At 42.1% G+C, this 72,089-nt stretch overlaps 1 protein-coding gene across 1 annotated transcript; it reads right to left on the bottom strand.

Annotated features, from left to right (window-relative positions):
- Window positions 1-13,507: 13,507 nt before the first annotated feature.
- stil (STIL centriolar assembly protein) lies at window positions 13,508-63,278 on the bottom strand. The gene is given in 17 exon segments (XM_067990259.1): window positions 13,508-15,468; window positions 20,278-20,528; window positions 25,622-25,838; window positions 27,691-27,922; window positions 30,893-31,079; window positions 38,988-40,070; window positions 43,461-43,575; window positions 46,367-46,476; window positions 47,755-47,905; window positions 50,111-50,197; window positions 51,290-51,373; window positions 53,006-53,253; window positions 54,754-54,941; window positions 58,631-58,746; window positions 62,991-63,098; window positions 63,197-63,251; window positions 63,254-63,278. Coding segments are annotated over 17 exon segments (4,029 nt in total). The 3' UTR covers window positions 13,508-14,696.
- Window positions 63,279-72,089: the final 8,811 nt, after the last annotated feature.

Below are 72,089 nucleotides of genomic sequence, written 5' to 3'. Positions count from 1 at the left end.
TAGGCATCCCAGTCACTTGTTTTGCCGTATGTACCTAGTCCCCACTCCAAAAAGTTGGACAGCCCTGCCCTAGTTTACTCTCCACTACACTCCTGTACACAAATCAAAGAAATACAAGGGATACTTCACATGGAAGGATTTTTTTTCTTTAAAAGGCTTGTTTGCTCTTCTTTATGCTCTTCACATGCCCACTGATAGCATCATGCAAAAATTCTCTGAGCACTCTTCACACTACAATAGACCAACCTGCCTACAATTCCATGATTTAGGCTTCACTCCTGTTTTGGATATCAGAAAAATGGCATTAGCTATCCTCTGGTCCTCAGCCTCATCCCCTGTGTTTATGGAGCTCCGAAAGTATTAACTAGATCCTCACCTTTTTCCTCAAATATTTATCTATACTGTTGTTTATTGTGTAATAATACAATCAGTCTTTCTCTGAGATAGTATTTGAAATAACTGCCTAACTCCTTCTACCAAAGTTGGATGACATTTTATGCAGTGTTATGTAATACAAGTAAAGTCAGTTCCTTTTAATTTTGAGAAGAGTGTGACTTCAGGAAACTTTAAAAAGGAAGAGAAATTGTATAACATACTGGTAATTTTCGCAATGGATTGGGTATGGCCTAATTTGATTGATAACTGATTAAATCAATCACAAAATAGAGACACTGGTTGTTGTAAAATTGGCTAATCATTTAATGATAAACCATAATTGTTAGTTAATATAACCAATAAAAGCATTTTGTCGTATCTTCAAATCTTGTATTTAGAAAAGATAGTACTGAAGGGTTTCTTGTCTCCTTTTTGGCAGTTAATTGCTCAAAGAGCTGCACTGAAACTATTTGTTTTGCAAGTACTATTTATTTTTATTCACTATTTTTGATTCTGTTGTTTCAAAACAACATATAGATGGCGACAATTAATATTGTTACTAGTGCATCCCTGTTCATGGTCGGACGCTGAGGCTGAGTTATATTCTTCCTGTGCTATCTGCAGACTGTGATATACCCTCCTCCCTCTTTGTCTGGTCAGGCTTGTTTTTTGTGCTTACCTTGCTCTCCTATTGTTCCTGCTGTCAATGCAGCCAGTTAAAGGGAAGCATCAGATTTCTGCAAGAATATCTGAAGCAGCAGCAGCAGCCCCAGGGAGTGTCACCAACTGGAATTGCCACCAGATTCTTGGAAGCGTCCGTGAAAGTCCTTTTGGCAAAAGTCAGGGCCAGAAGAGCAAAATTGCTAAGCACTAAAGAAGTTCAATGACCTCACAAAAGTAGCTACAATGGGATTAATTTTAACCAAACTCGCCAGGCAACAAATCCACGGGATTGGGTGGAATGCCAGTTTTACATCCTGCTCAATATTGCTCTCCATTGACTTCTATGGACAGTAAAATGGGGCAGGGTGTGAAACAAGCGCTGCTCCCGATCCTGTCAGTTTCCCAATGGGACGGATAGGTTAAAATTGCCCCCTATAATTCCAAGCACTGGTATCAATAAACGTCTTTTACCATTCGTACTGCCTTCCCTCACCGCCCTACAGTTTCTCCCTCTGCACTCAAGTGTTAGGGAAATTCATTAATGCAGAGAAAAACCTCTCAAAACACTCAACCAAACTAACAACCACTCTGTCAACTCATATAGCATTCTGCCACAGCCTATGCTAGTCTTCAAGGACTCTTCATTTAAAAGGACAATGCACCCCCAGCTCTCATAAACTTAACAAGCATTTATTCATATGCCACTTAAATACCTTTAACATTTTTCTCTCCCTCTAATGGAGGAGCTAGTCCAGTATTATCGAATGACACTTGCAACTGGGGAAAGAGTGACAGCACTCAATACCCTTCAGTCTGCAGGAAGAGAAGGCCTTAGATATCATAATATAGTCCAGCAATTTTATTTTAAATTCACAAGCTTTCGGAGGCTACCTCCTTCGTCAGGTGAACGATGTGAAAATCACCTGACGAAGGAGGTAGCCTCCGAAAGCTTGTGAATTTAAAATAAAATTGCTGGACTATAACTTGGTGTTGTAAAATTGTTTACAATTGTCAACCCCAGTCCATCACCGGCATCTCCACATCATTAGATATCATAGGCAGACAAGCAGGAGAAGTTGTGGGAGAGGACGAAGTTGGAGATGTTGTGGCAACAGAAGGTCGATAAAAGCTGGGAAATGTTCATCATAGGTAATCTTAACTTCATGTTGATATATATTAATGACCTGAACTTGGGTATTCAGGGCATAATTTCAAAGTTTGCAGATGACACGAAACTCAGAAATGTAGTAAACAGTGAGGAGGATAGTAACAGAGTTCAAGAGGACAAAGACAGACTGGTGAAATGGGCAGACACATGGCAGATGAAATTTAATACAGAGAAGTGTGAAATGATTCATTTTGCTAGGAAGAATAAGGAGAGGCAATATAAACTAAATGGTACAATTTTAAAGGGGTGCAGGAACAGAGAGACCTGGGGGTGTATGTACACAAATCTTTGAAGATGGCAGGACAGGTTGAGAAGGCTGTTAAAAAAGCATATGGGATCCTTGGCTTCATAAATAGAGGCATAGAGTACAAAAGAAAGGAAGTTAAGCTAAACCTTTATAAAACACCGGTTAGACCCCAGCTGGAGAATTGTAGCCAATTCTGGGCACTGCACTTTAGGAAGGATGTCAAAGCCTTAGAGAGGGTGCAGAAGAGATTTACTAGAATGGTACCAGGGAAGAAAGACTTCAGTCATGTGGAGAGATTGGAGAAACTGGGGTTGTTCTCCTTAGAGCAGGGAAGGTGAAGGGGAAATTTGATAGAGGTGTTCAAAATCATGAAGGGTTTTGATGGAGTAAAAAAGGAGAAACTATTTCCAGTGGCAGAAGGGTCGGTAACCAAAGGACGCAGCATTAAAGTAATTGTCAAAAGACCCAGAGTCGACATGAGGATAAACAAATTTATGCAGCAAGTTGTCATGATCTGAAATGCACTGCCTGAAAGGGTGGTGGAAGCAGAATCAATTATAACTTTCAAAAGGGAATTGGAAAAACATTTGAAGGGGAAAAAATTGCAGGGCTATGGGGAAAGAGCAAGGGAGTGGGACTAATTGGATAGCTCTTTCTAAGAGCCGGCGCAGGCATGATGGGCTGAATGGCTTCCTTCTGTGCTGCATCATTCTATGATTCTATGAACATATGAATTAAGAGCAGGAGTAGGCCATTCGGCCCCATCGAGTCTGCTTTGCCATTTGATAAGATCATGGCTTATCTGATTGTGACCTCAACCCTACTTTCCCATCTACCTATTATAACCTTTGACTCCCTTGTTTGATAGAGTAATTCTATGTGCTTTCTCAAAGTATTGCAATACCCTTACATTCAGTAACTATTTCTTCAAGGGCAAATGTCACAGTGTACACAGCTAAACAAGCTCTTCTGTGTTTCACATCATAGGGGATACCATATCTTCACCAACTTAGTCATGGCATCTTACTTGCACATGCATCAGCTCAGAGACATCCACTTGGGAAGAAGTAGCTAGTGAATCAGGAGGATTGTCACTGGGTGAAGCACTGAGCACCAGTGAGAATGCGGACCTGGGAGTGGAAGAGAGGGACAGTGCCTTTCCTCCGTAGAGGCTGGAAATACTATTGCCCTCAGCTGAGGAGTCTACGGACCTAGATCTCATGGGTCCAGTCTTCAAAACAGTTTTGATTAGGGAGCATCGATCTCATGTGAAGGTAGTGGAGATGGTTGAGATGATAGAGAAGTGGGAGGAGTCCAGTACTTGCATCTGGAACGCATTGCAGGAAATTTCCCATGACTTGCCAAGGGCAGTGGTTTCTCTCTCCTCTGTAGTGGGGCAACACACTCTCTCTTTTCCACTCCCAGGTCCTCATTCTCACTGGTGCGCAGTGTCTCACCTCATGACAACCCTACTAACTTTCCAACTATTTCCTCGCAAGTATGGGTTTCTGCTGGTGCTTGTGCTAGTAAGATGCTAGGTCAGAGTTTGGTGACAATGTAGCAACAGCTGTTAATCTGGAAGTTCCTGACCGATTATCAGTGTGGCAGACCTCTTCCTTCTTGAAGACTAAGAGAAGCCCTTATGGTAGGCAAAATGACTTAAGACAATGGTTTTGAGTAAGAAACGGTGTTTGAGTGTTTGCAGAGGTTGCCCTTTGCAGAAGTGAGTTTCCCTGAGACCCAAGTGCTGAGAGAGAAATAGTATGCTAGGTGAAGAGGTGAGTGAAGTTGTCTGAGTTATCTGAGACAGATAGGTTTACAGTACTTCAAGGCACTATTAATGATTGACCAGCACTCCTGACATGTAGACTTGTTACTATTGGCCAGGACTCTTCCCAGTTGGCTCCAGATAACTGATCAATACTCTAACAATAGGGACAAGTAGCAGGAAGACTAAAAGTGCTCTGTGCTAGTAAGCTGTGCTATTTTAGCAGGTTAAACACCAGCAGCACCTTGTGCACACTTGGAGATCCCTAAGTCTTAGCTCTGGCTAACCTGTGCCTAAATGGCTCTCTCTTCTCATACACTGTCCCCTTCCCTTTCAAAACCACCATCATCACACTCCTTAAAAAAACACCCTTGAACCCTCTGTCCTTTCAAACTTCTACCCCATCTCCAACCTCCCTTTCCTCTCCAAAGTCCTTGAACATGTCAGTTCCCAGGTCCATCCCCATCTCCTGCAACTCCCAGTTTGAATCCCTCCAATCAGGTTTACGCTCCGTCCACGGTACTGAAATTACCCTTACCAAAGGTATGAATTACATTCTTTGTGACTGACCATGGTACATTATCCTTCCTTGCTCTCTCTGCAGCCTCTGGCATAGTTGACTACACCAACATCCTCCAACACTTCTCCTCTGTTGTCCAGCTTGGATGAACAGCCCTCACTGGTTCCATTCTTACCCTTATCCAGAGAATCTTCACTAATGGTTTCTCTTTCGACCCCTGCACTTTTACCTCAGAAGTACCCCAAGATTCCATCCTTAGCCCCCTCCACTTCCTCATCTACATGCTGCCCCTTGGTGACATCATCTGTGGCTTCATGTACACTGATGACACCCAGCTCTATGTCTCCATCACCTCCCTCAATCCTTTCACTACCTCTGTGCTGTCGGGTTGGTTCTCCAACATCAGTCTTGGATGAACCACAATTTCCTCCAGCTAAATGTTGCGAAGGCTGAAGGCATCGTCGTCAGTCCCTGCCGCATACTCTAAACGTTCACCATTGACTCCATTCCCCTCTCTGGCCGCTGGCTCAGACTAACCCAGACTTTTGCAACCTCAGTGTGCTATTCAACCCCAGGTTGAGCTTCTAACCCTATATCCTCTCCATCACAAAGACTACCTATTTCCACCACTGTAACTGCTCCAGTGCTCTTACATCGGCAGAGTGGGGACACAGGAATTTCCAGGCCAATATATCTATAATAAATGGAGATGGGAGCCATAGGAGATTTAATGGTGAGTAAACTTTTAAGAAAATGACAAAAGCAGGAAGTGGATTAAAAAGGATAGTAATTAGAAAAACAAACACTGACAGTGAAACTGAAAAATAAAAACACTGTATGTGGGAGTAAAAAAAAAGCCAGAGTGGGAGTGAGACTAAAGAAAAGATATACTAGGAGTAATACTTAAAAGCAAACCGTAGACCTGTAATGGCATTTAAAAATAAACAGAAATAGTGGAAGCGTTACTAAAAAAAAGACAAAAAGTTGGATTGACAAAAAACCCTATAAACATCGAGAGTGGGAGAGAACAAATAGCAGAATCATATTTAAGAAAAACAGTGGAAGTAAGAGTTAAGAGGAAACGGTAGTTACACTTCAAAACAAACATTGAGAATAACAATAAGAAAAAGTGCATAAAAAGCAGCCGCAGGACTAACGATAACACAGACATCACACCAAAAGGTCCATCTAGGTGGTAGAGGTTGCAGGTTTGGGAGGTGCTGTCGAAGAAGTCTTGGCGAGTTGCTGCAGTGCATCTTGTAGATGGTACACACTGCAGCCACAGTGCGTGGAGGGAGTGAAAGTTTAGGGTGGTGGATGGGATGCCAATCAAGCTGGCTGTTTGTCCTGGATAGTGTCGGGCATCTTGAGTGTTTTGAAAGCCACGATTGAATCTGCCTCCACCACCCCCTCAGGCAGTGCATTCCTGGTCATAACCACTCGCTGTGTAAAAAAGTTTTTCCTCATGTCACCTTTGGCAAAAGAACCAATCACCTTAAATCTATGTCCTCTGGTTCTTGACCCTTTTGCCAATGGGAAGAGTTTCTATCTACTCTGCCTAGCCCTTCATGATTTTGAATACCTCTATCAAATCTCCTCTCAACCTTCTCTGCTCTAAGGAGAACAAGCCCAGCTTCTCCAGTCTATCCGCGTAACTGAAGTCCCTCATCACTGGAATCATTCTAATAAATCTCCTCTGCACCCTCTCTAAGGCCTTCACATCCTTCTTGAACTTCCAGAACTTGACACAGTACTCCAGTTGTGGCCGAACCAGTGTTTTATAAATGTTCATCATAACCTCCTTGCTTTTGTACTCTATGCCTCTATTTTTAAAGCCCAGGAACCCGTATGCTTTCTTAACCACTTTCTCAACCTGCCCTGTGTAAGGGGTTTCTTTTTTACAGTTTCTCGGGCTTATAATAGGTCAGCCAGTTATGTTTTCCTGAGCTGCCCTGCCCGCAGTGCGGTTGCGAATCGCTTACCCCTTCCTGATTCTGAGCTGAGGACTTATCGAGTGGTAACAAAGACAGACAAACAGACCAGTGGATTGGTACAAGGAAAACCAATGTTTATTAATAAGAAAACTAAAACTACAAGGTAAACAGTATAATACAGAAGATAAAGAAATCGCTATGGATGTAATACAGTCTTACACTTATCGGGTTGAAAGAAACGGACACATCGAGGGAAAATTCTAAAATCACAAGTTTAGCAATATCCCTTAACCCCCAACCTTACACTTATGCTAGGTTGTCTTGTGGCAGCCAGAAAATTAATGCTCACCGGTGAAAACAGATGAAAAGGCCTGGCCCCTGTGCCTGCTGTTGCCGTCGACATGTGGTTGCGAGGTTTACTGAATGGCCTTCCTTCTTAGTTGCTAGCAGACAGACAGGACAGGGCCAAGAGGCGAAGAGAGAAGAAACAGAGAGATACTGGGCAGCCCCAGTTATACCCTCTTGGTAACAGGTTTTTTTCATACCTCATCAGCGTGCTTCATTGTTTGATTTAAGCACAAAACGTAAGACAAAGGACCCCATCTCTGGCCCATTTACATTAATGGCAGGTTCCTGTATCGATCTGTTCGCTAACTGCTTTACCATTGTTCCGAATGTACCTTGATGGTTCACCTTTTGTCCTGCAATCACTTCCTGCTCGAATTTTGATGTGTTGGCCGGCCATGTTGATAGCTTGCCTCAGGGCTAGAATGCAGCTGCATTGTTTAAAGAAACCTGTCTGAAACACGAAGCCTGCCGAGTTGTTGAGAATGCAATTTCAAATCTGCCGGTCCTCGGCCATGTGTCTGACTGCAGCCATTTTGAGAGACCTTGGATTTTTTAAAACAGTCACACCAGGGTTTCTTTAATAACTCCAATAAATCTTCGGGGTGGGGGGAACATGTGAAATTTTGCGAATCCCTTCACCTGCCACTTTCAACAATTTGTGCACATATACCCCCAGATTGTATTCTAGCACAATCTGTAATCTCATGGCCCGGTATATTCCTCACTCTACCATTACCAACAAGCCAGGGGATCAACCCTGGTTCAATGAGGAGTGTAGAAGAGCATGCCAGGAGCAGCACCAGGCGTACCTAAAAATGAGGTACCAACCTGGTGAAGTTACAACTCAGGACTACATGCATGCTAAACAGTGGAAGCAACATGCTACAGACAGAGCTAAGCGATTCCACAAACAGCGGATCAGTCCTGCCACGTCCAGTCATGAATGGTGGTGGACAATTAAACAACTAACAAGAGAGGAGACTCTGTAAACATCCCCATCCTCAATGATGGTGGAGTCCAGTACGTGAGTGCAAAAGACAAGGCTGAAGTGTTTGCAACCATCTTCAGCCAGAAGTGCCGAGTGGATGATCCATCTCGGCCACCTCCCGATATCCCCACCATCACAGAAGCCAGTCTTCAGCCAATTCGATTCACTCCATGTGATATCAAGAAATGGCTGAGTGCACTAGATACAGCAAAGGGTATGGGCCCTGTCAACATCCCGGATGTAGTGCTGAAGACTTGTGCTCCAGAACTAGCCGCGCCTCTAGCCAAACTGTTCCAGTACAGCTACAACACTGGCATCTACCCGACAATGTGGAAAATTGCCCAGGTATGTCCTGTCCACAAAAAGCAGGACAAATCCAATCAGGCCCATTACCGCCCCATCAGTCTACTCTCAATCATCAGCAAAATGATGGAAGGTGTCGACGACAGTGCTATCAAGCGGCACTTACTCACCGATGCTCAGTTTGGGTTCCGCCAGGACCACTCAGCTCCAGACTTCATTACAGCCTTGATCCAAACATGGACAAAAGAGCTGAATTCCAGAGGTGTGGTGAGAGTGACTGCCCTTGACATCAAAGCAGCATTTGACCGAGTGTAGCACCGAGGAGCCCTAGTAAAATTGAAGTCAATGGGAATCGGGGAAAACTCTCTAGTGGATGGAGTCATACCTAGCACAAACCGAAGATGGTAGTGGTTGTTGGAGGCCAATCATCTCAGCCCCAGGACATTGCTGCAGGAGTTCCTCAGGGCAGTGTCCTAGGCCCAACCATCTTCAGCTGCTTCATCAATGACCTTCCCTCCATCATAAGGTCAGAAATGGGGATGTTCGCTGATGATTGCACAGTGTGCAGTTGCATTCGCAACCCCTCAGATAATGAAGCAGTCCATGCCCGCATGCAACAAGACCTGGACAACATCCAGACTTGGGCTGATAAGTGGCAAGTAACATTCGCACCAGACAAGTGCCAGGCAATGACCATCTCCAACAAGAGAGAGTCTAACCACCTCCCCTTGACATTCAACGGCATTATCATCACCGAATCCCCCACCATCAACATCCTGGGGGTCACCATTGACCAGAAATTTAACTGGACCAGCCATATAAATACTGTGGCTACAAGAGCAGGTCAGAGGCTGGGTATTCTGCAGCGAGTGACTCACCTCCTGACTCCCCAAAGCCTTTCCACCATCTACAAGGCACAAGTAAGGAGTGTGATGGAATGCTCTCCACTTGCCTGGATTAGTGCAGCTCCAACAACACTCAAGAAGCTCGACACCATCCAGGACAAAGCAGCCCGCTTGATTGGCACCCCATCCACCACCCTAAACATTCACTCCCTTCACCACCAGTGCACTGGGCTCCAGTGTGTACCATCCACAGGATGCACTGCAGCAACTTGCCAAGGCTTCTTCGACAGCACCTCCCAAACCCATGAGCTCTACCACCTAGAAGGACAAGGGCAGCAGGTATATGGCACCACCACCTGCACGTTCCCTTCCAAGTCATACACCGTCCTGACTTGGAAATATATCGCCGTTCCTTCATCGTCACTGGGTCAAAATCCTGGAACTCCCTTCCTAACAGCACTGTGGGAGAACCTTCACCACACGGACTGTAGCGGTTCAAGAAGGTGGCTCACCACCACCTTCTCAAGGGCAATTAGGGACGGGCAATAATCTGCCATGTGTCCGCCCATTCCACCAGTCTGTCTATGCCCTCTTGAAATCTATCACTATCCTCTGTACTGTTCCCTATCCTTCCAAATTTTGTATTACCTGCAAATTTCAAAATTGTGCCCTGTACACCCAGGTCCAAGTCATCAATATGTATCAAGAAAAGCAATGGTCCTAGTACCGACCCCTGGGAAACACCACTGTATACCTCCCTTCAGTCTGAAAAACAACCATTCACCACTGCTGTTTCCCTGTTACTTAGCCAATTTTGTATCTATGTTGCCACTGCCCCTTTCATTCCATGGGCTTCAACTTTGATGACAAGCCTATTATGCAGCACTTTATCAAACGCCTTTTGGAAGTCCACATACACCACATCAACTGCATTGCCCTCATCGACCCTCTGTGTTACCTCAATCAATTGTAAACAATTTTACAACACCAAGTTATAGTCCAACGATTTTATTTTTAATCCCACAAGCTTTCGGGGGCTTTCCCCTTCCTCAGGCAGTGTCCTCACACTGCCTGAGGAAGGGGAAAGCCCCCGAAAGCTTGTGGGATTAAAAATAAAATCGTTGGACTATAACTTGGTGTTGTAAAATTGTTTACAATTGTTAACCCCAGTCCATCACCGGCATCTCCACATCATGGCTTACCTCAATCAAGTAACGATTTGCCTTTAACAAATCCGTGCTGGCTTTCCTTAATTAATCCACACTTATCCAACTGACTGTTAATTTTGTCCCGGATTATTGTTTCTAAAAGTTTCCCCACTACCGAGGTTAAACTGACTGGCCTGTAGTTGCTGGGTTTATCCTTACACCCTTTTTTGAACAAGGGTGTAACATTTGCAATTCTCCAGTCCTCTGGCACCACTCCTATATCTAAGGATGATTGGAAGATTATGGCCAATACCTCCGCAATTTCCACCCCTACTTCATCCATACATCTTAATAAAAATTGAAATATTTTCTTTGAAAACTCTAGTTATTTATTTCCAAATGATGGTGATTTGTACAAAATTGATAGTCGCCATTTAAATTGCCAAAAAAGCATGGTCACCGTACCAAGCTGCCCAGCAATTTCTCAAGTATAAAATGGATACAAAAGTCTGTATTTTAAAATATAAGTCCTTTTCCCATTTACTTCAGCGTCTTATGATGTGGAGGCAGTGGTTATTAGTATTTCCAATAAAATTTAATCAGCACCAAAGATGATCTCATTGAATGGCAGAACAGGCTTGAGGGGCTGAATGACCTACTTCTATTCCTATGTAAATCTAGTCATGATTGTGCCTTGTGCCGCACTTTTATTCTATGTTCAGTTTTGGATTTGGCAAAAGACGGTAATCCTTAAGTGAATAAAACTGTAATGCCAAAAATTTATTCATCTCCGCTGCAAATAAGAGATGCAGATTGCCCCCTGCTGGCCACATAGTGAATTCCTTCGCTACTGTTAAATTTGTAAAAATCACAATTCATGTTTATCATCCTAGTTTTTTGTTGCTGGAAAGACCTCATCACATCAATGTTTATAGTTCCCTCCTAAATGGATATGGTAATCAAGATGAATACACAACTACAGTGGCCTTTACAGGATTATTACTTTTACTGCCAAATAATTAACTTGAACATTTCTTTGAGGAATTCCATATGTTGCACTGCGACTACGATCGGAAGTTAATTTTTTTGACTGTTGAAAATTGCTTTAAGTTAGAAATTCCAGATGCCAAATTTATTATTTTTTCCAGTCTTTAAGAAAGCTACATTTTTCATCCTTTCAGAAAATATTTTCCTACTAGATTTTTGCCCATAATTGTAATAATTTCCAGCAATCAATTTATATTTTGCATAGAATCATTTTCAGTTATAAACTTAATTTAACAAAAAATCCTTTTATTACAACAGTAGCAAGAGCTATTGCAGTTTTAATATAAAAGATTGGGTCAAAGGATTGATAATATTTGCAAGACAACATCAAATGAAACACTTGCAAAATTAGCCAAAAAGCTACTGCAGAAGTGGTAGAAGATTGTGTTGGAACCGGGTAATATAACAGGAATCTTGACTATGTATGGCAAACCCATTCCTTTAGCCATTATATCCGAACTGAAAGACAGTAATCCTGTGGCACCTCATCCAAGTGGCTGCTGCTTGCGAGCCTAGACTGTATCATCAGGCTAGTTGAACATTGTAGGGGTTGGGGACATTAGAGCTAATCCCAATCTTCCCCTCCCCTCCCAACCACATGTATGCACTTTTCTTATAGGGGCCACTTAGTAGTCACTAGGAATGAGAAACTCAACTGACTGTCTTTCATTATTTTTTTACCCAACTCTGAGCCAGTAAGGCCAATTATAGTGCCCCACTGCTGCTGAATTAGCTGCTCTCAACCAGGGTATCATTCCATTTGAGGCATTGGCCCGGAATTTCCTGAAAAGTTGCGCCGTAGTAATGATGCATCTACGGTGTACATCATTACTATGGTGCTGATTTTCCAGGAAATTACGGTCTGTGACTCAGGCTATTACTTAGTTGGTGGGGGAATCCAGAACAAGAGAGTATAATCTTAAAATTAGAGCTAGGCCATTTGGAAGTGAAGTCAGGAAGCACTTTCTCCCCCCCCCCCCCCACAAAAGGTAATGGAAATCTGGAACTTGCTCCCTCAAAAGGATATGGATGCTGGGTCAATCAAAATTTTCAAGACTGAGATCAATACATTTTTTTTTAAGTCAGGGTATCAGGGGATATGGAACAAAGGCAAGTAAATTGTTAAGGTACAAATCAGACATGTAATTGAATGGCAGAACAGGCTCGAGAGGCTGAATGGCCTACTCCTGCTCCTGTGACTGCAGGGAAATCTGACCCAGCAGGCTTTCTGGCACCATGGCAAGTGTTGCTTTAGAGGGTGGCGATTGCAGATGCAGTGTCATCTTGAGAACTGACATATTCCACTTTCATTGCATAAAGGCCCCTGCTATGGGGCTACGACTCAGCGGCACTCCCACTAATCTGCGGAGGAGCAGACTATAGGACATCAGTGATGTGACTGAAGCCCCTATCCACTGTGTCGCAGCCTATCCACTGTGTCTCAGCCTATCCAAGGTGCAGGAGATAATGGAGCACAGAACCTGCATGGCCCCAGTAAAAGCATCCGAGAGATGCTACTGCAACTGGTGCCACCGACTGCTGCAAGGAGGGCCTAGCGGCAGCATCCAGTAATATCACCACATGCTCCTTGGATGACCGCAGAATGTCGATGCCATGCACCAGAATCCCGTTAGTAGTGGACCCTTCCACCAACTGTGCCACTCCCTCTAGTATTGCCCTGAAATATCAGTTTAGATTATATGCTCAGGCTAGTAGTGGGGCTCAAACTCAACTTTCTGACTCAAGAGGTGAGAATGGTACCAAGTGAGTTGAACTGACAATCCTTTCTTGTTTTTTTGGTTTGCTTTCATCAGTTACTAAACGGTTTTGCTGCTTAATTTTGGCCTAAATGTTCAATTGGTGAATGTAGAATGTTCACTTTTGGTTTAATCTTCAACTTGGGCAAATTCTGTTTACCAATGCTTATTGCACCCACAAATAAAACTCACATGTCTCTGCTAAAATAGTGACTTCTTATAATACTCAATAGATTATACTTAAAAAATACATCTATCGGGCTAGTCAAAAATGCATGTAGCAAAGTTCAACTACAAATGCACTAGGAAATAGTGAGCACTATTATAGATTTAGGTAGTGGAGAACAACCTTAATACAGAACAATTAACCACATGTAGAAATTGTGCAAGTGTTTATTTATAAATTGCTCACAAAAAATCCAGTGATTGAATGGTTAACAAAAATAAATGTGCAAAAGCCACAGAAAAGTAAAAATTAATCCAGTGGCACTGTATAATGACAAACTGACCAAAAGCACATCAAATCGCAAAAGGAAACATTGATAAACACCTCAAACAGGAATGTAAAAAAAAATACTTTAATATCCCTGAATTTCTGTAAACTTGAGATTAGTTACAAGATTGCAGCCAAGAATTTCAAAAATACAAACACTGGCCTTTGTGAATTAGTGGAGGGGAGCACAAATACAACCACAATCATATCCATTGCTCCATTAATGCCATTTTTAGTAAATGGCATCAATTTTCCTACTTCCTCCTTCCAAGACATGAACTCTTATTTACCTGCAACATACTCCATTCACAGTTCAGCCAACAACTGATGAAACCCTTCCCTTCATGGAATAAAGTTTGAATTACATTAGAATGCACTACTATCTTTGATACTTCACACTAGTTTTGTTTATAGGAATTTCTAGCTTGCAATCTAGAAATGTCTGAAAGCTATTCTTTAAAAAGTACTGACAGAGAAAGAAAAGAGATAAAGAAATGAAATTTCCCTAGTCTTAGTTCATGGAATTTTAGAAGCATTCACCTCAAAAAGGAGACTATTCATTTCTCAGTTTGTTCTCGTAGAACAAAGGTGGCTATTAGGTGTATGTGATTAGCAACAGTTGCCAAACAAACAAGCTTGATTCTAAATATGAGCTACCAGTCTTCCATTTGATTGTTGTAGTTGGTTGCTCGTCACTGGCCAAAGCCAGTATAAAGCTACACATAATTACATATCTACATTCATTCACTGATTATGTCCCAAGATAGTCATACTACACAAGTTTCTACCAAGTGAACAAAAAAAATCCATAATTTATATGAAGTTATAGCATCAGCTGTATAGAATATTTACAAAGGGCTCTCATATGTATTGTAGTCACCAGACAGCTGATAACCTGTAATATCATTGTACATTTGCAGCCCTGAACTAAATGTTGAATATTATTTAAACTGACTTACACAGTAATACATTAGAATAGTAAACTTCAGTATTTTTATACATAAAATATGGCACTGATGCTTACAAAATAGCTCATATATATCTTGGGCAATGTCTGGGCTTTTAGATCTGAGTTATAAACAGTCCAGTTAGTTAAAACAGTTTGGGTAGTTGTCGGAGCCGATTTACATCCAGAATGTTACCCGTATCAATATTTTCTGTAAACTTTTGTTTCTCAGGAGCATTTGGTTTTAATTTCTTAGAAAAGTCCTGGAGGCTTTCAATTCCATTTTCCTTTTTAGGGTGATGGGTGTAACAGATTTCTTCAGCAAGCATCTTCATTTTGGGCTCTGAATTCTTTAGAATCTGCTGCCAATCTTGGCCCCGAGTATCCATATTCTGTGGTTTTGAGGAAGCAACTTCATTAGTAATGTTTCTTAGAACATTCCCATCCATCTTGGAAAAAGACTCAGAGGCACAGTAGTTCTTAATCTTGACTTGTCTTTCAGATTTTTCTTTTTTAAAGGAAAGACTTTCTGAATCAGACATTATAGCCTGTGTGGTAGTATCTGATAAATCTTCCTCTTCTTCACTGCTGTGGGCATCCTCCACGAGTCCATACCTCCTCATGTATTTGCGAGTGGCAAACGACATGTTATTGGGTGAAATCAGGCTCAGACCTACCATGCTTCTTTCTGTGCTCAATTCTAGCAGACTATTTAGGGATGTTGATTCATAGTTACCATTATGTCTGCTGAGAGACATCTGGGAGAGCTGAGCATCATCCAGGTACTTCAGAGCTATAGCATTGGCCTCCATGCTGAGGTCAACTCCACCAGCCCCAAATCCACTTGTGCCAACATTGACAAAGGACATGTAGTTCAACCTTGGGATAACTGCTTCAGGGTTTATGCAAGCCAATGTGCTTAAAAACAAGAAAAAAAAATTACAAATCCATACACAGTATAAATACATCATGTATTTTAGAAAAAATTCCATCACATTAATGTCATGTATATTCTCTGGTAAAGAAATATTTCTAGCTATGTGATGCCTTATTACATCAATGAAACTGTAAAACTCTTAGTGACAGTCATATAAGCAAATGCGAAATCTATTCTGCATCAGCATCATCCCACACACACTACAACCAGTTAATCTGTGATATTGGTTGAGGAAGGAATGTTTATCAGAAGAGAGAACTCCCTGCACTTCTTTGAACAGTCCACCTGAATAGGCAGATGGAACCTGAAGGACAGCACTCCCTCGCTACTAAACTGAGTAGCAACCTGAATTATGAGCATGTGCCAGTGTTGGGGTTGGGATTTGAACATACAATCCAACCCACAGATTAGAAAGCCATCATGCAAACTAAGCCAAGATGACACACCAGTAGGCTACAGAATTAAAAGGTTTTACTAACAACCAGGAATTTTTTTTTTAAAGCATCATATTCTTGCTAGGTATTTCATCTAGTGTAGTTCAGTAAACCAAGATCAATGGAGGTCAAGGGGGAAACATCCAATGACACACAAGAATGTCATGGTTTCGGAGGCGATTCACCATAGCCCAGGATGTCACTGTAGAGTTCCTCAGCCCAATAAGGTCAGAAGTGGGGGTGTATGCTGACTATTTTTTTTTATTGTTCAATTCCATTCATAAATCCTCTGATAATGAAGCAGCCCATATCAGCCTACAGCAGGACCTAGATAACATCCAGGCTTGGTCTGACAAGTGGCAGGTAAATTTTGTGCCACATAAATGCAGACAATGACCATTTCCAATCAGAAAAAGCCCAACCCCACCTTTCCACGACCGTCAGCTACACCACCATCGGAAAGTCTTCCACCTCAACATCTTGGGGATCATCATTAAACAGAAGCTTAAAAAGGACCAGCCATATCAACACAGCGGTTACAAATGTATAGGTATTCTGTGCCAGGTGCCTTACCCCTTGTGTCTAAAAGCTTCTCCAACATCTACAAGGCTCGTCAGGTACATGATGTTACACATGCCATTGTATGGATGGGTAAGCCAAAACAACACTAAACTTTATAGTATCTGGGACAGAGCAGTCCGTGTGATCGATGCCCCTGCCATGGGATTCAATATCCACTTCCTCCATCACCAGTGCACTGTGGCTGCACTATGATCTGCAGGATGAACTATTTACAGAAAGCACTGCAGCAACCTGCAAAGCTTACTTCATATATCATAGTATGGTACAGTATAGGAGGCGGTTATTCGGTCCATCTTGCCTATGCCGGCTCTTTGAAAGAGCTATCCAATTAGTCCCATCCCCTTGCTCTTTCCTCATAGCCCTGAAAATTTTTTCCCTTCAAGTATTGATCCAATTCCCTTTGGAAAGTTACTACTGAATCTGCTTCCACCACACTTCCAGGCAGTGCATTCCAGATCATAACAATTGTTGCACAAAAACAGGTTTCCTCTTTCGCCTCTGGTTCTTTTGCCAATCACCTCAAATTTGTGTCTCCCACATAAGAGGATAGTGTACAAAATTAAAGTACATGGGATTGATGGTAATATACTGGCATGGATTGAAAATTGGTTAACAGACAGGAAACAGAGAGTAGGAATAAATGGGTCTTTTTCGGGGTGGCAGGCAGTGACTAGTGGGGTACCACAGGGATCAGTTCTTGGGCCCCAGCTATTCACAATATATATCAGTGATTTGGACGAGGGAACCAAATGTAATATTTCCAAGTTTGCTGACGACACAAAACTAGGGATCGTGAGTTGTGAGGAGGATGCAAAGAGGCTTCAGGGCGATTTAGACAAGTTGAGTGAGTGGGCAAATACATGGCAGATGCAGTATAATGTGGATAAATGTGAAGTTATCCACTTAGGAAGGAAAAACAAAAAGGCAGAGTATTATTTAAATAGTGATAGATTAGGGAATGCTGATGTACAAAGGGACCTGGGTGTCCTTGTACACCAGTCACTGAAAGCAAACGTGCAGGTGCAGCAAGCAGTTAGGAAGGCAAGTGGTATGTTGGCCTTCATTGCAAGAGGATTTGAGTACAGGAGCAAGGATGTCTTACTGCAGTTACACAGGGACTTGGTGAGACCATACCTGGAGTATTGTGTGCAGTTTTGGTCTCCTTACCTAAGAAAGGATATACTTGCCATAGAGGGAGTATAGCAAAGATTCACCAGACTTATTCCTGGGATGGCAGGACTGTCGTATGAGGAGAGATTGGGTCGACTCGGTCTGTATTCACTTGAGTTTAGAAGAATGAGGGGGGATCTCATTGAAACGTATAAAATTCTGACAGGGCTAGACAGACTGGATGCAGGGAGGATGTTGCCCCTAGCTAGGGGGGGGGTCCAGAACGAGTGTCAGAGTCTCAGGATACTGGGTAGGACATTTAAGACTGAGATGAGGAGAAATTTCTTCACTCAGAGGGTGGTGAACCTGTGGAATTCTCTACTACAGAAGGCTGTGGAAGCCAAGTCACTGAATATATTTAAGAAAGAGCTAGATAGATTTCTAGACACAAAAGGCATCAAGGGGTATGGGAAGAGAGCGGGAATATGGAATTGAAATAGAGGATCAGCATGATCATATTGAATGGCGGAGCAGGCTCAAAGGACCGAATGGCCTACTCCTGCTCCTATTTTCTATGTTTCTATATGTCCTCTGGTTACTGACCCTTTGGCCATTGGAACAGTTTCTCCTTATTTACTCTAGCAAAACTATTCCTAATTTTGAACACCTCTATCAAATCCCCTCTTAACCATCTCTGCTCTAAGAGCAACCCCAGCTTCTCCACATATGAGGTCCCATTCTAGTAAATCTCTTCTGCATCCTTTCTAAGGCCTTGACATCCTTCCTAAAGTGTGGTGCCCAGAATTGAACATAATACCCCAGTTGAGGTCTAACCAGTGTTTCATAAAGGTTTACATAATTTCCTTGCTTTTAAACTCTATGCCTCTATTAATAAAGCCCAGGATCACATATGCTTTTTAAACAACCTTCTCAACTTGATCTGACACCTTCAAAGATTTGTGTACATACACCCCCAGGCCTCTCTGTTCCTGCACTCCCTTTAAAATTGCACCTTTTAGTTTATATTGCCTCTCCTCATTCTTCCTACCAAAATGTATCATTTCACACTTCTCAGCATTAAATTTCATCTACCATGTATCTGCCCATTTCACCAGTCTGTCAATATCCTCCTGAAATCTGTTACTATCCTCCACATTGTTTACTACATTTCTGTGTTTTGTGTCATCTGCAAATTTTGAAATTATACCCTGTATACCCAAGTCCAGGTCATTAATATATATCAAAAAGAGCAGTGGTCCTAATACCGACCCCCTGGGGACCACCACTGTAAACTTGACTTCAGTCTAAAAAACAAGAACTGTTCACCACTACTCTCTGATTTCTGTCCTTCAGCCAATTTTGTATCCATGCTGCCAATGTCCCTTTAATCCCATGGGCTTTAATTTTGCTACTAAGTCTATTGCGTGGTACTTTATCAAATGCCTTTTGAAAGTCCATATACACGTCATCAACTGCACTACCCTCATCATCCCTCTTGATTACTTCGACTCAACCCCCGATGCTGCAACTTCTACCACAAATGTAGCAATATTACAGTAACACTATTAACCAAGTACACAACACCATCCTGAATCACTTCTCCTTCACCAGAGTCAAAATTCTGGAATTTCCTACCCAACATCACTATAATCACAAAGCGTGTAGTGTTTGAAAGTGGCAGCCCACCACCACCTTCTCAGGGTAACTAGAGACGGCGATAAATGCAGCTTTGCCAGTGCATCACACATCCTGACAATAAACTGAAAAAACACATAGGTTCTAAAGTTATTTTTGACCTCACACAAACAAATTGTTCAAAATGATCTCCTAAGGCATTCCTTGTGGATAGGCTGGGGTTGAGAGCATTGTCGTGATGTTTATTTGCGAACCTGGCCTTTCCTTTAAGGCTACTGCTCCCTAATGGGAAATGGCTTAAATATGCAAATTCTGCAGTCAATTACATGCTAATTATAAATAAAAACAGAAAATGCTGGAAAAGCTCAGCAAGTGAGGCAGCATCTGTGGAGAAAGAAACAGAGTTAACATTTCAGGTCAAAGACCTTTCGTCAGAACTGGGAGATGTTAAACAGTTAAAGTTTTTAAGCATGTACAGAGCCAGGGGAAGGGGGGGGGAAATCTGTGATAGGGTAGAGGGCAAGAGTGATTAAATGACAAAAGGGATGATGGTGCAAGGCAAGGAGGGTGGTAATGGGACAAGTTAAAAAAGATCAGTTTAGAGGAGCTTGCCTTGCCTTTTGTCATTTAATCACTCTTGCCCTCTACCCTATCACAGACCTTCCCTTTTGTTCTTTCCTCCCCTCCCTCCCTTTCCCTGGCTCTGTACTTCCTTAAAAACTTTAACATCTTCCAGTTCTAATGAAAGGTCTTCGACCAAAAACGTTATCTGTTTCTTTCTCCACAGATGCTGCCTCACTTGCTGAACTTTTCCAGCATTTTTTGTTTTTATTTCAGATTTCCAGCACCCGCAGTGTTTTACTTTTGATTACATGTTAATTATTGTTGCTATTGAATGTTTCTCTAAATTGACAGCTGTGTGGCTTCTCGCCTTGGGGACAGCCCAAACTATCTAACGGTCAGAAAAACAAGCAAGTAGTGACTTTTACACAAATAGATTTCCTCAATGTCACATTAGTTTGTCAATACCTCGCATTTTCAACTTTGCTTTTGGTTTTGGTCATACTGGAAGATTCCAGATCAATTTTCACTCCCATTTTCTTCAGCTGTTTCAAGGTTGCACTCAGCACATCGTTTTCATCCTTCTGACAGGTCTGGTGTTCAGAGCGTTTGTTCCTACTGCCAGTATTCTCCACAGAGGCTTCTGATTTAGCACTTTTATTCTCTGTTCCCTGGTTTTCTTTTGCTGGAGAAGATTCTAATAGTTGGTTCACCTGGCCCTTTTAGAAAGGTATACATTCATTCAAATCTGCTAATCATAACCTTGTGTTCGTATTTTTACGAATTGTATATACACTTTTGCAGTAATTTCTACATCAATTGTTTCGTACCCCCAGACTATAATCCCTTTACCCATGCAGCTAGTGGAAAAAGTGCTGAAGTAATCAACCCAATTTACATCATTGTGTATTGTTTTCCCTTTTAATACAACAAAAGTACCCTCCAAGTTTCATGTAAATCTGATTCCGGCACAGAATTCAGCCCATCATTGGTATACAGATAAAATTTATGGTTTGAATTATATAAGAGGCCAACTTTTTAATTATCCCAGTTTGCATAACTATGTGTATGAAAAATTTAACTTTATCCTAATGCCATATCTTTGAATTGCTAAAAAAAAGGGCCAGAATTAGTGCCTCACAGATCTGTATTTCTTAGAATATTAATCTGCACTGTAAATAATTTCTAAATGATAAAAATGCAACATCATGACTCTTCCTAAAATGAATCTCTGATCAGAATTCACAATACAGAAACCAGGCTACCCATGCTAGAATTATTTACTGACTAGAGGTATGTGTTCTCCCACAGCTAGGTAACAGATGTTCTGCTGATCACTGAGGTTAAGGTGAAAACTAACATTTTAAAGAGCAAACGTTTGGACTACGTGTGACAATGGAAACCAAAAAAATGGGGGGAAAAATGAAATCATGCTGGGATTTTCTTTTCCCCCATTCACTCAGTCGAAAACTTCCAGCTCCTTGTTGGGGTGCAGATGTACAGTGCCAATTACCCTCCAGATCCTTGCTAAGAGGACATTATACATGTGCGAGCCTTGACTGAGTTTGCAAATCTGACCGGGAGTGCTTTTCTTTTTTGTGCACATCAATGACCTTTTCAGAAAAGGTTACTTCCCGGTTGGAGGATTTAGACCAATGAGGGAGCAGCTTTTTAAAAAAAAAATACCAATCAAGAACCAGCCATTACCAATCTTCCAGGCTGGGGAGGTTTGAAGGTCTGAGCTTGAAGCTATTACTTCTTCAACTACAAAAAGTGAAGGGAGGTACACATTCCAACTGTGGCTACTCAATGTTTCAAGTATCAGGGATTCAGCCATGGACCAGCAGAGGCCAAGAACAGCACAAAAGGTGTAAGGCATGGAAGGGGCCACATCGCATTCCAGTGATATTGGCCAAAGCATGATGCCACCTGCACCAACTGTAAAGGACCCCACCCAGCATATGATCAAAACCACACTCACTTTGAAGAAGCCATAAAAATCCAGAGTGCAAATCTAGCCAACAAAAAAGGCTTACGTGAAGGTGCGTGCATCAGAGACCAATTGCAGCATCTTGTTAAAGTACCGAGAATAGGACTGCAACTATCAACAAGGATGATCAGATGCAGGAAACAAACTGGATTCTTCAAAACCAGTTTCTGCTAATCCAGACTAGAGCTTGCTCACTTTCCTGGATGGTGCTATCAAGCCATATGGTGACAACACGAAGAGTATGCAGACACTCATCAAGCAATGCTGTAAGACACTAGAGCCCCAATACAGTCCACTAATGGCTGCAAAAAATCAGCTGCATCAAAACAACAGCGATCTAGTGAGGACTCTACAGAAAAACAACGTGTTCATAACCTCAATAAACGAGACCTCTCTCTCCAGCAAAGACCAATCCAACTTATGAAATACAGCATTATAAAGATCGGATAGGAAAGGAAGTGGAGCAACCCTCCTCATATATGGCCGCCTGGAATACAATGAAATTGATGTCTCTGGCACTACCTGTGGACTGGAGTGTGTAGCAGCCAAGGCTTTCCTGGAATGAGGAGTATCACTAAGTGTTGTGTTTGTCCACTGTGCACCAGGGACTTCACCACCGGACCTATTCAGGAGAACTCAGAGATTTCAAAACACATTCATCATGCTGACTTCAATGCATAACAGCCCACATGGGGCAGTTGGTCCATCAATGCTGCAGGCAAAGAACTACTGTAAACAATTGAGGATCTGGGCTACCACATCTTGAAACCCTGGAGTCCACTTATCATAGGAACAGATTCAATTCCCATAACATGCTTTACCTCACCATTGGAACACCAGTTGGGACCAGCAAGTGCTTAGTTCTAAGGGTTGGGGAAGAAGTAAGGAGTGACCATCTGCCAGCTCTATTCACACTGAACCTCTCTATCTGACTGCAGCTGCCCGGAAACCAGGCTGGGACAACAAAAAGAGCCACTTGAGCTGTTTTCAGGCTGCTTCTAGCAAAGAAAAATCATCCACCCAATCTGCGAAATGCCGATGCCTGACAACCTAGAACTGGTAAGCTGCTGCAATATCTCATCACTAGGCTGCTTTAAAAAAAAAACTCAGGTTTATTAATAAATGGCTGAGGGAGACAGACATCAATTAACTGCCTGCAGATTAAAATCTGACAACTCCTCAAAGCCAATGCCAAAAAGCAATGGGATCTTACCTCCAAACAATTGAAGAGCAAGATCCCAAATGATTTTGGGATCAGATCTGCAGGGCAGAACCAGTAAAAGACCTCTTGACACCGCATTCCCCGAGTTACTGTGCAGAGATAGACTTAGAAACCACAAGAAGTTTGACAGTAGCTGGGAAATGGAAGTGGACCACTACACCAGGCACAATCAGAACTGTTCAACCTCTGAGCAGTCTCTGCAAGTAATGGGGAACACAATGCACCAAAAGGACAATGCAACTACCTTGGCACAGTCAATTACTGCTGCTGAATTCCAGTTGACGCTAAGGAGCATGTGAGAGAAAGCCTCAGGAGAGGGTGGCATCACCAAATCTACACTTAGCAAGGCAGTGAACAAGACGACAGCTCTGACAACCAGGGTCTTCATGTTGTTAGTGCTGAGCTATTTCTTGAAATGCTGCAAATCAGCTGTGGTCACAATGATCCACAAAGGTTCTAGGGACCTTAGAAATGACTAGTCTATCAGCCTGTTGAGCTGCCCAGGAAATCTGCTGGAGGGAGTCATCATATACCGCCTCCAGTATCACCTCAAGAGCATTTACATCTTCAGGTCAAGCCAAACAGGATTCAGGAGAGGAAGAAGCACTAGTGACAACTTGTTACAACTGTCAGAGCACATCCTCTGAGTCTTTAACAAGAAAGAGTGCACATTGGCAGTGTTTCTGGCCACGGAAAAGACTTGTGACAAAGTTTAGCATAATGGGTTACGATATACCACCTCGACATCCCCAGTGAACCAATTTGATGGATATCAATTTTCCTGGCATAGCACATAATTGGTGTAAGAATGGGGACAGCAATCTCCACCAGGTTTGCTCAATGGCAGGAGTTCCCCAGATTTCTCAGCCCACTCCTGTTCCTCACTTATGTCAATGGCCTTCCAACACCCAAACAAAGAATTGGAATTTGCTCACAGTTTGCTGATGACACTTTATCCTCTATGGACTTGGAAATAGCTTCAGAAAAGCATTGATGATCTGGATCAATGGGCACACCAATGACCAATTTTGTTAAACTCCAGAAAATCAAAGTGTGCACTATTCTCCAAAAGGAGTATGCACAAGGAACAGGAAATGAGGATTGAGGGCATATCAAAAAGAAGTTCCAGGGCTTAAAATGCGAGAGGAATGTCACTTGGATGTGGCACATCAGCAACATCACTGCCAGGACCAATTATGAGTCCTGTGTGGAAACAAGCACAGAGTCAACCGCAGAACTTTCCTCAAACTGTACAAAGCCTACATCCGTCCAGTGCTGGAATTTGGCTATCCAGAATGGTGCACATCAGTCAGCCATAGATTAAGAGACTACAAAAAAAAAAAAATCAGGAACCAAGCAATAGATAGGAGGTAGCCTTCCACACTTTATCTGCTCAACCTGTTTGGAGTCCAGTGATGTACAAACAATGAAAGAAAGGTTTCTAATATTGCATAAGGCAAGGACTAACCAATCACTGTCATTGCTGATAGAGGAAGAACACAGAATCTATGCTAGTACATTTACAACATTGCAGCAGGCAGCAGACCGTAGCAATATTCAATTAGAGTGCAGGGGTCAACTGAATCCACACTCCAATCAGAACTGATCGTCACAGGTTCCAGATTATCCAAATAAAAAGGATATGAAGAGGCCAATGAACCCTGGGCCATCTTTAGCAAGCTCCCAATGTTACTAGCCTAACCTTCCAAGTTTTCAAACTTCGGGTGGCAGCAGACACAGAGGTGGCTGTTGAGAAAAAGATAGGGAGACAACCACAGGGGCCAGCATACAGTGGTTGAGCAGACCGAGCCAGGTGGAAAGGCAGTGAAAAATGACTGAAGCTCAGACAAGATAAACAAGGTACAGGCAGTCAGGTGATTTCTGTAGAGGTTTGCATTTTTATGTATGGGAGGTCTTGCATTTCTTTGTCTGTATGGGGGGTAGGTAGGGGCAGAGAAAGAGCTTTGATATTTCTTGGTGCATAGGAGTTTGCATTTTTGTATAGCGGGGGCACTTGTGTAATCATGTGACTCACTCACCAGGTGTGGCATGTGTATCCAGCCCCCTGCACCAATAGGTTGGACATCCCTGGCCTAGTGGGTAAAAGGTATGATCTGGTGTAGTACTAAATCACACAGACCATAAGGTTGCAAATCTAATCTACAGTCTGTGCTGAGTTAACATATCTCAGGTGGTACAACAGTTGAGGTGTTACAATTGGTCTCAATGCCCTGGACTATGGACGGGGAAGGAAAAAGGAAAAAACCCATAAAATCAGGGTTCCCACTCCTGACTGAAAGCTCATGACTACTGCTGGAAAGTACCTGTCGGCATTGGGTAAGGGCAGGATCAGGCTCACAGTTGGATAACTTCCTGGCACATGCTGTTTTGGCTCATACGTAAAGATTAGGTATTGGGTAACTAACTAGTCACTTGGGTACAGGAGAGCAGATGGCATTTTTAGAATTTTCAGCATAAATGAACACCTTTAGAAGAGAAAGGAAAGAAAACGTTTAAAAAAAAATCCACTTATTCCATAAACAAGTTGTCTTAGAATGTAGCATAGAAATGTGGTTATTATAATCTAACTGAACACTCACCATTAAATTCTGGTAAAACTTCTGCTCATCTTGTAATGGAGGGTTACCATGTGATTCTGAGATATGTTCCTCATTTTTTTCTGTTTCTTTATTACCCATATGATGTGGCACATCATATGGGCTATTCTTTAGGTATGTACTTGCACTCTCCCCAAGCACCGGGCTCTGAAAAGTGATATGAAGGTCCCAGCAGTTTTTTGCACACTCAGTTGCACTGCTAAATGGCAAACAAATTAAAAGTTCTATTAGTCAACATACAGAAAGCTTTTAGTTGCATACAAAAAAATGTAAACAAGCAAGATCACCTTCAAAATGCTGCCACATAGTGGTAGGATTATAGGCTCACGAGGGAGTCGAGGTCAAAAGGATTTAAAAAAAGACAAGGTAAACACCAATTTACCTACCATTGGAAATTATCTGAGAGGCCTGAGTTCAGCACAAGTGAGAGCGAAAGTTTCTTTATGTATAATATTTGCCATAGATTGCACCAACCACAACCCTGGCATATTTTTTTAAAAAGTTAAATTTAAATGAAATTTTTTTTTGCTAATTTATGGTCACTTCACAATGTCCCCAAGTATGACTTCTGCAACTTCACTAATTTCAGCAACCCTCACCCCCCCAAAAAAAAATCAAATCATCACACATTTTGGGCAGTCATAACTTAATGATTGTGATGGCTTCACTATTCTGTTTTTTTAAAAAAATATAATCCTCTGGAGGTCTTGTGTGCAGTGAGAGCATCTGAGCAAAGTTTGGTAGGACAATGAACAAAATTAATCTTGATGCTCTGAGCCTTTAGCAACAACAGTCACCTTCACATCAGGACAGGATCTCATTGCTACTTCTACAGTTTTCCAACAATTAGGCTAGATAGGAGTTGAGAGCACAAGCACCTTGCAGTTAACACCAACCACAACCCTGGACAAGTGAAAAAAAAAGAAATTCATTGCCCCATACCCAAGTTTCTGCTCTATCCTGCCAAACATTTTTTCAGTGTCCAAAGACAACAACAAAGCAGGGTCAGGACCCTCAGTTGTTGAGGATCATTATATCAGAATTTAAAGGTTCTGAAGAGGCTATTGGGCCTAATAAGCATTTACCCCTTTCCCCCCTCTCCATTAACTGGCAATTAGATGCTTAATCGTCATAAGACAACAGACAAATTCAGTCTGGTCATAATAGCCTACCTTGAATTACAATTGAGCAATGACCACATTTGTAGGAGGTACGCAATAAAGAATATTTGCCTTTGTGGTGGATGAAGGAAATGTTTACATCAGACTACATGTCATGTGGTTTGTAACACCTTAAGTACCATCCCAGGTTAAAGAGGTATTATTTTAAAATCAAATTCGCCAGAAATCCATCTGAAATGATTGCACTGCTTTTATGACAGCTCCCAAAAGCAGTGCCTTTAAACTGCTCTTTGATACTCAGACAAGGCTTCATTTCTGAAATGACTTTTCATCCTCTTTCCCAATTTTAATGATTCCCCGACCTATTTGGTCATTTACTGCATTACTTGTTTCTTAACTACACATTCAAAATTGTTTGGTACCAAAAATTGAGGTCATCTATTCATCAGGGCTTGTTAAGTTCATAGCCAATTAGACTGAAACATTTGTACAACAACAAATCCAGAAAAAGAGTAAGTGCAAAAAATCCCCATAACCTGACTTATTCTGGTACTAAACCTTGATTTTTTTTTTACTCTCCCCTGTGCCATCCACCAGCAGCAACACCCCCCCCCAAAATTTACAGTGGAATACAGAAGTCAGTGAAACCACTCGCTATCCCCGCTTAAAAAGGCATCAGTATCGCTATTAATTTAATGTGCTCAACTCAACCGTAGGCCAATCCAGATCTCCAGGTCATTGGTGTTCACCCTACCCTTCAGGTCCAACTGCAGCTTTTTTTTCTGGTTACAGCCTTAATGTAAATGTTATCATAATCTTGACCTGGATCTAAATTTTTAATTACTCAATTGTCTCCTAATGCAAAATGCTTTTCCATCTGTGAAAGATATTTTCGATTATTTCAACTTTTTCTTTATTATATAGACTTACTTTTGTATATCAGTAGCTTGATCAGAAGTATCTGTTGTAACCTGACTGTTCTCCACAAAGTTGTGAATGTCCACTTCATTCAGTGAAGAGGCAATACTGGTGTGGCTTGTGTCCTCAGTTGTAATAGAGATAGCCATATCTTCATTGGATAATTCAGAGTTGTTTAGTTTGAGGTTGGGCACAGACTGATGCACCTCTTGTTCCTCAGGTGGGCACCAGAACAAACTGGCACCTAAGAAAGAATATGTAATAAAGGCACATTAATGTAGTACCACTTTCTTGAAGTATTACATAGAAGAATCACTGCTCTTTGAATAATGCTGCAGGATCATTAATATTTATCTGAACTACCAGAACAAGTAGACATGGCCTTGGTTTAACAGAGGACAGCACCTCTGACAATGCCTCACTATTACATTAGAGTGTCAGCTAACATCACGTACTCAAGTCTTGGACTGAGGCTCTCCAGACTAGAGTACATAAAAGGGTCGATAATGAAGCCCCCACTACAGTGCCACTACTCAAGTGCTCCATGCACTTAATATGCGGTCAACTCATTTAAATATTTTATGGCGCTTTGATCATGTTACGAAGGACGCACAAAAAGTGCAAGGGGCCATAATTTCAGGCAGCAGTCAGTCGAAAGCTGCTGGCTGCCTGTAGAGTGCCAGCAGAATTATCCAGTGCAGGAAAGGCGAGAGGGGAACTTGCGGGTGGGGGAGGGGGTATTTTAATGTTTATTTTCAATTGGTGCTTCCCTTTCAGTGCCTGTTCCAAACAGGCCTCTGTGCAGCTGAAGTGCTGTTCAGAGGCTTCAGTTGCTTTGTGAGAGGAGCCTTATTTTTTTTTCCTGGGGCCTTATGAGCCGTGTGCATTTTATGCACAGACTCCCAGCGTCGTACCTACTTGCCAGCTACATTGATGTGAGTTGGGGAGGCCTTTAACCTCCATGCCCAATAACATTAGGGGGAGGGAGTGATTGCAATTTCCACTGGATTATTGGCCCCAATAAGTTCTCCCAGAAATGTGGCTTTTAGAACATAATAAGTAACAGGTGACACCATAACAGTGAAATACAAGGGATCTCTTTGACATGGTATACTTTACCAATACTATAAGTGCAAAATGTTGAATGAAATTTTAAAATGTAGAACTGAATTATAATTACACAGCTGTGATGTGCATATATTGAAGGTTACAGTTTTTTTTTGGAAAGAGGGTAGAGTATTCAGACATTTTTTAAAAACAGAGTCAAAAGACTGAGTTTTGAAACTGTAAATAGAGAATATGTGAGCTCAGAAACTAGGAGCCACTAATAGTTATTTGCTTTTCCTCATCCCTATCCCGACTAGTTTAGCTCACTGTCAGCAAAGCAAAAAAGGGGTGAACAGAGGTTAAATAAAACCATAACCATCAAAACTGTACAAGCTCGTCTGCCATTCACCAGAGGCCCCCCAAGAAATGAATCCCTCTATCTTGACTTAAGTTAGATGATTTTAGGATGTTACTTCACATGATGTCATAGAACAATTCTGCCAAATGAAGTTGTGGCAAATTTTTGTAATTAGCATAAAGTGCAGCATATTTGGGGAGGGGGAAGTGGTTGGTGAAGAGAAACTTACAATTTTATTTAAAAAAAAACACCCGACGACCAAATTTTATGCATGTTTTTATGACCTGCCTCAGTGCAATTAAGATGCAACCTATACACTGGGTTTTATGTAGTTTTATCTTTCCGTTTTAGTGTAATTATTCTGTGTTACAAACTGCATGGGATCCTAGTATACAATTTAGATGTCACACTTTGCTGGTGGTGTCGATCTGCACTGCTCACGCATAACATGTTCATAACTATTATGTGGTCATCTGCAGCATTGGAACATAAAACTATCATATACAAAATAATTATATGGTGAAATTACAAGCCCTAGTAACAATATTCAGAAGGCTAGTACAGCTCATCTATTCTTCTTGGATACAAGATGTCTAGCTTTATTTAGATGGTTATAAAATAACTACACTTTCATTAAACAAGTCAATGACTTTTTGTTCAGATGTAACATACAAAAGTTTGGTTTGGATCAAGGTAGCTCTTTGATCTCATCTTTCCAGAATACCAATCCCACATTTATTTGTTTCTTAAATGAGTCCAATGTCCTGGCCTCAAACATTCTTACTGGTAACCTGTATAAAATGTTGATCACCGAGTAAAGAAATGCTGATTTAGTGCTTTCTAGATTCCCCATGCATCGTCCTGAACTGTACCTTCTTGTGCTGCCGCCCTGTTGCAGCTGAAAATATAGTTTCAGCTTTACCTTCTCTATCCTGTTATGCATCTTATTTATCTCCATAAGTGTCCTCCAAGACATCTCTCGAAGGCTAAACTGCCCTAAGCTTATCAAGTCGTTCCTCATAGCTCTTTTCTCTGACACCAGGGATTAATCTTGTTGCGCTGATCTGCACCTCTGGACTCTATGTAATAGCAACTAGAATTGTATGCACAAAGATATTGCAGCATTTTGAAAATTCTATACTCCTTAGATATACCAAGGAGTATTTTGTAATCTGCATAATATCTAACAAGATGTGAACCTATTAAACAATGAAGGAACACTCATTTTAATTGGAGTCAGCAACTCATTTTTAAAACAGATATAAAGAAACTAATAATATTATATGTTTATACATTAAAATAGTTTTCAAATCCAAATCTCAACAATAACTCTGGCAGGCAGAGGAGCCGTAAGGAGCTTTACCAGAGATGCAGGATATGTGGCTCTCTTACACCTCATCTTAAGTGATATTGCTATAGGTCTTTGGAATTAAAATGTTCCCTACACAACCAACCATTCAATTTTCAAGGAGTTTTCAAATAAAGAAGTGCTTTCTCCTGATAATGCCATCTGAGAGACAGGGGATAAACTTCAATTTGTTGCAAGCCTGGTGGACCCTTTAGCTTTTAACAGTTACAAAACAAAAACTTTATTGTACATTTTAGAGTGGTCTGAAAAAAAATTGCAATTTTATAAAAACTTTTGGTGCACAAATAGTACAGCAATCCTCAAAGAATTAATGACAAACAGCATCTATATTTCCCCTCAAATGTGTACAAAACATTTATTATACAAAATAAAAGCAAAGAATTGATCTAATTAGTCCTACAAATGCTGCATAAAAGGATTTTGGATTTGCTGTGACTCACCTGTGCTTACTGCAATGCTAACACTTTTTTTCATGTGAATTCCAGGAGATGTCTGGGTTTCCATAGCAACAAATCCCACTTGTCTATCTGGCTGCAGTGAGGAGTTGGAAATGCCAATACTTTTTGAAGAGCAATGGGTCACAGGAGTTGTAATGCCACAAGGCTGAGTGTCCAAAAGTCGTTGAATCTACATATACCAAACACTAAAAGTTAACTAAAGAATACAAATTATTTCTTGGGTTTTCACAGAATTTCAGTGTTTTGAAGTATCAGGTTAAAATGACAGATGGCCTTAGGTCAGTTTGTTTTTTGACATGTGGAAAGAGGGTCCAAACCAAATTAGAATTTGTTTGTCTGATATGGAGTGTGCACTCTTTCTCTGCGGACAAAGCCCAAAGAATCAAAGGGCAGCTTGACAATAATCAGCACTTTGGGATCCACATGTCAACAGAGGAATACTGCTGGAGTTTAACCAGTTGAAACTATGAGCAATGGTAAGCTCTAGCAGCTTACAACATTATTTGTAACTGAGTGGAAAGAATCCTAATCCCCTGTTCCCTCTCCAGGTAACATTGTGAAGCCAGGATGGCAAGTCAATTGTGCTGTGGAGTGCTGTGGTCCTGTTTGGGAGAGTTATTATATCATTGATTCTATTGCAGAGGGTCAACTCAGTTTCAATCTGCCATCACTAGGCAAGCTGATCCTACTTATCCCCCTCCATCACCCTCCCTACACAAAAGGAACACAGTAAGTAGTTGGGCAGACAATTGAAAAATGTGGATTTGAGTATATGCTAGGCAGATAGCAGGTACCACAAACTCAACACAAAACATTTTTACAATTATATTAGGAAAAAGTGGTTGGTCAAGAGCATTGTGCGCCCTTTAAAAACTGCTAAGTGATATTGTAAATGAAAATGAGGAAATGGCAGACATGTTAAATAATTACTTTGCGTCAGTATTTGCAGTAGAGGAAGAGGATAGCATGCCGGACACCCCAAGGAAACTAATACTGAACTAGGGACGAGAACTCACCATAATTGATGTTTTTTTAATTCGTTCATGGGATGTGGGTTTCGCTGGCGAGGCCGGCATTTATTGCCCATCCCTAAATGCCCTTGAGAAGGTGGTAGTCAGCCGCCTTCTTGAACCGCTGCAGTCCGTGTGGTGAAGGTTCTCCCACAGTGCCGTTAGGGAGTGCCAGGATTTTGACCCAGCGACAATGAAGGAACGGCGATATATTTCCAAGTCGGGATGGTGTGAGACTTGGAGGGGAGTGTGCAGGTGGTGTTGTTCCCATGTACCTACTGCTCTTGTCCTTCTAGGTGGTAGAGATCGTGGGTTTGGGAGGTGCTGTCAAAGAAGCCTTGGCGAGTTGCTGCAGTGCATCCTGTGGATGGTACACACTGCAGCCACTGTGCGCCGGTGGTGAAGGGAGTGAATGTTTAGGGTGGTGGATGGGATGCCAATCAAGCGGGCTGCTTTGTCCTGGATGGTGTCGAGCTTCTTGAGTGTTGTTGGAGCTGCACTCATTCAGGCGATGGTAATGCCGTTGAATGTCAAGGGGAGGTGGTTAGATTCTCTCTCTTGTCTGGCACGAATGTTACTTGCCACTTATCAACCCAAGCCTGGATGTTGTCCCGGTCTTGCTGCATGCGGGCTTGGACTGCTTCATTATTTGAGGCGTTGCTAATGGAACTGAACACTGTGCAATCATCAGCGAACATCACCATTTCTGACCTTATGATGGAGGGAAGCTCATTGATGAAGCAGCTGAAGATGGTTGGGCCTAGGACACTGCCCTGAGGAACTCCTGCAGCAATTCCCTGGGGCTGAGATGATTGGAGTCCAACAACCACTACCATCTTCCTTTCTGCTAGGCATGACTGGAGAGTTTTCCCCCCCGACTCCCATTGACTTCAATTTTACTAGGGCTCCTTGGTGCCACACTCGGTCAAATGCTGTCTTGATGTCAAGGTCAGTCACTCTCACCTCACCTCTGGAATTCAGCTCTTTTGTCCATGTTTGGACCAAGGCTGTAGTAAGGTCTGGAGCAGAGTGGTCCTGGCGGAACCCAAACTGAACATCGGTGAGCAGGTTATTGGTGAGTAAGTGCCGCTTGATAGCGCTGTCGATGACACCTTCCATCACTTTGCTGATGAATGAGAGTAGACTGATGGGGCGGTAATTGGCCGGATTGGATTTGTCCTGCTTTTTGTGGACAGGACATACCTGGGCAATTTTCCACATTATCGGGTAGATGCCAGTGTTGTTGCTGTACTGGAACAGCTTGGCTAGAGGCGCAAATTAACAGTAATGAAGAAAATAATGACACTAAAAAGAGTGACAAATCCCCAGGACCAGATGGTTTCCATCCCAAGGTTTTAAAGGAAGCAGGTGAGAACATTGCCCTAACTATAATTTTCCAAAGTTCTCTCAATTCAGGAAGCATTCTTTTAGATTGGAAAATTGCACATTACTCCGCTATTTAAGAAAGGTGAGGGGGCGGAGGGAAACCAGGGAATTATAGACCAGCTAGCCTAAAAATTAGAACCAAGACTTTCAGGAGTGAAGTTATGAAACATTCTACATGCAAAGGATGGTAGAAGTTTGAAACTCTCTTCTGCAGCTGCAGTTGATGCTAGTTCAATTGTTAATTTTAAATCTGAGATTGAAAGATTTTTGTTAACCAAACGTATCAACGGATATAGGGCTAAGGCAGGTATGTGGAATTGGGTCACAGATCAGCCACGATCTCATTGAACGGCGGAACAGGTACGAAGGGCTAAATGGCCTACTCCTGTTCCTATCCTATGTACCTGAGCAGCATAGCTTACTATAATTCTACCTACATTCTGCCAACGGTGGTTTAACCAACTCGTGCTGCAGAGCTTTAACGGCAAAATGCTTGCCTTTCTGTGATGCAGAATCAAGATAAGCACCAAACCCTGAATTAAGGAACACATTCGTGACCAGGCCTCTTGGTTGTTTCCTTCCAGTACTATATGACAGACATTTGCCTTCAATATGGTGGAAGGATATATGCTTGTGATATGCCAGCTCTCAATATTCTCAACATCCAAGACAAATAGGAAAGGAAAGGACTTGCATTGATACTGGGGGCGAAGTTGGGCTGTATAGCGCCCGTTCTGTAGGTGCTACACGGGCACCTAAGTCCCGAAAATGGCATCTGAGAAGCGCATGCACACTTCTGATGTGAAGTGCGCAGGACGTCATCTTGGTAAAGGGGTTTGCGCGTGCGCACCTAATGACCCCGGGTAGCATGTAGAGTCGGGAGATTATGATGTGAATCAGTGTGCAACAATGATTTGAAGCAGCCGGTGATATTTTGCAACTCCACGCTCCAGCCAACGCACCGTCTTAACCTCGCACAACTGAACAGGACAGCATGAAGGATCCACCCCACCAGCACTATTTAAAGTGATCATGAAGTACTTACAGGTTAGTTGCTGGATTATTTATTCTGGCTGCTGGTACAATTGTACGTGTTTTTGGACGTTTCCTATACTGGATAAAGTTTCAATATTCTATAGAGTGGTCTGGCTGGTCTTGTAGTACTTTTAGTGGCATTTAAAATATTGTGCTGGAAAAAGTTGCTTTCAGACATGGGTAGCCTGCTAGGGCTTCCTCTGGGAATTGAACATGTCTGGGAGAATGAAGAGAAGTCTTGCAGAGCAGGACAAGCTACTAGAAGAGGGAGCAGGAGGAAGAGGAGCAGGCCACTCAGCAGGAGGCGATATCCAAGGAGGGTCTTCAGGGACCAATTCTCTTGCCTCAACTTCAGCGACAACCAGTGCATCAGATGTCTGCTGTTCACTAAGGAGGTCATGACTGAAATTTGTCAACTGCTGCAGCCACAACTGCAGCCTCAAAGCAGGGCAAGGACAGCATTGCCTGTGGCTGTCAAGGTAATCGTGGCACTTTTTTTTTACAGCTCTGGCTCCTTTCAGACTGCTGTTGGTAATATAAGCAACATCTCACAGTTTGAGGTGCACTGCTGTATAAGGGAGGTCATCGAGGCTCTGTACGCACTCAAACAGTTTCATCTCATTCCCCCTTGCCAGAGACAAGCAGGAGGAGCAAGCACGAAGGTTTGCTTGCATTGCAGGCTTCCCCATATTGCCATGCGTGCTCCACATCTGAACTCGGCCATATTCACGAACAGAAAGGGATTCGACTCCCTCAATGCGCAGCTGGTGTGCGACCACATGCAGTGCAACATGTAGGTCAGTTGCCCGCTATCCTGGCAGCAGTCATGATTCCTTCATCCTGCGGCAGTCCTCTGTATATTTCAACCAGCACGGCAAGTCAAAAGCTGGCTACTGGGCGACAAGGGTTATCCCTTCATAAAATGGCTCATGACTCCAGTCGGGAATGCAAGCACATGTGCACAGCAGACCCACAACGAGAGCTACGCCGCCACACGGGACATCAGAGCACACCATAGTTGTCCTCAAGCATGCGCCCGCTGGTTGGACTGCTCTGGAGGAGCCCTGCAGTACTCGGCTGAGTGGGCATCAAGATTTGTCGTTTTATGCAGCATAACTTTGCCATTATGAGGGAACAGCCCTTGCCACCGCCTATCAGTCGAGAAGCTGAGCAAGAGGAGGAGGAAGAGGCAGGGAGGCTACAAGATGGACAGGCCATGTCAGTCAGGGCTCTGCATGATCAGATTATTAATGAGTGATACCAGTAACCTCAATGACACCACCCCATTCACCAACAGTCCCACACTCCTTACCTTTCCTCTCTCACATGACCATCAAATCGACCTCCTATGATTACACATTGCTTCCTTCCTCAGCTCATCACAGAAATAAAAACCACCACCAAATGCAAATTCAAATCCACATTTATAAATTAACACATGAAATGATGCAAACAAAATAAGACTATTCACCCTTGTGCATTCCCTTAGTGCCTCTACCTTTCCTAGTGCTCCTACAAGGTGCATCCCCAGAGGCTGGAGCATGGTTGGTGGAAGGCTGCTGACCTTCAATTGAGGAGAGTGCAGATGGCCTTGGAGAACGACCTCGAGCAACTCTGGGCCCGACTTCAGACTGCACCATCTCGGCCTGGGCTGCAGCGATCTGGGCTGGCTGGCTGACAGGCAACAGCAAGGGCACTAGCAGAGTGGCAGGGGCAGTGCCTCAGCAATCCTGGTGATTTGTTGGACTGCTGTGATGCCCTGGAAGCCTTCTTTCAAGAGTGGTACCCAGTGCCACGTTAACAGCTGTCTGAGCTGCCAAGGCAGCAGTATGACCTTTGATGGCAGATATTTGTGCTGCAATGGAAGCTGTGACATCGGTCATCAGATGCTCTATCATGGTGGGTTCCACAGGTGTGCTGATGGAGGTAACCACCGGTTCTATGTAGGAAAGGATGGGCTCCAAGCTCTACGCAAAGTCCTGTGCCAAGTTGGAGTGGGACTCTTCTATGCTCTTGACATGGTGCACTGGAAAGCCTGCGCACAAAGCATTTGATTCTGTACAGCCATCAGCCTTCTTCTCTAGCCTGGCCCATCGATGTCATCATCTGACTCCTCTACAGCAGAACTAGTGTGCGACCTCACCCTCCGGTGAGCTGGCACCTGCGGTATCCATTTCCCCCCCTGCCCTGGCTCCTGCGCACTTGTTCCCAGCATCTCACCACGTACAGATCCCTCCTCTATCTTAGCCTTTAAACTACGCACAGTGTCAATCTCTGAGCTGGTGGCTGCGATTGTAAGATAGAGTGATGGTGTGTCTTCATCATCACTGTCGACTTCCATTTCCTTCACTGACTGGGCAGGTTCCAGTTCTTGGATATCTGAAATGACAAAGGGATACGGGTTGAGTTGTGGTGAGGGGAAAGGAAAAAGTAAGACGTGTGCTTACACTATCTGCAGCACGTGATTCAGAAAAGATTGTGGGATGAGGGAGAAGTGGGAAGCGAGAAGGAGGATTAGGATGCCACTTGAAAGTTGAATTCACTCACCTTGACCACTTGTGTCAAATCATTGAACTTCTCCCTGCACTGCATCCATGTTCTTGGCACTATGCTCCGCTACTTCCTCGAGCGTATGTCTAGAGGGCCTCTTGCCCCTCTGCGGATATAGGATGCCCTTCCTTCTGTCCACCAAGGCCTCTACTGCATCAGAGAACCTTGGTGCACGACTTCTCGCAGGCGCAGCCATTCTTCCAAGCATCGCAGCCGAGGAATCAATTCTCACGCCACTTCCTGCAGCCACAGGGCACCTCCCCTTGCAGGCTGCCTTTAAGTAGCGCTAGCCACTCCCAATATCGGGGCCCCCTGCTGATGCATGCAGCCAGCGCAGGTAGCGCTGGCTGCATGCAGCTATCATTGAAATCATCAGACGGCACGAATGTTACATGTTGCCTGCATCGCAACCAATGGACGCTGGTTAATCGTGCACCGCGATCCCAGCACCTATTTTCGGGGGTTATCCAATACAACCCCCATAGTGTCTTTAACATCCTCCGAATGTCCCAAAGCATTTTACCTTAGCTAATGAAGAACTTTTTGAAGTGTAGTCAGTGTTGTAATGTAGGGAAACATGACAGCCAATTTGCACACAGCAAGGTCCCACAAAAAGTACCGAGATACAATCTTATGGTGAGAAGGATTAAATGTTGGTGTTGAGAGAGACTTGGGTGTCCTCGTACAAGAAACACAAAAAGTTAGCATGCAGGTACAGCAGGCAATTAGGAAAGCAAATGGCATGTTGGCCTTTATTGAAAAGGGGGTTGGAGTACAAGAGTAAGGAAGTCTTACTGCAGTTGTACAGGGCATTGGTGAGACCTCACCTGGAGTACTGCGTACAGTTTTGGTCTCCATATCTAAAAAGGGATATACTTGCCTTAGAGGCGATGCAACAAAGGTTCACTAGATTAATTCCTGGGACGAGAGGGTTGTCCTATGAAGAGAGGTTGAGTAGAATGGGCCTATACTCTCTGGAGTTTAGAAGAATGAGAGGTGATCTCATTGAAGCATATAAGATTCTGAGGGATTGCTGAGAGATTGTTTCCCTTGGCTAGAGAGTCTAGAACTAGGGGGCATAATTGCAGGATATGGGGTTGGCCATTCAGGACTGAGATGAGGAGAATTTCTTCACGCAGAGGGTTGTGAATCTTTGGAATTCTCTGCCCCAGAGGGCTGTGGATGCTCAGTCGTTGAGTATATTCAAGGCTGAGATGGATAGATGTTTGGACTCTAGGGGAATCAAGGGATTTGGGGATAGGGCAGGAAAGTGGAACTGAGGTCGAAGATCAGCCATGATCTGATTGAATGGCGGAGCAGGCTCGAGGGTCGTATGGCTTACTCCTGCTCCTTTTTCTTATCTAATCATAACTAAGGAGGGGAAAAAAAAGAGGGTAAAATAAATAAAAGGCATTCTCACTATATTCACCATGGAAAATAGTGCAAAAATATTTTAATATGTAATGAAAACAAATCAAGAGGTATCAAGGAAGGATGAACATTGCATATAAAGTTTCTATAGTGGCAGGTATATAGTATTACAAATACTATCTCCATGAGACCTGTATCTTTCAGTTCCAGTAATGTGTAATATTTTTACCTCATCCGTTAAGCAATATATTGGAGTAAATTTGCTGTATTATCGTAACGGGCAAACTGCTGTCATGTTCAGATTGTTGTGGGACCACGGTAAGCTAGAAACCACGTTCCAGATTATGTAAGATCTGCTAGCTCATTAAATTTACTGGAAGTAAAAAATTTTAAATAGATAGCACAAGTGCCATAAACTACAAAATATTCACAATGCTGTGTAATCAGAATTTCAGGCAAAGATGTATCTTGGGTTTTCTCTCTCTCTCCTACTGTTTAATGAGTGACTGCTAATTTACAAGGTCCTCAATATTTAATTTCCATTAAATTAATTTTTTTGCTTAAAATTGACAATACATTCAAATATAACACCCAAAATAAACAATTGCAGTTCTACATGTTGCCAGTATATTACAAAGTTTCACTATTTTGGGGGCGGGAGAAAGAGAGATGACAAAGGGAAAAGAGAAGGAAAAAATAAAATGGAAATATTAGGACCTCCTTACCTGAGCCTGGAGGAGCTTCAGTTGTCTATCCTGTTCCATTAGAATCTCGTAAGCATCAACAGGCAATCCCATTGTTCCATTTCCTTCTCGGTCATGCCCCAGTCTGCCCAAGGGAAAGTGTAAACATGCAGCAGGTCCTGTGCACATTTTACATTGATTTGGCGATGGTGTGTGGGGGCCTCCAGGTGACTTTATCAAGCTGCTGTTTGGAGGTGAAGTGCTTCCGACTTGTCCAGGTAAACTATGGTTTATTGGACTATTATTCACACACAAAGTACTACAGTGAGAATTTGGTAAATAACCTAGAGTTTGTTGGCAAGGTGCAGGGCTACAGTCATGACAATTAGGTGAGTGGACCCCTTTAGAGCCATATGTTGGAACATTTCCTTGCCAATTAGCATTCAATGAAGGTCCACAGCAAGGTCCATGATGTTGGCAACAGTTACAGTAGCTAGTTGGATACAGTGTGTGAAAATGTGGTGGAAGCCCCAGTAGCTGCATTTCAGAAGGAGGATGAGGTGGGAAGCTAGAATTGTGCTGCAATGAATGCCTATTGGATTTGTTGGGAGAAGGTGGTCCTTGTGGTTGTCTTGTGTTGGACATGCATTGCCAGCCTTTGGGAGAAACCCCTCCTTTACCCAAAACAACGTTTTTTATTGGACCTACTATATCTGTGGGCATACCCAACTCAGGTTGGTCCATGGAAGTATCAGGTGAAGGCCCACTTGGTGGAGTAGAGGAGGATGATGAAGATGATCCAGAACTCTTCCTCACTAAATGGCCACCTTTCCGATGTTGCTGTGCTGGTCTCTCTTTATGAGACTTAACAGATGCTGCTGATTCATTTGAAAGAATCAGATTTTGTTTTAAAGGAGGAGGTATAACTTGGGATGTCACTCCATGCTGCCCATTTTCAGAATATTGTTTTGTTGAGTTAAAAATTCCAGATGTTTTTGCTGTCTGTTGCGGCTTTATTAGTAAAGACTTATTTTGTTGTAGTCTTGTTGGAGTATGCTTTGACTCTATAAAACTTCCATCAAATACAAGTGATAGCTCAGGTACAGAAGGATAGATTCTTGGAAACTAAGTTAACACAAAGGAAGATTATATTGATAATTTGTATATGAACTCTAGAAGTTAAGACATTCAACGCAGAAAACAACTTCCAAGATGAAAACTAAGCTTACGATCCTTTGGTTATTTTAATCTACATAGAGTATGCTAAGCCCCGTAACATACTGACATTTAAAAATCATTACTTCTCAGATCATAAGGCACTATAGCACTTCACTTTAAGCCATGCGGCTCAATCACGGAGGCCTGTTTTGCACGACACCTAATGCTAAGGTGTTTTTAAAAAACTGTTGAAAATGTGTCAACTGTATGTATTAGACATGTTTCTGTCTATTGGTCTATGGCCAAACCAATTTAGCAATAATACTGTGGAGGATGAATTCTTGGGAGTGTGTACGAGATGTTTTTTTAGACCAGTACCTTGAGGAGCCAACCAAGGAATAGGCTATCTTAGATTGGGTATTGTGCAATGAGAAGGAGTTAATTAATAATCTTGTTGTGCGGGGTCTTTTAGGGAAGAGTGACCATAACAGGTGATAGAATTCTTCATTAAGATGGAAAGTGAAGTAGTCCAATCCGAAATAAGGCTCCTAAATCTAAACAAAGGAAACTACGAAGGTATGAGGAGTGAGCTGGCTATGATAGATTGGGAAGCTTCATTAAAAAGGTATGACAGTGAATAGGCAATGGCTAACATTTAAGGAATGAATGCATGAATTGCAACAATTATACATCCCTTTCTGGCACAAAAACACAAAAGGAAAAGCAACCCAGCCATGGCTAACAAAATAAATTAAGGATAGTATTAGATCCAAAGGAGGAGTCATATAAAGTTGCCAGAAAAAGTAGCAAACCTCAGGATTGGGAGCAGTTTAGAATTCAGCAAAAAAGGACCAAGAGATTGATGAAGAGGGGAAAAAATAGAGTATGAGAGTAAACTTGCAAGGAACATAAAAGTGGACTGTAAAAGCTTCTACAAGTATATAAAGAGAAAAAGATTAGTGAAGACAAATGTAGGTCCCTTACAGACAGAACCGGGAGAATTTATAATGGGGGAACAAGGAAATGGCAGAGCAATTAAACAAATACTTTAGTTCTGGCTTCACGGATGAGGACACAAATAACTTCCCAGAAATGCTAGGGAACCAAGGAACTAGTGAGAAGGAGGAATTAAAGGAAATTAGTATTAGTAAAAAAAATATTGCTGGAGAAATTAATGGGACTGAAAGCCGATAAATCCCCAAGGCCTGATAATCTGCATCCCAGAGTACTAAAAGAGGTAGCCATGGAAATAGTGGATGCATTAGTTGTCATCTTCCAAAGTTCTATAGATTATGGAACAGTTCCTGCAGATTGGAGGGTGGCAAATGTAACCCCACTATTTAAAAAAGGAGGGAGAAAACAGGGAACTACAGACTGGTTTGCCCAACATCAGCAGTAGGGAAAATGCTAGAGTCTATTATAAAGGATGTGATAACAGGACGCTTAGAAAATACCAACGGGATTAGACAAAGTCAACATGGATTTATGAAAGGGAAATCATGTTTGACAAACCTACTGGAGTTTTGTGAGGATGTAACTGGTAGAATAGATGGGGGAGAATCAGTAGACGTGGTTTATTTGGATTTACAGAAAGCCTTTGATAAAGTCCCACATAAGAGGTTAGTGTGCAAAATTAAAGCACTCGGGATTGGGAGTAATATACTGGCATGGATTGAAAATTGGTTAACAGACAGGAAACAGAGAGTAGGAATAAATGTTTCTTTTTTGGGGTGGCAGGCGGTGACTAGTGGGGTACCGCAGAGATCAGTGCTTGGGCCCCGGTTATTCACAATATGTATCAATGATTTGGATGAGGGAACCAAATGTAATATTTCCAAGTTTGCTGACGACACAAAACTAGATGGGATTGTGAGTTGTGAGGGGGATGCAAAGAGGCTTCAAGGCGATTTAGACAAGTTGAGTGAGTGGGCAAATACATGGCAGATGCAATATAATGTGGATAAATGTGAAGTTATCCACTTCGGAAGGAAAAACAGAAAAGCAGAGTATTATTTAAGTGGTGATAGATTGGGAAATGTTGATGTACAAAAGGGACTTGGGTGTCCTTGTACACCAGTCACTGAAAGCAAACATGCAGGTGCAGCAAGCAGTTAGGAAGGCAAATGGTAACTTGGCCTTCATTGCAAGAGGATTTGAGTACAGGAGCAAGGATGTCTTACTGTAGTTATACAGGGCCTTGGTGAGACCACACCTGGAGTATTGTGTGCAGTTTTGGTTTCCTTACCTAAGAAAGGATATACTTGTCATAGAGGGAGTGCAGCAAAGGCTCACCAGACTGATTCCTGGGATGGCAGGACTGTCGTATGAGGAGAGATTGGGTCGACTCGGCCTGTATTCACTAGAGTTTAGATGAATGAGAGGGGATCTCATTGAAACATAAAATTCTGACAGGGCTAGACAGACTGGATGCAGGGAGGATGATTCCCCTGGCTGGGGGGGGGGGGTTCCAGAATGAGGGGTCACCGTCTCAGGATACAGGGTAGGACATTTAGGACTGAGATGAGGAGAAATTTCTTCACTCAGAGGGTGGTGGAACCTGTGGAATTCTCTACCACAGAAGGCTGTGGAGGCCAAGTCACTAAATATATTTAAGAAGGAGCTAGATAGATTTCTAGACACAAAAGGCATCAAGGGGTATGGGAAGAGAGCAGGAATATGGTATTGAGGTAGAGGATCACCTATCGCCATATTGAATGGCGAAGCCGACTCAAAAGGCCAAATGGCCTACTCCTGCTCCTATTTTCTATGTTTCTATGTCTCAAAAATATCCCCATACACTTCTGCCTTGTATACATATTTATATTCTTGGGCCATATACCTAAATGGTCGAAGACTATAGGCTAAAAAGGTCTTGCAACAAGTGTGCTGCTATTTAAATTTTATGTGACCACAAGCGTCGGATGGCAAGCTCAGAGTTGCTATAGTCCTTTAATAGGAACAAGTTCCCGAGAGAAAAGAGAACAATTCCAGTAATAAGGGGTGTTGCTAGTAAGTTGTGTTTGGGATAAGACATGGACAACTGGAGCTTGCTTGTTTGTCTTTGGGACTCAAGAAGAGTTACCCCATATTTTTCTTCAATTGGTCACAGGCTCGTTTTGCCCTTTAAGAGTTAGCTACAGGGTGGGTGAACAATGTGCAAAGTTTTGCCATTGACTGGATTGGGTGGGTTAGTGGTCTTTTCGCATATGTTTGTATCTTTTAAAACGGGACTACCTAAACCTCATCAAATTCTCCTCCAAATACTTGTATTTAAAATGTTCCATGTTATCACTTTTTAAAAATACACTTTAAATAGTATTTAACAGCACTACTTTAAACATATAGTAACTAATTAACCTTTTGGCCAACAGGATGTGGACTTGGTGTTGGTCTTGGAGAAAGGTCCTCTTCCTCCACACCAGAGTCATTGTCACCAATAGGAATCTTGTTCAAAAGCAATCCACACTGAAGACTGCAAAAGAAAGTTTAAAAATTGAATAAATCTGATGTGTACAATAGTGTGGAAGATTTCTACTGGTACACCTCCCTAAAACAGGGATTCACACCAAGCTTAGCCCTGAACTCTAACTCACCATACTGCTTCTAGTCCAATAACTTTTTTAATTTAATTCCTAAAAAAAAATGTTTGAATCTCATACTTTTAAATTATACCTGCAGTTTTGGCAGAAACTATAATACATACACTGAAAAATTGCACGCCGAACACAGCCTAAGAAAAAAACGTAGTGCTCAGCTTTGACCAGGAATGCCTCCTATCTTCTGAAAGTTCTTTACCAATTCAAACTATTCATCTGCATACATAAATGGCCACATTTTCCTAGACCCCCTCCATGTCTGGTCATTTCGGAAGACATCTAGCACCTTGGTGTTGACAAACTCTCGATTTCTGTGGGTCAGGGAAAGAGGCTTCGAAAAATCACGACAGACATGAAAAGGACAGGCTGCAAGAGGAGAACCTCGGCCCTGGTCAGGGTGAATTTGTGTTCTTATGTTAAGTAAAAGGCCTACCGAAGTGGGCTAGTGAAAGTGTAATGTGGATGATCCTTCTCAGCCTCCTCTGGAAGACCCCACCATCACAGAGGTCAGTCTTCAGCCAATTCGATTTACTCCACGTGATCAAGAAACATCTGAGTGCACTGGACATAGCAAAGGCTACGGCTCCCGACAACACCCCGGCTGTAGTGCTGAAGGCTTGTGCTCCAGAACTAGCTGCACCTCTAGCCGAGCTGTTCCAGTATAGCTACAGCACTGGCATCTACCTAACTATGTGGAAAATTGCCCAGGTATGTCCAGTCAACAAAAAGCAGAACAAATCCAACCCAGCCAATTACCGTCTTATCAGCCTACCCTCAATCCTCAGCAAAGTGTTGGAAGGAGTCATCAACAGTTGCTATCAAGTGACACTTACTCACCAATAACCTGCTCACTAATGGTCAGTTTGGGTTCCGTCAAGACCACTTGGCTCCAGACCTCTTTACAGCCTTGGTCCAAATATGGAAAAAAGAGCCGAATTCCAAGATGAGGTGAGAGTGATCAAGGCAGCATTCGACCAAGTGTGGCACCAAGGAGCCCTAGTAAAACTGATGTCAATGGGAATCAGGGGGAAAACTCTCCAGTGGCTGGAGTGATATCATCACAAAGGAAGATGATTGTTGAAAGCCAATCATCTCAGCCCCAAGGCATCACTGTAGGAGTTTCTCAGGGCAGCATCCCAATTATTTCAGCTGCTTTATCAATGACCTTTCCTCCATCAGGTCAGAAGTGAGGCTGTTCGCTGATGATTGCACAGTGTTCAATTCCATTAGCAATTCCTCAGATAATGAAGTAGTCCATGCCAGCATGCAGGAAGATCTGGACAACATCCAGGTTTGGGCTGATAAGTGGCAAGTAAAATTTGCACCACACAAGTGCCAGGCAATGACCATGTCCAATAAGAGAGTCTAACCACCTCCTCTTGACATTCAATGGCATTACAATCACCAAATTCCCCACCATCAACATCCTGGGGGTCACCATTGACCAGAACCTCAACTGGACAAGCCACATAAATGCAGTGGCTGCTACAGCAGGTCAGATGCTGGGTATTCTGCGGCAAGTGGCTCACCTCCTAACCCCCACAAAGCCTTTCCGCCAGACAACACACTAGTCAGGAGTGTGATGGAATACTCTCCACTTGCCTGGATGGGTGCAGCTGCAACACTCAAGAAGCTCAACACCATCCAGCACAAAGCGTTCCACTTGATTGGCAGCCCATTTACTGGCTTAAACATCCACTCCCTCCACTAATCAGCGTACCATGGCTGCAGTGTGTGCTAGCTACAGGATGCACTGCAACAACTCGCCAAGGCTTCTTCTACAGCACCTCCCAAACCCACGACTTCTATCACCTAGAGGGACAAGGGCAGCAAACGCACGGGAACACCATTACCACCAAGTCACACACCATCCCGACTCGGACATAAAATCGCCATTCCTTCATAGTCGCTGAGTCAAAACCCTGGAAGTCCCTATCTATCGCCACTGTGGGAGTACCTTCACCATATGGACTACGGTGGTTCAAGAAGGCAGCTCACCATCACCACCTTCTCAAGGACAACTAGGGATGAGCAATAAATGCTGGCCTTGCAAGCGACACCCATATCCCAAGAATGAATTAAAAAATATATATTTATATAATAGTACGAAAACAGAAGTCACTGATTGTACCAAATGTCTCCCATCATAGTTCGTGTTTTGTATGTTTTCCTTACTATGGAATAAAGCCGATTACAAATCAAACTGAACGTTGTCAGCTTTGTGTTAACTCGATCCACCTTTGGAGTCACTGATGGAATGCATGTATCTAGACCACAGAGGAGCTTCGTTGATATATTCTCGGACCCCTCTACTGTGCTAGATAAAGGTCAGAGAGTCAACTTCCATAAGAAGCAAATGACTGGACCATTTAAGGGAGCAGATGGCACTACTAAACCCAAGTAGCTATCTGAGAGACCCAAATTCATAACAGTGCCCAACCAGTAAAGACACTGCACCGGGTTTAAAAAAAAACCAAATGCACAACAGAACACAAAGGATTGAGAGTTAGATTGGTAGATAAGCATTTATTGTAGAGAAGCAGGATATTAATAGGAAAGATTGCAGGCCCACACCCTTTTTGTTAATATGAACAAAACAACAGGAAATGGCCTTCCAAATTGCAGCCTAAACTCCATCTGAAGTGTACTATGTTGAACAATACTTACGAAGTGTCCACAATGTTGCTAACCACCTCCTTAAAGAAATCGCTCTCTGGATTTTTATTTTCATCACTTAGCTCAAATTCAATTGGTGGTTTTCCTGAAGACTCGGTGTTCTTTTTAAAAAAAGAGAAAAAACTGTTCACTGCTCAGTTAAATTTGACTCAAAAAAATTAGAGTTAATTCTATCTGTACAGTTCAACATCATTAGCAATTCACCATTTTGTGAGTCCTTTATACAATTATGAATAATTACTTGCATTTATATACTATCTTTAACAATAAAAACACCACAAAGCACTTCAGAGATGTGATGAAAAATGGGTTCCAAGCCAAAAAAAGATTAAGAGGGGTGACTAAAAATGTTGAAGAGGTGGATTTTAAGGAGGGTCTTTAAAAGGAGGAGTAAGGAGCGAGTTGAGGGGGAAGACGTAGGCGAGATCTAGACAGCTGAAGGTGCGGCTGAGAGCGGATGGAGGCTGACAAGGTTATAGAAGTCGAAGTCAGTAGTCCTTTTGATGCAGAAGATATGAAGTAGGAAGATCATCAAACAGGGCACCAAAGGTTGTAAACCATCTGAGTCACTAGCTAAGGAGAGGGATGGAGTTGGTTACGAGCTTAAGATGATGGCTTCAGTCTTCCCAGTGTCCAGCTGGAGAAAGTTACAGCTAGTCCAGAACTGGATCTTGGACAAACAGCTTGACAGCATAGAGGCCTTGGTGGTAGAGCTGGGTGTCATCTGTGTATACAGGGATGCCAACTCCATGTCTGTGGATGATGCTGCTATGAGGCTGCATGTAAGTGAGGACAAAGGAGGGGGCCAAGGATGAACTCTAGGGAATCTCTGGAGGTGACAGTGTGGGGTTGGGAAGAGAAGCCTTTGTTAGAGATACTCTGGATACAATTGGATAACTAAGTGTGGAACCAAGCAAAAGAAATGCTATGGACTGGGCGCATTAACACATGGCCTACGGAGCCCATGCCCATGGTCTTCAGTCAAATAAGGGTCCCCTGCTCGGGCATGTTCAACAGGCAGTCCATTTGTTACAACCAGAGGAACTCAGCCTCCCCAACCCCCATTGGACCTGCCATTGGAACAAGAAGCCTGTGAGTTCCAACGCAGAGAGCAGCAGCCCAGGGCCCCAAGAATTTTTAATTTGTCTCTGCCCATGGAGTGGACAATGGAGGAGAGATGGAAAGTAAAACTGAGCAGTGTGTAAAACAGGAAGCCAATCTGATCGTGTCAGTTTCCCCACCAGTGAGTTAGTTTAAAATGGTACTTGCTAAGCATATTAGGCAGCAAACTATTATTACCAAATTGGCTTTTTAGTTTTTAAACACTTACAGAAATTTAGAGAGTGGAATACTTTCTTTGAATAGACCCATGTACTTACCATATAAAGATTTAAAACTTCAGTACTAGTAAGCAGCTGGAAATCTAGTTTCTGGTGCTCACTGCAAGGACGGCACTCATAGAATTCAGGCTGCTTGTGTGTAAGTGAATAGAGAACTAGAAGAAAACTTTTCTGCTCAGTCAAGAAAACTCTTTAAAAAAAAAACCAACAGAAGTTATTACAAATGGAACAAATTTCTTCAATTATATAAAGACTGAAATACTTAAGCATGCCATAAAATTAATGAGGCAGCATATCCACACTGTTGAATAGCACAAAATATGCTTCTAATTAATATTTTACTTCCAAGTGAGGATTGTGTGTGAATTGGGAGGGAGCTTGGAGACAATATAGTGTTCCCATGATCCTTCTCTGTGGTAAAGGTTGCAGGCCAGGGAAATGCTGTCAAAGTAACCTTGGTGAGTTGTTGCAGTACATATTTCAGGCATTGTGTGCCTGTGGTAGAGTGAGAAGTTATCCAGTAGCAGGAGCAACAATCAATTGGACAGCCCTGCCCTGCCCTGGATACTGTTGAGCTTCTGGAGTGTTATTGCAGCTGTACTAATCCAGGCAGGTGGTGAGTATTCCATCATATGCTTGACTTATGCCTTGTAGATAGTGCAGACAGAGACTCTGAGGGACGGTTAAGAGGTTAACCATTCTTTGCAAACTATCCAGCGTTTGCCCAGCTCTTATAGCCAGTGTCCGTTGGGTTGGGCCAGTTCAGCTTTTGATCAACGGTGACCACCAGAATGTTGATGGTGGGGGGACTCCTAAGAAGAGGTTCCTGAGCCTTTCGGGATGGGGAGGTGCGCGCAGGGAAGGTTTGCAATCCCATCAGTAATACAGATTAAATTACACCTCTTTTGTCCATGTGAAACAAGTTCAGGATATCACTCTCAGTTTGTGAGATAAAATAGAGAGACTAGCAACCCAGAGGTCATGAGTTCAAATCCCACCATGGCAAGCTATGAAACTGAACTTGATAAATCTGATCATTTGTGGGCTAGCACCAGAAAAATGACGATGAAAGCAGTCAGATTGTTGTAAAAACTCAAGTGGTTCACAAATGTCCTCCAGGGAAGCAATGAGGCATAGAGTACAAAAGCAAAAGAAGTTATGCTAAATCTTTACAAATCATTAGTTAGGCCTCAGCTGGAGTATTGTTTCAATTCTGGGCATCACACTTTAGGAAAGATGTCAAGGCCTTGGAGGGGGTACAGAGGAGATTTACTAGAATGGGACCAGGGTGTGTGCCCTCAGTTATGTGGGGAGACTAGAGAAGCTGGTATTGTTCTCCTTAGAGCAGAGAAGGTGAAGGGTTTTGATAGAGTAAATAAGAAGAAACTATTTCCACTGACAGGAGAGTCAGTAACCAGAGGACACAGATTTAAGGTAACTGGCAAATGAGCCAGAGGGGAAATGAGGAGAATTTTTTTTTATATAAACAGACTAGTTGTTATGATCTGGAATGCACTGTCTGAAAGGGTGGTGGAAGCAGATTCAAAAGGGAATTGGACATAAAAACTTGAAAAGGAAACATTTACGGGGCGATGGGTGATGAGCAGGGGAGTGGGACTAATTGGATAGCTCTTTCAAAGAGCTGGCATAGGCATGATGGGCCGAATGGCCTCCTTCTGTGCTGTATGATTCTAACCTGCCATTCCTACCTAGTCTGAACTACATGACTTCAGTCCCATGCCACATAGCTGACTTTTAATACCCTCAAGCAAGCCACTCTAGTATAAAAACAATTGCTATAAATCAAGGAAAAAAGCCCACCACCACCTTGTTAGGGCAACTAGGGTTGGCAATAAATGCTACCTTGCTAGCACCACCCATGTTCCAAGAATGTAAAAGCAGCTTTGGAATGCTGGGCCATATGTTTTGCTTTTATTTTTTGATGTTCTAAAATTAGTGAATTCTATATGGGAAATGAAATTACTGTAATTTCTTAAGGTTTAAACAAATTTTAATTCTTTGCTTCTCCCAGAATTGCTGAAAACTAGCACCATGCTAAGTCCCCAAAGTACTCCCAAACAGCTCATTATATCCATGCACCGTTTTGTTAAAGGCGCTAATTTAACATTGAAACGTAAAGTTGTTAACTTTTAAAAAGCAAAATATAGTAGGAATTAAAGTCAGATATTGGACATATTTTACTTTGGCAGTAGTAGCCTGTAGTGCCAGAATATGTATTGAGCACAATCAAAAACAGCATTACATTATTTGATAGAAAAATGGAGAGTACTAGTATTTAATTTAACAGATAGGACATATTATGGACCAGTTATAATGAAAGTTTAATATACTTCTGTTACAGAATAGCTTTCTAAATTCAAAAATCAAAACTCACCTTTCTCGAATTGAAGAACTGAACAGATACCGCAAGCAGCAGGCCCAGACTTGCGGGCTATGCACATGGGTTGCACCACTCAACCAACTGGAATACCAAAAATGTGAAATAAAAGTTACAAAAGCAAGCTTTAAAAATATAATTTCTCTGTCACTGTTGCAAGTTTATATTAAAAATGCTGCGTCGTCACAACATGCCAAAAGGTATTGCACCTGTAGGGGCGCTATGAAAATGATATAACGTTATGTGATAGGGTCATCTAAAGAAAAAAAAAATTAGTAACCCACTTTTACAGCGTAGAGTACCTTAAAAAAAAATTGCAAGATGCCTGACCTCAGCAAGTAATGGAACAGCCCATTAAGGAATGATCAAAAAGGCTCCCGCAGCCAGCTGTAGAATGCAAAATGATGGTGGTCTGAACTGCTCAATTCACACTGAAGATTACCTCCCTACTAGCTGGTGATACAGAAATTGCAACTTTCACCCTACCCCGAAGCAAAAAAAAAAGCACAACCCGGTCCCCCCCACCCCGAAATAAACACCCTCCCTTGCCCCTTCCATCTAATCCGTCCTCTATCTCAGTCCCCATCCCATCCACGTCCCCTCTCTTCCCACCTCCTCCCTATCCGTCCCCCCTCTCTATCCTGCTCTCCCCTCCCAGTATCCTACTAGCCCATCTCCCACTTTGGTTCAATTATCTTGTCACCCTATAACCTTGCTTGAACTGAAAAGCATTTTGTGTTGGCTCCCCATATGTAATGCCACATAAGATCAACTAGTAATAAATAAAAGCTTAGGTGCCACTTCCAAGTGTTTAAATTCTCATCTGCTTTAGTAGAGTCTAATCTTAGTCAATATTAGAGAATTTCAGGAGCTCAACATTGCTTATCTGTCCTAACACAGCTTGGTGTTGTTTTGGATATAAATTAGAAACATAATGGATGTCTTACTGATGGGATTAATAATTTATAATCTTGTACTCCTTCGGTTAATAAACATTGCTGCTAGAATTTTGACTTTTACTTCCTGCTGAAATATTCATTACCATGGCATTGAAATTAACATGTCCTAACTTCATACTTCACACCATTGTCCCCTTGTTTTTAAAAAAATTTCCAGTTGAACTCAAAAAATTCTGTAATATTGGATACTTTATTATTTTATAAATATTGTACTTACATTCCTACTAGAGGCAAAGCGAGCACTTTTGGATCAGATTCAAGTATTAATAAAAGCTTGCGTGCCTGATCCATTGTAAGGTACCTGCAATTAAACAAATTTGTTTGTTATATTTTTACCACGTGTCAGTATAAAATAGACTTACAAAGCAGAAAGCATCATAACCATGTACTCGCCTTCTAAACTGAAGTCACAACATCTTCTCTTTTGATTGTATGAGTGCTAAAAATTGTAAGACTAGCCATGAAAGTGCATAGACTTGAAAATTATTTGTTGCAAACATGTAAAAGTTGAGGGATTCTGATGGGTGAAATAGTTATACAACGGGGGTGAACTTCCATGGAGTTCTCCCGATCTCCTGCCGTAACTTCAGCGGAATTCCCAAATAAATAACGCACTCAGACGTTTATGCCATTTCTTCAGGGATTCCACTTATTTGCCATGAAGGGATTGGAAGAACCCCTGTGGAAATCCCAGGTAATTGTTTCAACCAACAGAGGAGTTCCTAACTACAACTGCTTTTGTTAATACAGTAACCACCTATAAGAACAATGGCTAAGTGTAAATCCTTTATTGCAATGCTGTCATGTGAAAACACTTCATTTCTCCATTGTTTTACCGGGGAGGAGGGAGAGGAAAAGGAGAATATAGAACAAATCATTTCTAAAAGATTAACTGACGTGACCCAAGGGCACTTTCATACAATTACTTGCCGTAACATCCTCCAGTATTGGGTGCATCAGTTTGGTGGTTGTAGTCAAATCGTGAAAAATAAGGTAAAGCCGATTTAACAAAATTTGAATACAAATTAATAATGCCTTGGTTACAGCAACTTTGCTGCAAACAATTTACTCTTATTTAGTCAAATTAAATTACATTTTACCCTTCATTTTTATGAAACCCAATATTTTCTAATTCTGGGGAAGCAAAAATAAGAGTCATAACCTAAACCCCAGTATTAAAAGGACATTGTAGATGTACATCCAGTATGACCCATTCCTCCCACCCCCAAAACTATAAAATACAATTAAACAAGTCAGTTAAAAAATCTCCTATGTTGAAGGATATTGTTGCATATTTTTCAATATCAATTTTTGGGACTTGTTTTGCATTAGGAGGCCAGTCCTTGCAGTAGTTAGCACTATGTGCAAGGATAGCAGTATCCACTGCTCCACAGTGTCTATCGATTGGCTCCCAAGCCAGTTCCAAAAAACAGTTTCTGGGTTTCCTTATGGACTTGCTTATGGAGTCACAAGCATGAATATTATTGGCTGAATGTTTCATTAAACCTATCCACATATGCATGGTACAAATAGTTAACAATCTCAATTAACTACAATTACACAAAAATGGATGGATAGCCAGAGGATTGTACTAATGTATCTTTAGCATGGGTAGAATAAATTTACAACTTTTTGATCAATATTATATTAGAAATAATCACTTCACTTGCAGGGTAGTTTGCTGAATTGCAGTACAAAACCAACACAATGCCATACTCTGGGTAGGTTAAAATGGGAAGTTTAAACTCTTATGGTGTCACCATAAGACATGTTTAATGATTAATAGTACAAAAACAAAAGTTTTGAGGAGTTACCCATAATATCGATACAATTGCAGAACAAATTTGGGCACTGTGTTTAAATGTCCAGAAGGCATCATAAAAGATAACATTTCTAGAAACTTATTCCTACTATCTTTTCATGTCTAACTCACCCGAATTTGTATGTCCCCTGAACCTGAGCAATGTTTATTGGGCTAGTTAAATTTCTTGCCAAAGCTGTAGGGATTATGGGAACTGCATTGATTGGAGTGGCTTCAAAGGTGATTGCTACTGTAACAGCTGCCCAGTGAAGTTCAAGGGTCAGATTATCCACATTTTCAATGCAGGTAATGCATCCTCTCATCATGAGAAGTCTAGAAGAGTCAATGGTTTCCCTGCTACAGCAATAGTAGTGCAGCATCTGGTAAATTAAAAAGCACAGTTACTAACAGAAGTGCATATTGTCTTCTATATTATCATTCATACCAAGAAACAAGAGTATGTGTCCAAAGCCGCAAGTCTGTCTCATTCAAAATTCTTGGACAAGGATTGCCTCAGTTCCTAGGCTCACTACAATTCAGTGACTCCAGACTATAACGTGGGAATAAAAATGTTTATTCAAAAAGTGGAGGGAATTACCTTAAACGCAGCATTGAAATCCTCCTTCTGCCAGCAGCATCGTTGTGAAAACTGCAAGGCGGGGGGGGGCGGGAGGAGCCTGTTCTACTAACACGGGTCTGGGTCCAAGGAGATGGTCAGACCCATCATTTTCCAGTAGTCTGCCACACTTCTGCCCAGGAGGAGTGGGGCAGGATTTTACAGAAAACAATGGGATTCTGGAGGAAGCAACAGAATTGGAGGTAGTGGAAGTCGTCGTCTTGACTGATCAATTCATCAACAACCTGCTGGAAGACAGGATTTGACCTCAATGAAGCAATTTGCCCAGTTTGGGAGATCATAGCTTAGGCATGGTGGAGAGCGCACTGACAGGCCCTCTGGCATCTCAATGTGACATAGAATTCCCTCCAGATCTCCAGCAGCAGGGATATTATTGGTTGTTTCCAGGCACCTATTGATGTGATGGTTCAATTTTGTATTTGTTTTTGCAGGTTATATGCTAACTTTCTTGATTTACTCATATGCTCGAACGATTTAGTCTTGGGTTAGCAGAGCATTCATTCAGCATCCGGAGAACAGGTTGTTGAAAATATTTTTTTTTTTTTTTAAAAACCACTAGCTCAGTATTACCTAGCCCCAGTAGCAGACTCAAGAGTTAATAGACAGAAACAGCTTCACATAAGGAAATACATGCAGTTATATTATTCAAGAACTAAGCAATATATAGCTGATTTGACGGCTTACAACATGTGCCTCTGATAGCTAAGCAAACCACAATTCTCATTTGTTTTCTGCATGCAATGCACTCTCACTTCACAGCTGACAGAATCTTACCTCCTTCTTTTGCCAGCTCACACAGTTAAATAAAGGTGTGCACTTACAACAGCAAGAGACAAGTACAATTTTTATTTATTCTGCATAGACCATTATAAAGAAAGTAAACTTGAAAGTTACACATCACATTGCAAAAATCCTATAGCCGTAGCCAAATATAGTATGCTTAAAAAAAGGAAAGGCAATTCATATTGGATCAAAGACAAAATGAAACAATGACAAACGTAAAAAGCCTGCTAGTTTATTCTCACCGTTTTGAAATAAATTAGGCTACCAACACTTGTAGAAGCTTGCATTGCAAAGCTATATAGCTAGCTAATGCCAGATTAACAAAAGCAGGACAAAATTATATTAGATCACAGAGGGAGGAAGAGAGAGGGGAATGTTGAACTACTACAGGGAAAACCTACACCTGCATACACTTGAGTAACTACAATTCAATGTTGTGTTGTCATTCACATTAAATTACCTTAAACGCAGCATTGAAATCCTCTGACGTATGGACAATGGTGTCTCTGGAAACAGGTCCTTGAGTATCAACTATACAAGGAATGAGGAAATCTCCAGGAAGAAGAGCTGTAGGGATCTTGTCTGAACGCCCTGCAACTTCTCGCCCAGGATCAAGGCGATCTACAGTTAATGTAACACCTTCCTCATCTGTATTAAGTGAAACAAGTTATACTTACTCGACCAACTACACATTTTCACAAAATCCTATATTTTTATTTGAATAAAGTCACACCCAGAAAATAATCAAACATTTTTTGTTTAAACGTGGCATTTTATGAATGAAATAGATGTAATTCAATAACAATATTTTTGATTAAATTAATTCAAAGTTCAAATTGTTGGTGTGTTAAATCATGCTCATGTAAAGTAACATTTTTGACTCAGCAATGTGATACGGTGGACACAGGAAAAGGTGAATAAATAGGGAGGGGATGGTGGACAAAAGAAGAGAATAAAGTAAAAATAAAAGCTTTTAGGAGACTTTTTGATGTAAGGCAGGAGGTAACTAGGCAAAGTAAGTGGTTTATGGAAAGAATTACACAGGGCAGGGTTGCAGTAATAAATATCAGCTTCCAACAGTGCAGCACAAGTGAGGGATCCATAGAGTAAGGCTGATATGGCTGAAGCTCTGCTACAATTGGTAAAATCGGAGGGAGGGGCATGCACAACACCCAGGAAGGTAGAGTGGCATGGGACTTGGGTGGAGGATTGGAGGCGGTTACAGTAGTCGGGTTGGGATTAGGCTGTGGAGGGATCCATCAAAGAGGACAAGGATTTTGAATTTAATGTATTGGTGAACAAGTAGGACAGATGGTGGAATTTTGGCACTGGCTGCCATTTATGTAGGGATGCAGCTTGGACGGTTGACAGGGAGGCTGAAAAAGTAAGGTCTGGGAGGTATAAAAAGTATGGATAAGGTTTTTAGCGACAGGTTGAGATAAGGGAGGAGGATGAGGATATTGCAAAGGTGAAAGAGTCTCGTGATGGATGGGATACAGGATTTGAGTCTCAGCTCAGGCTTGAGCAGGACTGAGGTTGCGCATGGCCAAGTTCAGCCTGAGTGAGCAGTCGGGGAGGGGATCGAAATCTGAATTCTAGAACTCTCATGTTCTGCGAAATCAAAAAAATTCAAAGAAAAAAAGACAGACTTGCACTTTAATAGCACCTTTCACATCCTCCAATGTCCCAAAACCAATTTGCACACAGCAAGATCCAACAAACAGCAAAGGACTCAATGACCATTAGGAAGAATAAACAAAAATTTAAAATCTACAATCCTCAAAACTGATGGGACTTCAGTATGGGTACTGTAGTACGTTCATCAAGAACCATTTAAATAGTTGTGTTTCTGCCAAAAAAACGTGTTTAGGTTGAGGATTAAGTGCAGGGAAAAAACAATTGTTATGATTTGACTCGATAGATTTTAGATACTAAATATCAAACTTATCAATATCCATGCAGACTTGACATTTATTATCGAGCAAATCTCACGGTGAATCGGAAGTTTTAAGAACGTGAACACTATGCCAAGTAGTATCACAGCCACTGATTTATCAGCATTGGGGGCGCTCATTGGATCATTGCAGTTTTAAGGTGCCCCAGCGTCTAGGAGCACAGAGGGGTCCTATGGTTCTGGGAATACTGGAACACCACCTAGGATCTTTGATCACTAGGAGACTGGGATCATCAGGGAGGGAGGTCACTGGGTTGGGAGTGCAGGGTGTTACTCGGATGAGCACAGGAGTCAGATGCAGGTAGGGTGGGGGGAAAATGGGAAAAAAAGAGTCTTGGGGAAAGGTGGGGGTCCAGCTGAAATGAGATGGGGCAGTCTGGTGGAATTGGAGGTTGCTGGGATATGGTGATATTGCAGACAAGCAGTGTCCAGCAGCCTTACATGAGAGATGGCCTGAAAAATTGACATGAACTGCCAGGTTCCTTTTGATCTTCAGACCCAATCCCCTACTGTAGTCCTGCAAGTCAGGATCCTCCCCAACCCATGCACAAACCCTTTTGTGCCATCGGGAACCCCCATCATTTCCCCCCTAATCAGCCATACCCTGTCTTTATAATCTGCTTTGAAGAAATTGGTGCACTATTAGTGAGTTTGCCAATTTTCTATCAAACAAAACATCTCAAAATAAAAGTTCATTATTTTTAAAAACTGTAAAGCTGCCTAAACAGAGTCCTAAAAAAATGTTTTTCTTTTTAAAACTGTTGTGTTAACTGCATTTACACGATTCAAATTATAAAGCATCCCTTGTTGAAAGTTAAAAATTGGTTCAGAAGAGAAAATTTTTTTAAACTGATCTTTCAACCCTTGATGAAACAGAAATACATTCTTAATCATTTTTCTCAACAGTTAGAATGGGAAAAAGCACAGCCGCTGATAATTGCAGGTGTTGACTAACTGAGCACTTAGAATCATAGAATCGTACTGCACAGAATGAGGCCATTCAGCCCATCGTGCCTGTGCCGGCTCTCTTGAAAGAGCTATCCAATTAGTCCCAATCCCCTGCTCTTTCCCCACAGCCCTGCATTTTTTTCCTTTTCAAGTACATATCCAATTCCCTTTTGAAAGTTACTACTGAATCTGCTTCCACCATCACTTTGTAACAGAAACCTGCCTGGAATAAATTTGAGATTTGATTTTTGGAAAAAGCAGAGAAACTCACAAATTCTCACAAGCTGAGGAGACACATCCTTCTGCTTTAATTCAAACCTACTGCATGCTGGGAAATTCTACAAACTGCATGAACTCAATGTACAGATGTGGTTGTCAGCTCTGTCCAAAAGAGGTAAAAATATCCAGTCAAAGCACAGGCTTTTGAGACAGGCTGAGGCCTTGAAATTAAAAACTTTAATTAATGCATTAAAAGATGTAAAGGGAAATTCAAAGGGTTAATTTAATCATGTTAATGTGATTCTTAATTTTTTTTTGCTTAAAACCTTATTTTGGACATGAAGAATTTCAGTTACTGAGATCAAATGCCAGAGAAAAATTATTTTTAAAAAGAATTGAGAGAATTGATTGGTTTATCAACAGTGAAAAGTTGACATGTTGAGTTAGGGTTTTGCATGATAACATACGGTCTCCATTATAATTGCTAGCTAGTTTCAATGTTAAGCATTAACACAAGAATTGTGTCACTGGAAGTGAAGTTTGTGGACAGGAAGTGTACACCTTTTACAAGGGTTTTAAAATAACTAGTTCTTCTCCCATGAGCTTACACATCAAGAGCCAAGACCAAGTGTAGTTTACAGGTGAAGCAGTGTTCGATGGCAGAGGATAGTTGTACCAGGGCGCACAGACATAATTCACTCTCCATTTTAAAGTTACATATTCCATCCTTATCTTTGTATTTCTATTAGAAATTTCTATGTCCACATTCCATAATGTAAACTGCCTATATATACTTATCACATTGTAACTGCACCCTCCAGCCAGTGGCAGCACTGCAGTACCACCACAGGGGATGGTGTAATGATTTTTTTAATATTCGTTCATGGGATGTGGGCGTTGCTGGCAAGGCCGGCGACAATTACAGTCCGACAGGTTTTACATGGGCAGTTTCCATTATAAATGTGGATATAGGAATTTATAATGTGAAAAAAGTTGACCGGAAGTGGGTACATGCACAAGATTTTTAATATATTTTGAAAATATTAAACATTTAATATTTGCAGTTAAAATAGGACTAATGAATATTTGTAATATTCTTTCAATAAGCAACACTTTGTATAGGAATGCCACTAGAGACTTCAGAGAATTACAATATGATCCACACCCTAAACAGGAAAATTGCACTATATTTTTAATAAGGTCTTAATGGACTTACCATCATCTACTACAACTGACCCAAGCAGAAAACAGAAGAATTTTTTGTTTTCGCTCTGTTTGGCATGGCGATGGACTAGGCGCAAGGTCTTCTCTACTACCAGCAACTTTGGGTTTCTGTGGAGTTGTATGTAGTTACTACACAGTGAAGAGTACAACGGCAAAAACAAACTTCTCTTCAAAAAGAAAAAAAATTAGAGATTTTATGCATGCTATAGAAATCTTTACTTTAAAAAAAACAAATAGCAAAGGATAATGTGTGAACAGCATCTCTAAGCAAAAATAAAGAAGCCTTGTTGGAAAAAGGTAGAGTTGTCTGCAAGGAAACATTTTCTACCTAATATATTTATGATTTTCTATATTAAATCACAATTTGAGCACCCCCTTGCAAACCATTTGGATAAATGCATAATATACTGTGGTACTGAGCCATACGGACCAAGAAGATCCCAAGTTTAATTACCAGCCTATGCTGAGTTTGCTTCCTTCAGCAAGCTGTTATGACCTCAGCATCCATCCCTGGGCTAGGGAAGGAGAAAACAAAAAGGAGAGAAAAATAAACAGCCCCGGTTCATGTTCCTGATTGCTATCTAGTATCCTCTGTTGAAAAGAGCTTGTGTATACGGATATCAGGTGAGAACAGGACTGTTTTTGATTGCAATGCCCTTCCATGGTTTGAATAGCCTTTGATGCTGACTATCTACACCCACATGTGAAGTACGGTCACTTGGCTGAGGTACTAGAGGATTGTCCCAGAAAAAGTCAGAAGCTGAAGGAGTTGAGGATAAAAGAGCCGAAAAAAAGTGTAACTCAGATTGGAATTTGAATCAAAAGTCTTTCATTTTTCAGAAAACTAGTATCGTTTGACATTATTTAGTCAAAATAAACAAGATAACAATGCTTCATCACAAACAGTGAAACAAAATACCTGGACTTATTAGTCAATCATAAATAGCATATTTATCACAGCATACAGCATTGAATAAGAAAAGGATCTTTCCACAAATTATGCAAAATCTACCCATCATCAACTCTACCCCATCTATTCGATCACTCAAGGGAAAGGAATCCAAGATCTCTCTCTGACATCAGAAAATTGGGCAAAACTCCATAATATCTATACGTACACCTCCATTATTTAACCCTTACCTGTTACATTGCAAAGTTGAGATTTACATGATGCATGCAGCGCAGGAATCATGATGCTCAAAGTATTTGATTATTTCTATTTAAACATATCCATATCACCCTCCCATTCCCAGATATGTATCCAGTTCCTAAATTGCCTTACAGCTTACTTGGCATAATCGAGGTAACTATTATAGTCTAAATAAAACAAAAAAAACTTTGCCAATGAAATTGATACAATTTAAAAATATTAATTGAAAAGTGAAACTATTTTAACAATAGTAGATAAATCCCTCAAGACATGTCTGGTTAATGTCAAGAAACCAAATGGAGATGCTGGGTTATATAAAAAGAGGGAATCAAAGGAGGTTATCCTACTACTGTATAGAATTTTGGAAAAGATGCAGTGAAGAGCTACTAGAATATTTAGGGGACTACAGAAGTAAACATGGGAGGATAAACTCAGAACTGGACTCTTCTGAGGGAGGTTATGTTGAATACATTCAAATTAATATGGCTCAGGATGTAGAAATCAGTCAGGGATATTTGCTTTGCTACAGTAGAGCAGAACAAGAGGGTCACATGTATAAGCTGAAAAGGGGTAAACTCAGGTACAACATATTCCACCAAAAGGGCGGTCAATTTGGAATAGTTTACCGAGGGAGATTGTACGGGCACGGTCAAATTGGACTAGTATCTTGAAGAGAAACACATATCATTGCTTACAACTGCCAAGACAGCAGTAAGGTGGACTAGATGAACCCACACCACAACACTGGCATCTACCCGACAATGTGGAAAATTGCCCAGGTATGTCCTGTCCACAAAAAGCAGGACAAATCCAATCTGGCCAATTACCGCCCCATCAGTCTACTCTCAATCATCAGCAAAGTGTAAACAATTTTACAACACCAAGTTATAGTCCAACAAATTTATTTTAAATTCCACAAGCTTTCGGAGGCTTCCTCCTTCGTCAGGTGAACGGTGTGGACGGAAGCCTCCGAAAGCTTGTGGAATTTAAAATAGATTTGTTGGACTATAACTTGGTGTTGTAAAATTGTTTACAATTGTCAACCCCAGTCCATCACCGGCATCTCCACATCATCAGCAAAGTGATGGAAGGTGTCGTCGACAGAGCTATCAAGCGACACTTACTCACCAATAACCTGCTCACCAATACTCAGTTTGGGTTCCGCCAGGACCACTTGGCTCCTGACCTCATTACAGCCTTAGTCCAAACATGGACAAAAGAGCTGAATTCCAGAGGTGAGGTGAGAGCAACTGCCCTTGACATCAAGGTAGCATTTGACCGAGTGGGGCACCAAGGAGCCCTAGTAAAATTGAAGTCAATGGGAATCAGGGGGAAAACACTCCAGTGGCTGGAGTCGTACCTAGCACAAAGGAAGGTGGTAGTGGTTGTTGGAGGCCAATCATCTCAGCCCCAGGACATTGCTGCAGGAGTTCCTCAGAGCAATGTCCTAGGCCCAAACATCTTCAGCTGCTTCATCAATGACCTTCCCTCCATCATAAGGTCAGAAATGGGGATGTTCGCTGATGATTGAACAGTGTTCAGTTCCATTTGCAACCCCTCAGATAATGAAGCAGTCCGTGCCCGCATGCAGCAAGACCTGGACAACATCCAGGCTTGCGCTGATAAGTGGCAAGTAACATTCGCGCCAGACAAGTGTCAGGCAATGACCATCTCCAACAAGAGAGAGTTTAACCACCTCCCCTTGACATTCAACGGCATTACCATCGCTGAATCCCCCACCATCAACATCCTGGGGGTCACCATTGACCAGAAACTTAACTGGACCAGCCACATAAATACTGTGGCTACAAGAGCAGGTCAGAGGCTCGGGATTCTGTAGCAAGTGACTCACCTCCTCACGCCCCAAAGCCTTTCCACCATCTATAAGGCACAAGTCAGGAGTGTGATGAAATACTCTCCACTTGCCTGGATGAGAGCAGCTCCAACAACACTCAAGAAGCTCGACACCATCCAGGACAAAGCAGCCTGCGTGATTGGCACCCCATCCACCACCCTAAACATTCACTCCCTCCACCACCAGCGCACAGTGGCTGCAGTGTGTACCATCTACAGGATGCACTACAGCAACTCGCCAAGGCTTCTTCGACAGCACCTCCCAAACCCACGACCTCTACCACCTAGAAGGACAAGGGCAGCAGGCACATGGGAACACCACCTGCATGTTCCCCTCCAAGTCACACACCATCCTGATTTGGAAATATATCACCGTTCCTTAATTGTCGCTGGGTCAAAATCCTGGAACTCCCTACCTAATAGCACTGTGGGAGAACCTTCACCACATGGACTGCAGCGGTTCAAGGCGGCGGCTCACCACCACCTTCTCAAGGGCAATTAGGGATGGGCAATAAATGCTGGCCTTGCCAGCGACACCCACATCCCATGAACGAATTTTAAAAATTGTCCACAACCCCAAATAGTCCCTTCATCAGAGTCAGCAACTTGTGGGTAATTTCTCCAATTTAGCACTGTGGATTCACTGCTCAAGGTATGATATCTACATTGGTGAGACCAAAAGCAGATTAGCTGACCACTTTGCTGAGCAACTCTGTTCTTTCTGCAAGCTCCATCCTGACCTTTCTTTGACTCACCACTTCAATTTCTTCTTCCGATTCTCACTCTGACCTCCCAATCTTTTGCCGTTCCAACTAAACACAAGCTTCCAGACCAGTCTACAGTATCTTCTGCTTTTATTTCATTGCCCTGCTTAGCTATTTTCATTGACTTCTGTTCTTTTAACTGTTTAACTGAGTTAATCACAACTAGTTTTCAGGTAAGACACAAAAAGATGCTGGAAATCGAACAAAAAGCAGAAATTGCTGGGATCCACAGGTTTTGATGTTATACCCTTTTTTTCTGGAGTATGAAATTTCTAATCGGTGAGCTACAAATATTTACTGCGAATAACTTCCATAAAAATGGTAATGCAGAACCCAATTAACTATCTCTTTCTGGAAATGATAACTCATTTTAAAAAGAAACCAAAACTAACATCACAGAAGTTTAAACCATCTTTGTTTTAACATTTCAGACAAACAGTTGCAAATATGGCAATGCTACGTAAATTCAAACCTTATTAGTACCAATTATCAGTCCATTATTGAGCTTCACAATTTTTAATTCCTAAAAAAAATTGCTAAAAATAAGCCCAACATAAGGGGAAAATAGAAACTGCAAATCTTACCTATAATATGCAAGTTGTAGGCTTATTGCATCACCAAGTGGTGTTGGATCCCATAATGCCAACTTTGTCTTGGGAAAGCTGAAAGGCATTATTCCATGTTCCAGAGGCCTGTAAAGACCATAATTATAACCTTTCAGAAAATATGCATCACAAAAACAAGTTGTCAAATCATCTGTAGCAGCTCTTTATAAATTTATATAATTTACCTTTGGGCCCACTGGCTTTCAGCAGTATTATATGAAAACTCCATTAAATGAGAAGGTTTTTCAAGCTTACTTCAATACTCATTCCTGAAATCAAGCAATAACTTAAATGTTGCATGTTTTATTAAATTTCATTGTTAAATCTTCATCAAACCGAAAATGTTGCACAAATGATATACACTAAGTGGCATTCTAATTGTTAACTAATACCAACTTTTCAAAAGCTAAGCAGCAACTAAGAACATTAAAGTAGTGACCAATTTTGATGAAGCGCAGATACCTGAAATATCATAACCCTTCTTTTCTCTTTACAGATTTTTTTTTGTCTCAATTATGCTGGTGCCATCCTTTAGAACTGTCCACTCCACTTCCCTTCCCTTCCCTTCCCTTCCCTTTCCCCATAACCTTTTATATTCTTCCTCTTCAAATGCTTATACAAATCCCTTTTTAAATGATTATAGTTCATCTCTCAAAGCTTTTCACAGAAGGTTAACAGAACATCGTAGTGTTCCATGTTCTATTGAGGCGGTGTGTAAAAAATTCCTTCTGCTTCATTCTTCCAGTGATAATGGGCTTGATATTACCAGGGCTGCAGGGGGTCGGGGGGAGGCCGATTGGGCAATGCGCCCGGTGAAATCAGTCTGCCCCCCGCCCGATCGCAGCCCAATTGCATCCACTTACCTGGTCTTCCAGGTTCCCTGCTGCTGAGCTGCGCGTCGGGCGGACTGCGCATGCACAGTAAGCTCTGTCAGTGGAAGAGCTCTATTTAAAGGGGCAGTCCTCCACTGACTGATGCTGCAAGAAATAGGAAAAATAACAGCATGGAGCAGCCCAGGGGGAAGGCTGCTCCCAGGTTTAATGATGCCTCACTCCAGGTATCATTGGATGGGGTGAGGAGGAGGGGGAGGACAGAGATCTTCCCCCCGGTAGGCGGGAGGATGCTGCCTGCATCTGCCACCAAGGCCTGGCCCAAGGTGGCAGAGGAGGTCACCTGCACCACCAACATATCACGCACCTGCATACAGTGCAGGAGGCGCTTCAATGACCTAAGTAGGTCAGCCAAAGTGAGTACACTTACTCATTCCCCTACACTCCGTCTGCCACATCACCACCCCCACCCCACACCTCCTTCAGCACTGCCAACACTACTCTGTCACATCACCCCTCACACCCACTCAAAGCTCATCCTCATCTTACCTGCACTTACTCATCTTGCCAGTACTCATCCCGCCACTACCACTCAACCCAATCCTCATACAATCTCATGGCTCTATCTCATACTCACCCTCTCATGCATCCTCACTCAACCTGCTACTACCTGTTCTGCAGCCACAGGGCAAGCATCACATATGTGCAGTAGGCAGTGTAAGGCAAACGTGTTGTGAGCATGAAGGGGATGCACAAGGGTGTTTGAGGGTTTGTCCTGGTTTTTACTTACATTTAATTTCTGACCAACTCACATCACATATTATATTGGCACCACTACTGCCACGTCTTTGCAAATCCTGTCTGGTTTGTGCAATAATGCCCTTTCCTGAGGATCACAGTGAAGACCCACAACTGATGCCACCCATTGTGTCACTGCAGAGTGGGTGTAGGTGTATTTGCAGGGCTCTTTTGTGCAGACGACTGAGAGACGTCGGCGATGTCCCCAGTGGCACCCTGGAAGGATGTGGAGGAGAAGTTGTTGAGGGCAGTGGTGACTTTGACAGCGACAGGTAAGAAGATGTGCTCGGGCCAGCCGGGAGCAGCTCGGCATGAAGGAGGCTGCAGATATCCACGACTACATGTCGAGTGACTCTGAGCCTCCGTGTGCACTGCTGCTCAGAGAGGTCCAGGAAGCTGAGCCTCGGTCTGTGGACCCTGTGGCGAGGGTGGTGCCCTCTGCGACGCATCTCTCTCTGCCTTTGCCCTCCCTCCTGCTGTGCAGGTGGATATGTCACAGCACTGTGTTGTGGAGCTCCACGTGTCAGAGGTGGACGGCGAGGCTGGTGATGCTGTTCGCCCTCCGAGGAGGTTATGACTGCAGCTACGGCGGCCCCCATCCGGAAGATGTACATCTGAGGGGGTCCGCAAGGTAGGTAAATGTGTCTGGACCCTGGGGTAAGCGCGCAAGTTGGTGAATTTGATTGTTAGGAGGAGGGTGGTGGAGGCCAAACTTTGTCCCAAATGACAGAGTGGCCTCCTGCAATGAGTGAGGGGACCCCCACCCCACCCAACTGTCAAATGGACCTTTGCAGCTGCCATAGGCTGATAGCTGCAACACGTCCATTTCAACTGGGAAACAGTACGGGAAACAGTCCCAGTTGTTTGTAAAATCCCACCCCTCCTGATATAACAGGTCAATCAGGTCTGTAAACGACCTGAAATAGCAAGATAAATACTGTTAAGTGGCACCCCGCCGGCTTTAATTGCCTGCAGGAGTCCCACTTGCGGGGGCTGCGCGTGCACGTCGGCGTGTCTGTGGGGAACCCGGAAGTGGGCGGGTTGGAGCCGGGCTCCCGACCCGCTCCGGGATTCCCCGATTTTCGGAGTCCCCCCGCCAGGAACGCACCCGATAGCGGGTGCTAATATCGGGCCCAATGAGTCTATGTCCCTTGTTACCAATCAGTGAAAATAATCATTCCCTATTTACCCTTGCAAAACCTCTCAATTTTGAAAACCTATCAGATTCCAAAAGAATGAGGTAAAAGGAAAGGAGGGTGGATACAAAGGAAAGGAAGAACACACTAACAAACTTGCAGAATGGGAGTGTAATTGGCAAATGAATTTCATATAGATAAGTGAAAGGTGGTGCATTTCAGTAGGAAGACTAAGAAGGCCACATACTGCTTGGATAATAAGAATCTAAATGGGATAGAGGAGCAAAAGGATCTCGGGGTACAGATGCAGAAATTACTAAAAGTAGCGACTCAGGTTTGTAAGGCCATAAAAAAAGGCAATCCAATCACGGGTTCATTTCTAGAGGAATAGAATTGAAAAGCAGATAAGTTATGTTAAATTTGTATTGAACCTTGGTTAGACCACACTTGGAGTACTGTGCACAGTTCTGGTCTTTATTATAAAAAGGATATAGAGGCATTGGAGAAGGTGCAAAAAGGATTCACAGGGATAATATCAGAACTGAGAGAATATATTTATCAGGAAAGATTGAACAGGCTGGGCTCTTTTCTCTAAAAAAAAGGCTGAGGGTGACCTGATAGAGGTCTTTAAGGTAATGAAAGGGTTTGATAGGATATTCATAGAGAAAATGTTTCCACTTGTGGAGAGTCCAAAACTAGAGGTCATAAATATAAGATAGTCACTAATAAATCCAATAGGGAATCCAGGAGAAAGTTCTTTACCCAAAGAGTGGTAAGAATGTGAAACACACTACCACAAGGAATAGTTGAGACAAATAGCAAAGATGCATTTAAAGGGAGACTAGATAAGGACACAAGAGAGAACAGAATAGAAGGGTATGCTGATAGGGTTAGATGAAGTAGGGAGGGAGGAGGCTTGTGCAGAGCATAAATGCCAGCATAGACCCGTTGGGCCGAATGGCCTGTTTCTGCGCTGCAGACTTGATGCAACTCGATGCAAAAAAAGAACTAGCATTTATATAGCGTCCTTCATGACCACCGGGCCTCCCAAAGTGCTTTACAGCGAATTAATTACTTATGAAGTGTAGTCACTGTTGTAATGTAGGAAACCTGGCAGCCAATTTGCGCACAGCAAGGTCCCACAAACAGCAAGGAGATAATCTCTTTTAGTGATGTTGGTTGAGGGATAAATATTGGCCAGGACACTGGGGAAAACTCCTCTGCTCTTCTTCAAAATAGTGCCATGAGATCTTTTACAACCACCCGAGAGGGCAGACGGGGCCTCAGTTTAACATCTCATCTGAAAGACAGTGCAGCGCTGCCTCAGTACGGCACTGGAGTGTCAGCCTAGATTTTGCGCTGAGGTCTCTGGGGTACGACTTGAATCCATAACCTTCTATCTCAGATGCGAGAGTGTTACCACTGAGTCATAGCTGACACAACCTTCTCTGTTCCAGTGAAAAAGCCCTGAGCATTATTCTAGTGAAACTTCTCTGTATCCTTTTCATTGCTCTAATAACGTTGGTATAATAGGGTCCCCAGAAATGCACACAAATGCATCATTTCCTTGCTTTTATAGTCAATGTCCCCATATATAAAATACAGAACCCCATTTGACTTTTTAAATTATCTTTTCTACCCGCACTCCCATTATTAACTGAACCGTAGATCTATCTGTTCCTCCATTCTTAATAATCTTACTCTTTATCCTGGTTCCCCCCCTCAAAATGTACTAGTACAAGTCCACATTTCTTTGCACTGAACTGCATCTGGCACTCCACTTTCTGTCAATGCCTTCCTGCAATCTCTAGCATTCTTCTTCAGATTGCTATGCCCCCTAATTTATCAGCAAACTTTGCTATCATTCCTCTTGTGCCTACGTCCAAATTGTTAATAGTAGAAAATAGGAAACCACAGCACAGATCAGTAGGGCACACCATACCTCCATGCCAATCCAAAGAACATCATGCTTTATATCCCTTACTCAGCCCCCTGTCCAAATGTCTACAATCCCTTTAATACCATGTGGTTTAATTTTTGTAACAAGTCACTTATTAAACATCTTCGGAAAATACAACATTTATTGCATTCCTTTATGCACAGTGCTGCTTCCTCAAAAAAGTAGTAATTAGTCAAGCATGACCTGCTCTTTACAAATCCATGCTGTCAGCTGTGGCTCAGTGGTAGCACGCTCACCGGAATCAGAAGGTTGTGGGTTCAAGCCCCATATGGAGACTTAAAACATATGATCTACACTGACACCTCAGTGCAGTAGTGAGGCAGTACTGCACTGTCAAAAATAAATCAATCTTTCGGATGAGACATTAATCTGATGACTTCTCAGGTGGATATTAAAGATACCATGGCATTATTCAAAGGAAACCAGGGGAGACCTCCTGGTGTCTTGGCCAACATTTATCCCGCAACTAACATCACATTTATCTCATTGCTGTTTGTGGGACATTACTGAGTGCAATTTGCACTCATTACAACTGCATTCATTGGCTACCAAGAATTTTAGAAATGTCCTGAGGTTGTGAATGGTGCTATATTATTGCAAGTTCTTTCTTTCTTTGACCATTTCCCATTAGCTACAGTAGAAATTACTGTAAAAGGTTAACAACATGGTTAAGGTAAAAGATGACAACAGCAAATAGATTCTGACTCAAAGAGTAAGGATCAAATATTGTAAAATGGAAAGACAGGTTTACATTACAAAAACTTGAGAGATGATATTCTACAAAAAAACTGACCCATTAAGATGCAAGAAGCAAAGTTATAGGTTGGTTATGGACTGTGCCACAAGTCAGACATAAATCATAGCCCACTGATCTCCAAAATGCATTATATCAAGCGGCATTTACTCACCTATAACCTGCTCACCGATGCTCAGTTTGGGTTCCGCCAGGACCACTCAGCACCTGACCTCATTACAGCCTTGGTCCAAACATGGACAAAAGAGCTGAATTCCAGAGGTGAGGTGAGAGTAACTACCCTTGACATCAAGGCAGCATTTGACCAAGTGTGGCACCAAGGAGCCCTAGTAAAATTGAAGTCAATGGGAATCAGGGGGGAAAACTCTCCAGTGGCTGGAGTCGTACCTAGCACAAAGGAAGATGGTAGTGGTTGTTGGAGGCCAATCATCTCAGTCCCAGGACATTGCTGCAGGAGTTCCTCGGGGCAGTGTCCTAGGCCCAAACATCTTCAGCTGCTTCATCAATGATCTTCCCTCCATCATAAGGTCAGAAAAGGGATGTTCGCTGATGATTGCACAGTGTTCAGTTCCATTTGCAACCCCACAGATAATGAAGCAGTCCATGCCCGCATGCAGCAAGACCTGGACAACATCCAGATTTGGGCTGATAAGTGGCAAATAACATTCGTGCCAGACAATGGCCATCTCCAACAAGAGAGTCTAACCACCTCCCCTTGACATTCAACGGCATTACCATCATCGAATCCCCTACCATCAACACCCTGGGGGTCACCATTGACCAGAAACTTAACTGGACCAGCCACATAAATATTGTGGCGACAAGAGCAGGTCAGAGGCTGGGGATTCTGTGGCGAGCGACTCACCTCCTCACGCCCCAAAGCCTTTCCACCGTCTACAAGGCACAAGTCAGGAGTGTGATGGAATACTCTCCACTTGCCTGGATGAGTGCAGCTCCAACAACACACAAGAAGCTCGACACCATCCAGGACAAAGCAGCCCGCTTGATTGGCACCCCATCCACCACCCTAAATATTCACTCTCTTCACCACCAGCGCACTGTGGCTGCAGTGTGTACCATCCACAGGATGCTCTGCAGCAACTTGCCAAGGCTTCTTCGACAGCACCTCCCAAACCCGCGAACACCAGTCGTACATGATTGCCACCGACATAAGCGAATTAAGTTGGCCGCAAACAATATTTTTTTGAAGTAACTTTAAATGCTGCAGTACTGTAATAAGAAAATGACATCATAGCCAATGAAATTATATGATTTCATGAAAATAAAAGCTTCAATTATTATTGAAAAAAAGAGTAAACAGCTAAGTGGAATGGGAAGCCATGGCTTTCTAGAATGTCAGGGGGAGGGAGGAGGGGTTGGTGGAGAAAGAAGAAGGGATGCAGCTGTGAGGGCGGGGCGGGTGGAGTGGAGAGAGGAAGTGGAGAAAAGAGCTAGGAAAAGGACAGAGGGAGAGGGAAAACCGCACAGAAAAAAGTGTGGCTAATGAAGTGAGGAAAGCACACCAGGTGTAAGGAAGGAAAAAAGGAAAGGACTGATTTATAGCTCACCTTACAATATCGCAGGGTACCCAAAAGTGCTTTGGACCCAATGAATTACTTTTGCAATGCAATCACTGTTATGTAGGACATGGAAGTGTTCCTCAATATCAGGCCTTGGCACAAGTAGCGATCTAAACCGGTGCAAAAGTTAGTTGGAAGTCACTCCAATTTACTACAAAATTAAGTGTTAACAAGTGCAGAAAATGTTGGCATCCAATAGAAAATATACATTAAAAACATTCAACTGAAACATCAGGATTTGAAGTCAGCATTGTGATAGTATCATTAAAATTTTATGCAACTGAACAGCAAGTTCAATTTCCTAATTGTGGTAGAAGTGAATTTTTCAGAATTTATGGAACAACAGCTGTTACTAGCAGGACAAAACTCAAGATTTATTGGACATCATCCAGCCAAAGCAGATGGAAATGAATGGATAATCTACAATGGTGGAATAATTAGGAACCAGGTTGGCCACATGCCAAAAAAAATTGGGTTAAAAAAGGTCACAAGTTTAGTAACTTTTCTGATTATCAGATTATTCAATTATCTTTGAAGTCACTTCTCACCTATTCATAAATAACAATTCCTATTTTCTTGTTTACATGTTTATCACATATTGCATTATTAGAGTTTGACATGTAACTATTTAAATATTTAGCTATAAATCACCAGGTTTTTAAAAGATAAGAAACCTTAATCCAAATTTTTGACAAATTGAAGTACAGAATTAAAATTACCAACTTTCACCAAAATTTGTTCATCCAGTGAAAGAAAGGTACAGATCAATACCAGTATTTTTAAGCAACATTTTCCTCACAAAATTTAAGACAACACTAAAGATTTGCAGTATTTTCTCCAGCCATATCACCAAAAAAGATCAACCTATACTGTACATTGGGAATTCCTGATTTCATAGCTAGACTTTTAAAGAGCTGAAAAACCCATGAAAAGCTGACAGTTCCCTAATCACAGTGCCCACTGCAAAATCGAGATCAGTTACATCACTAGGATTTCATTCATGTCAGGCATGAAAATTTTAAGAAAAATCCTGTTGTACAATTGCACATTTTTTTCATCCATAGCTTGGTTCTGCTTGCAGAGGGTATTTTGAAATGTGGTGAAGTACTGGTAGTGGTATTGATCTAACAATCTGAGAATATCATACAACATTAAAGCACACTTGCATGTTGGTACAAAATATATTAAATTTCACTTATTAAATCACAGTTTGATCTTTTAATTTTGAATGATTTACACCAAGAGCTATCAATATTTGCAAATGTTAGCATCAAAACAGATTAAAATAATTTAAATGGAACAGTAATTACTTTTCACAATGGGGTACATTAAAAGTAAGCTAAATTTTTCAAAATAAAAAAAAGCAAATCCCACTCCAAATGCGTGAGACTTGACAGGCCTGAAAGATGTACAGATGATTATATGAGGTTACCTCATAGTAAGGTAAAATGGAGTTAACCAATTTTAACTACGAAATTCTAGCTCGTCTCATTGGGGAGAAAGGACAGTTTATTTGTTTCGATTGAAATTGGAAGTAATTAAAAATTTTAAAGTTAAATTGTGTGGAATCTACAATTCAACGTGGATAAACAAAAATAACCTGAAGGGGAGCTGCAAACGCAACCTGGTCTCCTCCGTCTCTTTAACACGCCTGTCAGGTCCAAGCATCCGGTACTGTAAAATGCACCGAGAGGCCAGTGAACTGCGGCAACTTCCTCTTAATCACAGCACCAGGAGAAGGAAGAAATGAAGAAATAAAGAACACGGGTTGCCCGCGGGTGCAATATTGCCTGAAACACTATGCATTTGTTACGATAGGAAGCATGCCGCCTCCTCCCCTTACCCAAGGGTTTTCTTCCGGACACCCGGTTGCTCGCCTGGACCAACGCTGCGCGAACCCGATCACCCGCGACTTAGACACGAACTTCAGTTGAAGGATTCTCTAATCAGTCTCAATTACAGCGACCATAAGGTTTATCCTCTCCTCTCTCTCCAAGGCTGTTACACGTCGCTTGTCCAC

The sequence above is a fragment of the Heptranchias perlo genome, chromosome 9 (assembly GCF_035084215.1).
Source record: "Heptranchias perlo isolate sHepPer1 chromosome 9, sHepPer1.hap1, whole genome shotgun sequence".
Lineage (NCBI taxonomy): Eukaryota > Metazoa > Chordata > Chondrichthyes > Hexanchiformes > Hexanchidae > Heptranchias > Heptranchias perlo.
This window is presented reverse-complemented; position numbering and strand designations above follow the sequence as displayed.